A 72,089-nucleotide genomic window follows, 5' to 3' on the forward strand; every position below is an offset into this window, starting at 1 on the left:
TGCTTTTCTTTGAGAAATAAGGACATTTCTAAGTGACCCCAAACTTTTGAACGGTAGTGTAAATAGTATTCATATAGCAAGTTCAGTGTCCTTACAGAATAATAGGATTGTATCTACATGAGCTATTGTCTTTGGGACTTAGACATAAAATTGATTGCATATGTTTGACTCCCATTTGTTCACAACATAATGCAAACCAAGGAAGGATGTGGTCAGTAATAAAATCACAAATAAGAGGCCCACTTTTATATATTCTTATTTTTTGTCCACGATTTACCCAAAAACGGACCCGTGATGTAACTGCAATTCAGGCAGACGTGAGTAGTCGATCCCAGAACTCGGGCAAAGCAGAGCAATGTTTTCATGCCTATCGACGACCTGCGCTAGTCACTCTGCCATGGCGCCCGTGATGTCGCTGATGAAGGAGGGGACATCCTAGCATCGTGTTTTAATTCGCTTTAGTGAGAGGTATTCTGTGCGTTTTGCTACTCCAGGTTTGAATTGAATTGAATTTATCTCTGAACCCGCCATGACCGTGGAGCAGAATGTCCTCCAGCAGCATTCTCAGAAGGTAAGCTTACTGAAGCTAACTTGGTGGCTAGCTAACGTTAGCCTAATTGTATAGCCGCATAGGTTTAGCGCTTAAAGTACCCGTAGAGTCGGCTAGTCCGCTTCTTGTTAGTTAGGTTTACATTGAACTGTTAATTTGGGGGTTACGGGCTGTTGCCGAGGAGCTGTTTCTAAATCTTAAGTAAATCTATTTGAACTAGGCCTGACGTTAGCCTAGCGTAAAGCGTTATCCAATATTATGTTGCTAGCCAACGCTAGCTAACGGCGCTACGTAACGCTAGCTAGTGTTAAAGTAAAGTTAAACCATAGCCTTGTTTCTGTACGTTGGGTAACGTTTACGATTGACAGCAGTTCATACGTATTAATGCGGGAAAATGCTTCCCTTTGTAACATTAGCATCCTGGGCTAACTGTGTCGTCTGTAGAAATACACAAGGCCGAGTGTCAGTGACAGATTCAACGTAACGTTAGTTTCGTCAATTTAGTAGTAATTAACGCTATAGAGTAACGTTACGTGGTTTATTTTCACGGCGCACTTTGCTGAGAACAACATTAAAGTTGAGTTTTGGAGAAGTGGATACGCCGTGTTTGTGTATGCAAATGTTTCCTAGGTTACTCATCCCATATCTGATATCTTTGTTTACAAAGCATGGCCAGCGGCGGAGGTAGGGACACAGCCTCGATGCTGGGCGGGGATTGAGTAACGTTAGCCAGATAGCAAGCCAAGTGTGTGATGGTTCACAACCGAGGAGGCAGGTTATTAGGTTACGCTTGATCATGGTCTTAGTTTACGAAAGTCCATTTGAGGTCGATTCCTTTGCTTAGGCTTCTAGAATTCACACCATACCATGACTGATTTTGCTTAAATGTATATTAGGTTAGATGTTTCCTCTGCTAGTCCACATGTGAAGAAATAATACTTTTGCATAAGAGTAAGGTTATGTAATCACAGTCATGTTTTACCACACTGTATGCAATAAAGTAAATCTGTTCACTAACAGTGTTTTAGTGTGTAAAACTAAATCCGACATAGCTCCCTTACGTCAAAAACAACAACAACCAAATGTCCGAAGTCTGGAGCATGGGCTAAAATAAACACTGAACCATCTGTTGATGATTCAAAGTGTTACACAAACCCCATTATGCAGTCTGACCTTTTGGGACTGAAATAAATCCATGGGTAACAACAATGACATGACATGATTTATACAGTTTTGACTAATTTTAGGACATGAAGTATGAATATAATGCCATAACTTATTAGCTTTTATGATTTGTTTTGCAGTTGGGCTCCATTATTAGAGAGCAGGGTGTGGTGGCCTGTAGATAGTGAAATGTTTAAAGACCACTTCTGTTTCTGTCTGTGCAACTTGTTTTTTGGTTGCAACTCCTGCACATGCAAATCGTCCGTGAGAACCCGATAGTAACCTGCTGTAAAGCCCCACAAATGGTTCCCTGTACCAGGGTATGCAGAGAATGATGTTATTCACAAGCTCTTAGAGGCCGGTGTGACAAACAGCCATGCCGGACATTTCCCCTCACACTTCACTGACCCTGCCATCCTTCTAGTCTCTGACAGTGACCAAATCACACTGTCATCTTCATGTTTACTTGTCTCTGGTGGTTGAACCATGCTCAGAGATTTTATAAGCACACCATTTACAATGATGTGAATGTTTTGTAAGGAATCTCTTTAGGATCTCAGACACTGTAAACACAGGCAGCCATCAGTTACACTGACCTGCTGTGATTGGAGCCTTTGTTAAAAGCTGTGTTTTCTTCAGTTTTTTTGATAGTTTCTCTCTTCATTTTATTTTAGACAATGTATCTCTTAATAAATAGCGCTAATTGTCTCCAGGATACTTGTTATTGTCTACTGTGACATGTCAGATAAGTCAGTCGTGCTTGCTCTATGAGGTCGCTAGAGAACACTTGTCATAGTGTCATATACCAATTTATAGCGTTGACCTAACATGCTACATGAGTATTAAGCTAAGTTGGGTATACTTGTCTAATATGCCATGAGCATGGTCACAGACAAATTGTACTCCCAAATTCAGTTTACGCTCCAGTATGCGTATGATGTAATTATGCACAGGGGTTGTTGACTTATGCTGGAAACTAAAAATAAAAAAAGTGATATGAACGATATAACTTGCATGCACCAGCTGGCATTTTAATGTGTCATTTCCAAATAGCTGTGCTGTTATTTTGTGCCTCTGGTGGCAAGAAGATACGTCTGACATCACTGTAAACAAAATGTTGTGTATGTGGCAATGTGATATCAGGCCATCTTCACCCGTGGGCTGCATAGAGAACACTTTTTCCCCGAGCTCTCAGGAAGAGTGCCGGGCTTTTACATTTTACACAGTGGACAAACGGAATTGCAATTTCCGGTCCGTCACATGACGCCATTGGGCCCAAAAATACTTTTTCACATACACATTCACAGACTGAAAGATATGCCTGTAACTCCCCGGGTATTAAAAAAACAAAACAATTAAACCAACTCCCCAGTACTTTATTTAAATCAGTAGGTCCTAAATGTTGAAGAATGCACCAGTAGCTGAATGAGCCCAAGAAAGAGGCTGGAGCGGGGCCTAGGAGGTGGGGTTAAAGTAAAAACCTGAGCTGGCTCTAAGGGCCCCATAATGCAGAAGATCAATGGAAGATCTGAGTCATTTTTTAATCAAGCTTTTCTTGCTTCCTGCGCCACTGAGCAACTTTCCTACGACGCTGTATCCAGTTCTCTCTCTACACCCATGTCTTCTCTCAGACCCGAGGCCTGTTGCTTTGAGAATTCAGTAGTGTCGGTGAATTGCGATAGCTGATGTTTAATTAAGGAGCTGTCCAGATTTGTTCACCGTTATCATTTCACATTTAAGAGCACAGCACAAAACACATGTTGGATGAAAGCTTGTTTTATGTTGCTTTACAACACGTCATTTTCCCATGTGGGAATGGGTTCCGTTGCCTTTTGTGTAGTGGCAACTCCATAAATAGTGTGTAAAAACGTAGACGCTGTGCGGCGTTGCCATGGGTGTGTGTAGTGCAGTGTGAAAACCACCTCCAGTATCAGGTCCCAAACCAAAGAAGACCCTTTTTAAAGTGACTCTTATCTGCTGCTCGCTGCACCTGTGAGAGCTTCAGTCAGTGCTCCTCTCACTCAATACTCAGCCTAAGACTTGTGCCTTGAACACAGGACACTAAGTGCTCTCCCGCATTATTTATAGTGCATTCATTCAGGCCTCACATTGCAGGTTAAGTGTGTGTGTGGTGAGGCCATGCTGGGTTTGACATCAGTAGGTCATCAGACTTCAGTGGACTCATTAATAGGGATGAGAATCGACAGGTCCGATTAGAGGCTCAGATTAGATCATTTATCTGTGCTTCAAGTTCATATAAGTCATGTTAAATTATAATTTATAACATTGTGATTTGACATTAGGATTGTTCTGTGATTTGTAGATACTGATGCCCTCTCTCCCATCATGCTCTGCTCTGAACTGCCTCGTATCTTCTTCTCTTCTTCTCCCTTCAATAGCACCAGCAGACTCTACTTAACCAGTTGAGGGAGGTCACGGGCACCACAGATGTTCAGCTGCTTCAGCAGGCGCTGCAGGTACACCATGAAGCATTACACATGTATAAATATACACACTGTTCTCTTGCTGTTTGTCCTTCTGTATGCAGAGACAGTTTCTCTGTTTGCAAGCTATTTTCAACATCACACACAACACACACACACACACACACACACACACACACACACACACACACACACACACACACACACACACACACACAGCAGAAACAGACGCTCCGCTCTCACAGAAGCATCATCACATGTTCCTTGTAGGGCCGTTTCATGTAAGAGACAGGTGGGAACTTTTTCTACCTCAAACACACATTTAACCCGTTCATATGAAACTGCTGGTCCATGTTAATCTCTGGTCGGCACCGAGAGCTTACAAGTTGTTTCACACACGTTGCTACTAATCCACAATTACACAGTTTTACATTAGATAAACACACTTTGTCGATCTTACTGCCTTCTTTTAGATGAGCAGTTGTAATCCTCAACTCTTGGAAGCATAAACTATGGTAAACAGTAGCTGACGTCAGGTTCAAGTGGAGTGTTCCTGCTATTCCTTGTCCTGTGTTTATTCCCAGCTGACATGAGCCTCATCAAACACATTGTTACTGCAGGTGAGCAATGGAGACCTGGCCGAGGCTGTTGCGTTTCTGACGGAGAAGAACGCCAAGGTTCCTCAGCAAGATGAAACGACCTACTACCAGACGTCCCAGGTGGCCAGCGACAGATACATCAGCGTCGGCAGCCAGGCAGACACAAGTGAGCGGCTTACCTAAGCTTTAAGGCCCGAAAGTTCAAGAGACCTCACAGGGATGATTCAAAGAAAACAGGAACATGTCATTTTCAACTAGCTCTGTGTCATCGCCGTGTGGGCAGTGTGTGGAAAGGAACAGTGGCTCGGCCTCCCTCTTGGCGCCACCGCCCAGAGCCCCCGGCTCGTTTGCTGGCAGAGTTTTGCCGGCAGATAGGGTGCTGGCAACATGGAGGGAAGTCAACACTGCGATGACAAAGCTGGCTGAAAATGAGGATCCCTTTTAAAGAAAATGTGAAAACAACTTTTTAGAAGTACAAGGTTTGTCCACTTCTAGAAACCATGAAAAATCCTGTTCATGCAAACACATTTCAGCTTTGTGTGTTTTATTTCATGCAGATGTGATTGACCTGACTGGGGACGATAAGGATGACCTGCAGAGGGCCATCGCCCTCAGCCTAGAGGAGTCCAACCGGGCGTTCAGGGAGACGGGCATCACTGATGAGGAGCAGGCCATCAGCAGGTGGGCTCAGCAGCATGACTGACTAATGACAAAACATCTGACCAAACTGTTTCAAAACAGTTTTACCAATCCTTCAATGAAAATGAGTAACACAGGACACCTATAGTAATCAGGGATGTCCTTAGCCCATTCTAAGGATCGGTGTCGAGGAGCATCCAAGCATGTTTTAATGCAGTGGTTCTCAAACCTTTTCTGTCACGCCCCACTTTGGAGGAAGAAAATGTTCACGCCCCACCGCCCCAACAAAATTGTAACAACATGGTCCATGTTGAACTTTTATTGAAATAACATTTTGTGACTCCTCCATCTGTGCTTTTTCAAATAATAGAATAAAGAAAATTGCAATCATTTGTCACCCGTGCAAAACAAAACAACATGAGTGCAGGTATGGGTGAGCCACATGCTCACCCATACCTGCAGCATTTTATTTTAAATACGAGCTTTAAAATGTAGCATTCTGGTGTACTCTGAGAAGAAAACTAAGTCACAAGACATTTACTTTAAGTAAAAAACTAATTTATTATTCAGTTATTAATCAGTATTTCAGCTCTATTATTATTAACCTTTAACATTTTTAGTCATATAAAAACAAAGATAGCAAGAGTAGTGAGAACCATCGCCTGTACAAATAAAGTGATTAGTTGTCATTACTGTATGGCTTAATGCATGTTTCATCACGTTACGCTTTTTCCTCCTAAATCGCGATATTGACGAACGTTAACAGTCCACAGAGTTGCGCATGCAGTGGACGTTAACTTAACCCAGCAAGGCTGAACTGTAACAGAACATGATGTAACTTAAACTTTAACGCTGTAGACATCTTTACGCTGATTGGCCAAGACTCGACACGTCACATCAAAGATGTCTTATTGTGAAGATCACAACATCACCTTTTCTCCTCGTCTCACTCCAATATGAGAAACGCTGGCTGGCCAGTTGACACCCCCCCCCCCAAAAAAGGATCTACGGTCGAATTTCGCCGAAAAGCAACAAGTTTGCAGGTATTAATAAAGTTCTTGAAATAAAAGAATTCTGCATTTCCCTCTGTGCCCCACCTGCAATACCGCTGCACCCCACAGTTTGAGAACCATTGTTTTAATGGATCGTTCCAGGTAAAATTAAGCTGATCAAGATCCGATCCTTTCTTTACTGTACTGTTCTGTGTTTTGTCCACCTCAGCCTGCCAATGTTAATGGCAGCCGCACTCCACATTCGAGTGAAAATGACTGTGTTTGAATGTGAAAAATGATTTGTTAGCACCTTTGATCGATTGTGTGTCATCTGTACTCTGCCAGATCTGTTCTGAAGATTGTTTGAGGTAAAACCACCTGATTTATCACATAATAGTTACATGTAACAACAACTCATTTCTGTCAAAGAGAGCTGTGTTTAAACAACCGTTCTTACTGTCATGAAAGAAATGCAGTTTTGAGATTGAGTCTTGACTATTTTGTACATTCCCAGACAAGGTTTGAGGTTTAATGTCAAATAATGGAATGAATACTTGGAATCACCACTTAAACCTAATTTCTTCCCTTTTATTCACCGTCCAAGGCATTGCAAATGTTCACCTAACCTGTAATTCATGTGATTATCTTATTATGTCCCGATAAGGGAGAATAAAAGTCTCCTGAATATAACATTTTAAATCGTAACCCTTAATATAAAAGTACAATGTGACCTGACCGAAGCACAATGCTAAGGAGCCACACTGGGAGTGTAATTAAACCCCGTGGACACAGACCCCTCTAATGTCCAACTGTCGCTTTGGAGAAACGTTTGTATTTCAATAGAAGGATGCAATCAGGAGGGGAGCATTGTGAACAGCCGTGGTGGAGGTCAGAGGTCAAGGTCACTGTGACCTCACAGAGGAACACCTGGAGGGAATTTGTTTCAAATTTGGCATAAACGTCCACCTGGACTCAAGGATGAACTGATTGCAATTTGGAGGTCAAAGGTCACTGTGACCTTACAAACATGTTTTTGTCCATAACTCAAGAATTCATATGCTAATTATGGCGATTTCACACAAATGTTTCATAGGATAAAATTATAGAAACATAAGGTCCTTTGCCTTAGACTGAATCTGTTTATGTTTTGACTTTTATTTTAGAGTTTTGGAGGCCAGCATAGCAGAGAACAAGGCAAGTCTGAAGCGGACCCACACGGAAGTGTGGAGCGACTCACCCAACCCACATGACAGGAAGAGGATAGACACCTGCCCCGTGGGGCTGAAAAATGTTGGCAACACCTGCTGGTTCAGTGCTGTCATACAGGTGCGCACGCACGCACGCACGCACGCACTCACGCACGCACGCACGCACGCACATTTACAGATCTGGTTACATATAAATGCATTCTGAACACACATTTGCAGATTCCTGTACACATTCACAAATCTCAGTCCACATTAAGAGATTGTTGAACACATTGCGCACATGCAGATTGAGATTCAGCTACACAACTCTCCACGCACATTTACAAATACTTCTGCTACAATTATGGCCCCATAGGTCTTGACTTTTGCATTTCTTAGTGCGATGGCATGTAAACGTAATGATCAACGCTGTAATCTGCTGCAGTCATCCTAAGTAGCAGTCATGTAAGACGGTATTCTGAATGTTTATATGCTGGGAAGTGCTGGGACAGTTTTAGCCCAGCTGTCACAAAGACTCAGTGTCTGTTTGCTGGTGGAGTCGGTGGCAGAATGTGACCTGAGCTGAAATATGCTAGATGAACACTGGATACACCATCACATGGTGTAATTAAACCCCACCCTTGAACCTGATCCCACTGCACTTGGTGCCAGAACAGAAGTAAACAACTTTTTCTTTTTCAAATAACATATCCAAATCTTGAAGACTTTTGTGTCTACTTTCATGTACCAAACAAAAAACTAAACCATCATGACTCTAGTTTTGTGAAACAAAATCACACCAAACTAAGTTTTGATATTCTGGCTTTTTATGATGAGTTTGATTATGTAGAACTTTCAATAATGATTTTCCTACATCACCTAAGACTGTTTTTCAGTACTTATCACATGCTGCAACAAGCACTGTGTGCATAGTATTCCAAGTAATACAGAAAGGTTACAGGTTGACATCATATTTGTGTATGGTCCAACTTTAATTTCTGTTTTATGAACCACAGCTGGCAGAAGCATGAGACAAATTGACTTGCATGGGTTGGAATTGCTGGATGGGAAGTCTTGATGTAATTGAAGAGTGCGTAAGCTTTTCATTAAGAACTGTTTTAATGAGGGAAATGTGGAGGATAGACACAAAGTGATTGAGAAACAGTCTCTAGCACATATAGCATGCATGTAAAGTGTACCACGTAGTGTGAATGATTATACAAAGTTGAAACCTTATGGCAGTTATTGCAGCTTCTCGGCTTTACAGAGTAAAATACCACACTGTGTAAAAGGTCTTAAGTTATTATATGCCTGTTTGTGAGCGAGGCCTCTCTATGTTAAGACAACGCTAGAGTTTTCACCACAGTTAATCATGGTTTCTCTCTGACATGAAGCACTGTGTGTGGGCCAAGGCTGTCTTTATTATTGGATGTTATTAACATGTCTCTATTCCTCTTCAACCTTACAGTCTCTGTTCAACCTGCTGGAGTTCCAGAGACTTGTGCTTAACTACTCACCGCCAGCCCGAGTGCACGACCTGCCTCGCAACCAAAAGGTAAAACCAGGGGGAGGAACCAAAAGTTAGATCACAATACCATATTAAATACTTTCTTTACGACAAGATGGTTGCTAATATCACAAAGTCTGGCGCAGTACGATTTTTATTTTATTCAATTCAGGGGCATGAGATCGACACGAGACGATTCATATGCCCATTTAACACAATCAGTTACACTTTTATATCAACTCACAAAAAGCAACTCAAATATGATTTGACAATTGTATTACTGGGCTCATCCAGACATTTGAATGAAAAACAATCAATGCTTTTTAATAAAAAGAATAAGAATAGTACTAGGTGCAGTTGCTGGTCAATGCGGGTGAGCGGCTTGTCACTAAAAGGAGAATAGCTGGTCCACCTTAAAGGTCAGCCCACCTTAAGTGAGCCTGAGCTGAACTTCAGGGTTAAACCCTATTCACTTTAATCAGCAGCTAGCAAGCGAGACACAAGAACTTGGGTCTTGAGGAGTTTTAGCATTTATTCACTGACAAATAAACTGTACACACACTGCACTGCTACGTTCACACGCACTCTTTCTCTAAACCAGCCAACGCACACTCGCAATCGTTACACCGTTGGCACCGCGCGCTAACTAGCTAACACCGCTAACACCGCTAAACCTGTTTGAATGTTTAGAAAGGAAGTGTGCTTTGACGGGAATGATGAAACCGACGTCCCATGGGAATTTACAAATAAACGCTGATCTTAAAGGTGACGATTTCACTTTGCATCAATGGTATAGAATCGTTGATCATTGAATCGATCCAAAGCGATGGATCCTTACAGCCTGAGCCGGACCCCTCCAATACCTTTCTACCAGCAATTAGAAAGTGAGAGGGTGATGCTTTTAAATGCTTTTTGGTTCAATCGCCAGTGTGTGCCACATCACTTCTGTTTCTATCCTTTCTAGTCTCTCACAGCTACCAGTGCTTCAGCTCTGGGGGCTTGACCCTCTTGGAGCTGTGAGCCAGCATTCAGCAGCTGTGGGATCATGCCCCAATGTCACTGCAGTTTAGAGCTTCGCCCCCGATGGTTCACGTAACCTACTGCTAGCAAGCTTCAAGAATTCCCTCCCTTTGAGAAATGTTTGATGAAACCTCCATGTTCCTCCTCCAGAGCAGAAATGAGCATGCAGAGAGTGTGTGTGACATGAAGTTGTGCCAATCGGAGATGCTCAAATGTGTCCAGCCACAGTCCGACTAGTTCTCAGTAACGAAAATATGGACAAACCAAAAAGATGCTGAGCGCTCAGCATAGACTGTCGCTAGTCTGGTCTAAGCCTCTGCTGTTGAAGTGTGGTTTGTGGCCGTCCTCTCTTCATATAGTCCCTTTGGTCCTAACCACTGACCTTTTACTTCAGCAGTGTGACACTGCTAGTGCTTACAATCTAATCTTGACATCAGCATCCCTGACTCACTAGCACGGATAAATAAGTGTGATGTTATAATGCACCAAGCATGTCACGTTACCTCCGTATCTCACGATCATGATGCCACTATGGTGATATTGCACAGATTTCGGATGAAGACTACAGAAAAACCTTTATTTAAAACAACTTTTGTTGTTAAAAGCGACATTTTCAAACAGGATATATGAAGAAACAAAACAATGGCTTACAGCAGGGGTCTCAAACTCAATTTACCTGGGGGCCACTGGAGCTAGGGTCTGGGTGAGGCTGGGCCGCATCAGGTTTTCAACAAAAAAAACGCATTTATTAAAAACAGAAAAAAAAAGAAAAAAAAACTGTCTTCAATGCTTTTGCTTCTGCTATACCCTACACTTTTTCAGTGCTTTGGTTCCGGTTTTCCACAAGAAAAGCTCTGATAAAACATTCCACTGTTCTCAAATATCTTAATTTTTAATTTTCTACACAAAATAAGATGAAAAAATAAATAAACAAATAAAGAATAAAGAAAATAAATCAATCAATCAGTAATAAATAAATAAAATAATAATAAAACAGCAAATAAGAAAAACTTAAGAAACCACATATAGTTGGTGGGTAGAGAAATTATTTTTTTTCAGATTCAAATTAACAGTATTAACAGTTATTTAACCTTTAACATGAACATTAATGAAACTTTCAACATGAGCTGTTCTGAACATGGCTTCTCTTGCCTACTTTTGGCTAGAGGTCTGGCAGCGCTTCCTCTTGCATAGCCGAGCCACATTTGGCTTGAGGGAGGAAGCAATTGAGACCCTCAGTAGACTTTGAAGATGCTCATCAGTAAGTCTGGTCCTGTACTTGGACTTATTGAAGTTCAAGGTGGAGAAGAGCTTTTCACACAAGTACGTGCTCCCAAAAAGGCACATGGTCCGCTTGAACATTCTGGAAAGCTCAGGGAAGCTGGGAGTCAATTCTCTCAAAAATTGCCCAAGCTTGTCTGCTCTTCCACTCACCTCCCTGAACTTGGCTTTGAGTTCAGAGTTGCACTGCAGGTCAATGAGCTCCATTTGAAGCACAGGAGGGGCATCTTGCACATCAAAGGAGAAGGGGTCCGCAAAAATTTGAAATGTGGCTCTGTGCGTCTTGAAGTCTGCAAATCTGTGGTCAAATTCCTCCTGTAGCTTCAAAATGGCATCAGCATACTTCTCACCACTGAATGGTGTGCCTGCATCCACAAGTGCCTTGCATGCTGGGAAATGGCAAAGGTTTGTCTGAGATAGCTGAACTTTCCATAGCATAAGTTTTGTGGAGAATGCTCTCACATTGTCATAGGCAGCACTGACAAGTTGCCCCTGGCCTTGTAACCTCTTGTTCAGTACATTAAGCTCATGCGTGACATCAACAAGAAAAGCTAAGTCCATGAGCCATATAGGATCACTTAACACAGGAACAGCCACCCCATTCTTCTCCATGAAGACTTTCACTTCTGCTCTCAACTCAAAAAATCTCTTCAACATGTTTCCCCTGCTGAGCCAACGTACCTCGGTGAAGTAAAGCACGTCCCCATATTCTGACTCCATTTCTTCTAAAAAAGCACGGAACCTTCTGTGTTTTAAGCCCCTGGATCTGATGTGGTTGATGCATTGCACAACAACAGACATCACGTTGTCAAATTTCAGGCATTTGCTGCAAAGGGCCTGCTGATGGATAATGCAGTGCAGAGCTATGGCTTCCTCCACACCCTCCTCTTCCAGTTTTTTTTGAACAAGTGCCACCAGTCCATTTTTCCTCCCTGTCATTGATGGCGCTCCATCAGTTGTTATCCCAACAAATCTCTTCCATGAAAAACCGGCATTCTCAATGGCATCACACAGCTGGTGAAATATCTCCTGAGCGGTGGTCTGGCCATGCATTGGCATTACTGTGAGCAACTCCTCTGTCACTTCAAAATTGTCATCAACACCACGGACATATATTGCGAGCTGGGCAGTGTCAGTGATGTCTGTGGTCTCATCAAGAGCGACTGAGTATACACTGAAACATTTTGCTTTCTCACACAGTTGATCATAAATGTCACTTGACATGTCACAAATGCGCTCTGCCACGGTGTTGGCAGAAAGGCTGATGTTGCTGAACTGACCTTTCTTTTCTGGACAGACAATACTTGCAGCCTGTAACAGGCACTTTTTGACAAATTCACCTTCTGTAAATGGCTTTCCTGCTTTAGCAATCATCTCACTAACCACATAGCTAGCTTCGACTGCTGCGTTATTCTCTTTGGTTACTTTCTTAAAAAAATCTTGTTGCTTCAGTAGACATGTTTTAAGATTGGCAACTCGGTTGGCTCTCTCATCTCCCTGGTATTTTGCATAGTCCTCAGCATGTCTAGTTGTGTAATGACGTTTCAAATTGTATTCCTTATGCACCGCAACTTTCTCTGTGCAAATAAGACACGTCGGAGTGCCCCTGTGCTCCACAAAGAAATACTGAATTTCCCACTTTTCCTGAAATTGTCTGTGCTCATCACCAACCTTTCTCTTCACTGCAGGCTTTGAGAAAGACATGTTTGGGGCTGTGTAATATATAATTCCACTAGGTATCGCTGTTGTGTTGAAGTTTAAGTTTTAGTGTTTAGCTGACGTACAAAGAACGTAATTTCCGCTGGTACCAGATTGGCTCAGGGTCCTGCGCCTGCATATGACGTCGAGCACGGCACAGTTAGTGATTGGTTGAACGTCAGAAACCATGGAAACACAAAGTGTTTGTGGTGGCCGTTTAATATTTATATTATAAGTTCTCCCTATAAACGTGCATTTTTTTCACACTGACAGGATCAGATAGTTACAATAAGTGTCCGACAACATACTAGAAAGGAGAAATGAACGTATGTCTACCTTTAGCTTGAGATCGCTGTTTGTTGCGAGAGCCAATCAGTGTGGAGAGTCTCATAACGTTACTGCACACAGGTCCTGTGCGGTGTCCTGCAGGCTGCTGTGCCCGCTGCAGTTTATGGAAGACAGAGTTTACCGACAACCGTTTAACGACCAGGAGAGTTTATGTTTCGCAGCCGGCTCTGGAGGGAGAGAGCCGGTGAATCCCCTGTGAACTTCCCCTGACCGGGGGAATGGGACTGGACCGGAGTTCGCTGGCGGTTTACCTGACCGGGAGTTTCGGAGGGAGAGAACCGGAGGAAAACCGACGAGATTACATACAAAGTCAATGCAGACCGGAGGTTGTTTATTTTTTTCGCGGGACTGGACCGGAGGACTGAACCACTGCTAGCTGGCAGGCAGCCGGCTCAGAGCAGCAGCACTGAAGGATAGAACTGGGGGAAAAACCCACAGTTTACCGGCGGCCGTTTACTGACCATGGGAGTATTTTTGAGTATTTTGCGATTATTTTTGTCGCTTTTGCTGTGAACACCCCTTTAGTCCACACAGCAACAGAACAACAACAAACAGCGATCTCAAGCTAAAGGTAGACATACGTTCATTTCTCCTTTCTAGTATGTTGTCGGACACTTATTGTAACTATCTGAGCCTGTCAGTGTGAAAAAAATGCACGTTTATAGGGAGAACTAGGGAGAATGTGACGCCTCCAGAGGGTATCATGTACCCAGAAATGACAGCGGAGCTTCGGACTTTCAGAGCAGTACAGCGCAGTGATGGTGGTGATCTCAGTCATGGATGATGAGAGAAAAAGCAAAACAGGCGGGCTCGCTCGCGTATGGGCGAGACAAAATCGTGTCAATTGTGTCCGGTGTGCACACAGCTTTAAGCTGTCATTTCTGGGTACATGATACCATACAGCATCCATGTCAAACTCGCGCGGGCCGCACTAACATTAAACTTTCATATCAAGGCGGGGGCCTCAAACTAGCGTCCGGCGGGCCGCATTTGGCCCGCGGGCCGCGAGTTTGAGACCCCTGGCTTACAGTTAATACAGCAGCCAATGGTGTACAACTCATCATTTGAATGAGATGTGTATATGCTCATGTAGTTTCAAATCAAATAGCTGTAGTGTTGGGTCTGGTTCTGATCGGTCGTATTCATGAAGCTCTGATCCAAATCACTTATCTGACCTTTTATCAAAGCAAAGACCGGTGTCGGTAACGTGAACAGGTTTGTCAGTTCTATCCGGCACTATTACTGCTCATCTCATATACTGAAGCTGCTACAGAAGCTCACCCCTCAATTATGTGTACATGATGACAATACATTTTTTAAATGCTATAAAACGCTGAAAATGAAATTGCTGTATATTTTATCCATAAATGATCACTGAAAACACTACAAACTATTTGGTAAGTCAGGTAAAATGTTTAATTAAAGTAAAAGTAGATTTTAAATCAACACCAACAGCTCTATATAATAAGGCTGGTGATATTCTTTTGCAGGGGGATATTTTCAGTTTCACTCTGTGATGAGGAACGCTGACTTGACTATTTGATTCACTAAATTGCTGATTGTTTTAACTTTGACCAGGAACACAGGAACCTGCCCTTCATGCAGGAGCTGAGGAACCTCTTCTCCCTCATGGTGGGGTCCAAGAGGAAATATGTGGATCCGTCACGAGCTGTGGAAATCCTCAAAGACGCCTTCAAGTCCAGCGAGTCACAGCAGGTAAGCTTCTTTCTGCCAAAACCTGCTCCATATGATAGAACTCACCCAGCACAGGCCGTGTTTATTGAAGAGAACGCCATCACAGCTAGCAGGTTCGAGGTTATCTTCTTGTTACTACATAATATGTCCTACGGAGGTCTGAACAGTTAGTAATCACTATCTGCAGCTGACATTTAAGACCTTTAGCGCATAGTAATTACATACCAATCTCTAATCTTCTCATTTGAAGTCACATTTTTGGAGAAATTGGTCTTTCTGCAACAGGATAGCTCCTGAACTCAAACAATGATTAGAAATGTTTGATGTCAGATGTCAGATGCTAAACTTGGACTTCATGCTGTTGATACAGTTGATCACCAAGTTAAATGGACTGAGGAAACTCATTCTCATTGGTATCCATTATGTTTTTCGGGTTGTTTGTTCATTACATTTTTGGCAGAAAATGAATGGTTAAGATTAATAGACTAAACGGTAAAATAATCAATAGATTGATCGATATATAATGAGTTGTTCATTCTCTTGGACATAAGATCATCTGAGGAGCACTAGTTCTCACTAACCAGTGTGAAACGGTGCAATATGAATACGGTGTGATTGGTTTTATGATCAGCACTACATGCTAATAGGTGAAGTTATGCTGTCTCTCCCATTCACATATTAATCCTCCTTATGCTGCCACCTTTAGCCAGATAAGGATTCCATTCAGTATGTGCAAGATGCTAATGTTAGCTGCTTTCTAGAGCACAAAGCGTGGCTTTGAATGTACTTTGTTAAACATGCTGCAGCTTTACAGACGGACCTTTTTGAAAGCCTTCTTATTCTTAAATTACTTTTAAGTTCTGTTTTTATTTGTTGTTCCATATTGTATGTTATTGGGTTTTAATTACCAGTTTAACAGTTTTAGTGATTTTGTTTTTGTCAAGAAGTGAATAATGCTTCCCGATGACCAATTTGACAGACACATCACAATGTGAATAATAAGTGTCGAAACATCTGCGTTTGTCCTTTTAGAAGATAAGATGTTCTCTGCAGTGTGCACATATATAAATCCCTTCACACACTTCTTGTGCCTTTTCATTTCAACCACAGACTTCACTGCTCAGTTCCTCCTTCGTTCTACAGACTCAGCTCTACTGGACCTGAGACACTTAACCTCACTCATCGATAACTAATAATCCTCTGAACTTTGCAAAAAATAATATTGACTAGAAATTAGCTGTTTGTACACATATCCTATAATGTGACTGTTCTTCTTACATAAGCATTAAGTCTCTGCGGAGATCAACTGGGCTCAGCCCTCTGCTCTCTGTACTCATCAGTCATGTCACTACTCTGTATTAGTCAGAGAGGCATTGACCTGAATTACCGGCTGGCATTGATGTCTATGGGATGATGGCCTCGTGGCATGCAGGTCCCCTTTGAAGTCCAGCAATCTGCCAACTCATCCACTAAGACGAGTCACCTCATAAGTGTACATCAGCAGATGACAGACATACTAATGATTTCACTGATTGGTCTGTCTTGCTCCTAGGTCCAGTTAAGTCCTGTAGTTTGACTCTGTGACATGCACGTCCCAAAGGCAGTCCTGTAATTGCTCACTTTGTATGTGTCTGTGCTCTCCTCAATAGCAGGATGTGAGCGAGTTCACCCACAAGCTGCTGGACTGGCTGGAGGACGCCTTCCAGATGAAGGCTGAGGAAGACAGGTAGCCACAAGTCTTTCCATCCAGAGGTCACTGTTAAAAGAGTGGACATGCAGTAGACTTGTACTCCTTGGTGTTATTGGGCAGCAAGTTTTAAAACAGAGAATCACACGTACATGGTTTATGTTTAACTGAATCAAAACTGCCTCCTATAAACATCTTTTTTTGTGCTTTCAGGGAGGGTGAGAAGCCAAAGAACCCCATGGTGGAGCTCTTCTATGGCCGCTTCCTTGCCGTGGGCGTCCTGGAAGGTGAGATGAGCTGTTCAATTCTGACAGTAAAGAGAGAAAGTGAGGGGGGGACCACAGAGACACGAAGCGTTAGCGTGGTCCGTCCTTGCCCCTAGTAATGAAAGGTGACCGTGTCTTAATGAGACGTGGTCCATGTAAAAGAGGAGAGCGGCTGCATTGATCGTGGAAGACCTTGATGGCTGATTGACATTGTGCTTATTATGCGTGACAATACTGGCCCAGAGCCACAAAGCTGGGCCAGTGGACTCTGCTGCTCATGAAATGACCTTAATGCCTCATCTGCATGTCCGCTAGCAACTCCTCTCTCCCTTTGTTTTGCTTCTCATCAGTAGTTGATGCAAAGAGGTCTGTGCAGCTGTTTAATGATGAGTGAGTGACTGCTGAACAAGTGAAAATGAGCTTAGATGCAAACAAGCGTGAAAGTTATTGCATTTACTTTCACGCTCATTGCCTCTCTCTCGGTGTGTGTGTGTGTGTGTGTGTGTGTGTGTGTGTGTGTGTGTGTGTGTGTGTGTGTGTGTGTGTGTGTGTGTGTGTGTGTGTGTGTGTGTGTGTGTGTGTGTGTGTGTGTGTGTGTGTGTGTGTGTCCCTTCTGTAATTCCACAGGTAAAAAGTTTGAGAACACAGAGATGTTCGGGCAGTACCCTCTGCAGGTGAATGGCTTCAAGGATCTCCATGAATGTCTGGAGGCCGCGATGATTGAGGGTGAGATCGAGTCCCTGCACTCGGCAGAGAACTCTGCCAGGTCTGGACAAGAGGTCAGTGCCAAAGCAGTACGATTACAGTTATTTCCACTGAGATGAAATTAAAGTTAGTTTGAGCTGAGGTGCACTAGCAGTATTTTAACAGCTGACAATCAGGTTAAATCATTTCGGATTGATGAAGTGGATCCTCTCCAGAGAGTTATTTTCCAGGTCCTTATGTCGCACCTGTGCTATTCTGGGTGTGACCCCCGGTTAGCTGTGGCCTTGCCTACACTGTCCCACGGCAGCTGGGAGCAGCTAATTACCAGGCCAGTGCACCCAGCCCTCTGGAAAAGCACCAGCCATCACGAGGGAGGGAGCAGGAGAGACACTCATCCACATCATTTAGGAATACAGGGTTTCCCCCAGAAAAATGCTCAACAAACAAAACTTCTTCTTGTTCTTTTTCTGCATGAAAAAACAAATAAATGGACATTGCAGCCATGCACTTAGAATAGAAGGAAATGTTATATTTGATCAGTTATTGCTTGAGATTCAATTCAGAAATTGAGGATTCACTTTAAATTCGACAAAATAATCATGTTATTTTCAACACTTTGGTGTTCTGGATTCCTCACCTAAAGTGTTATTGTCCTATTTCAGTCTCTGGGTGTATGTGTTAATGCCAGCTATATTTTGTAGTAAGGTACATATACCACAAGATGGCAGTAGCTACTATGTGAGAACCTACAAGTTACTTCATTTTCCTCAACACCTTCCTGCTCCTGTTTTACAAAACGCCTTTTTAGAAAGTGAAAGGTTTCTATCCACTGTAACGGGGCTTTTATTTTGAAAAAAATACAGGAAGTGCTGAGCTTGTATTAACAGCATAATGCTGTAACAGAATGTACTTAATTAGATATAAAGGCCTGTCTGTAATATAACCCGCTCCACATTAAGCTATATATATATATATATATATATATATATATATATAGTTATAGTTGTCTTTCAGTGATGCTTATAACGAACTAATAGCCTAACTGCACTTATGCAATCATGTTAGTTTAGGCTGCATATTTGATCAGAATACCCTCTGTTGGCCAAGTATGTATGCATGTATAAGGAATTGGACTCTGTGTTGTTTTTTGCATCTCTCTAAATGTACTTACGCAGAAATAGAATAAACAGCATGGGACAATGACAACACAATCCCCATTTCTCCAGACCATAATTCCTGCTTTGTAAAAGAAACCAACAGCCCAAACAGAGAATCAAATGTCCGACCCTAACCCCGCGCATTACGGGATGCTTTGTCATTAACGGACAATACATATAGTTAACGGACAATGCATATAGTCAAAATCAATGTAATTAACACAATAACAAGAACCAGTCACATATATTTATATGACAACAAAGCATGACACATCAATCCAGCAACACTGTGGTGCTAAAACGCGTATTTCACCTCTCACTGAAGAGCACGAGTCATTCAACTATTATTCACATCAGAGGGAACAATATTCACCATATCATAAAAACGACACCATATAAAATCTAACAGTAGTAACGCTACTGCAGATGTAAAAACACAAAAGCACTTCACTTACCAAAGCTTCCGTTCACTTAAAGACAAAGTCCATCCTCCTTTCTTTAACGAAGAGTTTAATGAATTGGTTGTACAGAACATCGGTGGGGTTCAGTTCCAGCCAGAGGTCCTCCTGCGAACATGTTCGTTGAGTTGTAGATCCACTCGGGTCTCAGCAAAAGTTTTCAAAAGCACCGTAGCTTCTAAGTGTGCTGTCGTGCTGTGGTGTGGTGTTGCTGCCTTGGTTAGCCACCTCAGGTTAGCATAGCGTAGCTCCAAACAGCTCCAAACGCCAAGACGCTCGGTTGCAAATTAAATGCATTCTTAGCCATAAAATGTGCAACACTTCTCCAACGCTGTCAGCCAGAAATACAGTTCGTACAAATCCTTTTCCTGGCTGGGTCAGGGCTGCTACCTGTGGGAATGGCTGACCCTTTGATACGGTATTTTTCTGGAATTGTCCTCCAGAAATCCGTTTCTCCTTCAGCCATTGGGTGTTAAAAAAACAAAGCTAGATATAAATAATCTAATCCAAGCAAAACGCAAAAAATGTCATAACTTCTCTTACATTATGTTTCAACGTGAACTCTTACTAAATACTGAGATCTGCTTGCTAGCTTTCTGTTTGACAAAAGTCACGCTGGCCCACTGACTAATCACGGCGCACATTAATGCAGAGCTGCACATTAATGCTGACGTACTTGTAGGCTACCTCGGTACCACTGGCTTGTCAAAGAATACGCCCAACATGTCAAACTAAAGATCTGATTGGTTGAAGACAATTGCAATCAACAATATCGTCCCCATATACTTAAAGGGCATCGGGCCTCTCTCCTTACATAGAGAGATAGGGGCTGAATCTGATTGGATAAAAGCTCTCCTTAAAACAAGCTGTGTAGGAAGCATGGCTGCAGGCTGGAAGCAGAGCAACAGAGGAAGACAGGAGCTGTGCAATGAGAAACTAAGATAATGGGGGAAAAAAATTATAATACATGGAGTATATTTGTGAAAAATTATGAAATAGCTATAACTTTGTGATTCTGTTTAGGCCAGCAGAGAAGGCTTAGCTGGCCCTGACGGCGCACCACTGGGATATAGTATATGTAGCTACCTCAATGCCTGCACTGTTGCCCTGCTTTTCTCTACCTTGGAAAATAATCAAAAACATTTTGAATCTATTTTATTTTTTTCAAATGTTATTGCGTTTTGAATGTTCTCTGTGTCCTTATTTCTTTTTTGTTCATTTTTCATTGATGAGCACCTGTGCTCATAGTAATGCATGTAAGCGTAGAGCCCTGATACAGAGAGTTCAGGATATCTGAGAAATTCCAATACATCACAAACAATAAGTTTCCATTGTGACCTGAATAGCAAGTAGTGAGCTCACACCTGTGAACAGTGTAATGAGTTGGGGAGAAATAGTTACTTTGTTCCCAAATGATGAACTGAATGATCCAAAAAATTATTGTAATTTGCCTCTCTACAATGACTTGTGTAATCAAAGGTTTGATTTTCTCAAGTGTTATGATTCCATACCTTGTTGAAATGCTGGTCAAATCTAAACCCACAGCCAAAAGAAATCTTCTCAGATCATTTTGTTATGAGGATCTGTGTCAAGTGAATGTTTCAACAAAAAAACAACTCTACTCTAAAGAGAAAATGTCTTTAACAAGCTCAATATTCTGACACGATAAGAGAATTCATCTCAAGTTCAACATCCTTTTTTTCCTCCAGCACTGGTTCACAGAACTCCCTCCTGTGTTGACCTTCGAACTGTCAAGATTTGAGTTTAACCAAACCCTGGGCCGACCGGAGAAGATCCACAACAAGCTGGAGTTCTCCTCTATGCTCTACATGGACAGGTAATAATGATATTAGCGCTGGCCTTGATTGTAGAATCTACAGTATTTGTCTCTTCTGAGACTGAAGCCTCTGCTGTGGTCTTTGTGTCGTTAGGTACATGGACAGGAACAGGGAAATAACCAGGATCAAGAGGGAGGAGATCAGGAGGCTGAAAGAGCATCTGACGCTGCTTCAACAGAGACTGGAGAGGTACTACTAGTTTACCAATAACTGAGTATTTAGCCATGGTCAACAAAGCTCTCCAGACAGCTGTGGAGACGTCTGCCTCTATGTCCTCTATTCTTATTTCTCTCTCTCTCCCTCTGCGTTCCTTACGCTCCCTCTTTCTCTCGTTTTCTTTCAGGTATCTGAGTTACGGCTCCGGCCCCAAGAGGTTCCCTCTGGCAGATGTCCTCCAGTACGCCATGGAGTTTGCCTCCAGTAAGCCGGTGTGCACCTCCCCAGTGGAAGACATTGACTCGTCAGCGCCTCCCGGTGGTACAACAGGACAACAGCTGTCTCCACCGAGGCAAGTTTTACAACAAGATAGCATGCCCTTCCTGTTTTGATCCTATGTTTTTGTAAGTCAGATTCAGCAAACCCTCTCAACTGCACAAACTTGTCATGAATTGTTTGTTGAATTGATGAATCCTGCCAGTTCATCAGTAGGCGCAGGTTTGTGTCGACAAGACACAAAGACTTGGAGCTAGATTATTTTTTACAAATGTTTTTTTCCTTCTTTTTCTCACGATGTTGGTAACTAAACTTACACTAAAATTAAACTAAAATTACAGATTTACACAAAGAGCTCCACCTGTTCATAGGAGCGCACGAGTATGTTCACTGGGGTCAAGTGTTTGTGCCAGTTGGGCCAAGCGTTGAGGTTTGACGTACTTGCATGGATGATGTTTCTTCCCTTAGTCCTTTCTATTTAGTTAATGCTTTAAGTAATGATTCGGTCACAAGCAGTGGGCAGAATCTGTGGACAGACTTTTTATTTTAAACATAAATGTGGAAACGATAAATGAGTGATGGCCTATTAGTACCACTGCCATGCATAAACATACCTGTTATCTTGCATACAATACTGAACTATTAAAATAATGGACACATTCATGTTTTTTGGTCGAGTTACAAAACGATCAAGTTTCGCTCATAACAATGTCCATACATAATAATATACTGGCCTCAGTAGTTGGCTGTTGTGGATAGGAGCTGCAGTGTTTTAGCCTGGAAAATCTTGCAAAATTGATTGCACAAGGGTCCGTGGGTGATTTCTCAGTGTTTGCATTGTTTAGGATAATGAAATTGATTAGTCTACTGAATAGAAAATTCAGTTTATGAACGTACACTTATATTTTATTGAATATTTATTAAATGACTATTTTTGAAGGATTTTTGAATAGATGCTAATTTTAAATATATTTAAAAAAAATCACCATGTACACGTACCCCCATTTGAGAACCACTGGTCTAATCAGCCAAACAATTTCACGACCCCCCTGCAGCACCTCCACCCTGTTGAAGACCTCTGCAATAGAGGTTGTGTGTACAGAATACACCAACATAATAAAATAACTAGTGCTGGGCAAGTTAACGCATTCATTAATTAACGCCGACAATTATTTTATCGCGCGTTAACGCAGTTTTTTTTTTTATTATTAAGCGGACATTTTTAACACAAGAACCTGCCGTCTCTTCCTGTTTCCTTCACCCACATTCCCCTGGGTCCTAAGTCCCTCCAACTACAGCTTCTTATCACCCTCTATGTACCAACTTACATTTATAACAAATACCACACATATTACGGTAATCATCATTGTGTCTGACCAAAATACCAAAAAAAGAAATGATTAATTAAAATTTTTTTTATAGTTTTTAAAGTGTTTTTTTTAAAATATGTATAATAAGCATATCATTTAGTTATCGCTACTGAGAATTTAACAAACATAGAAAAACATGACGTAGATATGTTTACAGTTTTCAAGATGTATATTTCAAATTGCATCTCTTACACACATGAAGATAAAGTTGTGAACACCGGCTGATTATCTATTATCAGAATCATTACTGTGTTATAGCTGCTGCTGTGTAAAGGGAATACTGCTGTTAAAAAGCACCTTATTTGTTTAAAGTGTTTGCAAACCAAATGTTATTGCCCTTTTGTTCATATAGCAGTACTTTTAAAATAAAAGTGCGCAATGCACTACATTTGAATTCATTATTGAATTTTGCGCATAACAATTTGATTAATCGCAAAAAAAATCACGCGATTAAAATTTGTAATTGTTGCCCAGCACTAAAAATAACATACACAACTCTCTTGAGGCTGCTGCTCCACTGCCTTTATTTAGCTAACCTCACTGGCACTGCTTAAGATTGTTTCTGCCTTCACCCCCTACCCTGAATAGGGTTGTTGTAGCATTATTTGAAGCTGCAAAAAAACCTGGTATTGTAAAATTGGACCAGATCCTTTTTATATATGTTTCATTTGATATCCATCGTGTGTCTCACCCCTGCAGCACAGCTGAGCAGGACCCCTTGCCTCCCTTAGAGAGCTCAGGCCCTGCCTCAGGTCCCACCACAGCTACCACTGCAGCCCAGCAGCAGAGAGTACCCATCCATAAGCCCTTTACCCAGTCCCGGCTACCCCCCGACCTCCCCATGCACCCTGCCCCGCGCCACATCACCGATGAAGAGCTGAAGGTGCTCGAGGGCTGCCTGCACCGCTGGAGGAGTGAAGTGGAAAACGACACCCGTGGTAGGTCTACGGTACCTGCCTCCTATTCACAACCCTTTATGCTAGGGTCCTGAAGCACGAATGACCTGTACCTCTGTAATCATGCAAAAGGCACTTACTAATGGATTGTATATGATGTTCTTCCCACCAGATCTGCAGGGCAGTATAAACAGAATCCACAGAACCATTGAGCTCATGTACTCTGACAAATCCATGATGCAGGTGAGCAGCTCTTTACTGGAATCAGACATGTTTGAAATACAAAAAGCCAAATCAACTTCTCCGCTTGTTAATCGACATTTCAAATCTCCTTTGCTTTGTTCCAGGTTCCATACCGGCTTCATGCAGTGCTCGTCCATGAAGGCCAGGCCAATGCAGGCCACTACTGGGCTTACATCTACAACCCACATCAGCTCTGCTGGATGAAGTACAACGACATCTCTGTCACCAAGTCGTCCTGGGAGGAGCTGGTCCGGGACTCGTTCGGAGGCTACCGCAACGCCAGTGCCTACTGTCTCATGTACATCAATGACAAGAAGCCCTTTCTCATAGAAGGTAAACATGGACAAGGGATGCTTTTACTGACCGATAGCCGAACCTCGTTAACCGACAAAATTCCTGCCTACGTACAGGGGGGCTGTGGTTGAAGTGCCTAACGGGGAGCTGCAATGATGAGTCGCAGTGTATGCACAAAACGGGCACGATGCTGCGTGCATCGTCATGGACACACAGCGGCAGTTAGTAAAGCTGCGAGGTTGTCAGCTGTGTTTCTGCCCGGTATATACTCAGTCAGAGTTTCTCTCAGTGAATTGCCGACGTAACGTTAGCTCGTTAGTTGTCCAATCCAGATAGAGAGAGCGTGGCCCAATCCCAATCTCCACACTCACGGACTCAGACTTTGAGGGTTTAGTTCTGTCCCACTGTCAAATCCTCGAGTGTTTGAGTCTCTATCGCAGACAGTTTGAGCCCTTTATGATCCCTTTCCCTAAGTTTGCATTCGTGCAGTTTGCCCAATGGAATTACCCACAATTCATAGCAATTTGACGTTAAGTATGGGGTTACCAGTGGAAGTATGGAGATGTGAAAAAGGTTATCAAAGAGGACGGCACATGTGTGCTCAGTCTGTCATATTACATTTACACAGAAACATTAGGGATTAAAGACGGAACAAAAAACCATGAAATCAGAGGAATGAAGCAGAGCTTATATTACACTGATTTAGTCATCAAATATTTGATTTTGTCATTGGAACTGTTTTGACAAAAATGAGTAAATAGATTGAAAATGACCTCATGTTGTTAGGAAAGAGCCTGGAGGAAGTTCAAATCAGAGAGTAAAGGTATCAAATATATACACACAATTGGAGATAATATTTTTTGACGTTGTCATGGTAATGTGATATGTTGTTGCAAAGTACTGTCCCATTCATATTTACACCATTTCAAGCCCTCCCAGTCTCTCACACTCAACAGGCTCACTGATGGTGGGCTGACCTGTAGGTGGACCAGCTATTCTCCTTTAAGACCAAGAAAAAAGGAAAAGTGTATGTTTTCTTTACTGTTTAGCTGCGAGCATTTATCATTCCACATTCATATTGTTGGTTAATGATAAAACGATGATTTATTAACATCCCTAGCATGGACCAAGGTTTAGCCAGTGGACGGGTTTATATGTATCTCTGATATTATATTATATTTCTCAAAAACACGGCCAGAAGATAACATCTGCTCCTAGTTTGTCTGGTGAAGGACTGATTCAGCCATGGGAGACATGTTAACTGTGTGATTTGGATTCACTATAGTTTCTACTGTTGGCTCAGTTTAAGTCAAAGAAGTGGAGCCAGCTCCACTCCGACTTTGTATTGCCATCTCTCCTGTAGACGGTTTGTCCAGCTCAGACCTGCTGCTGAGTGAAAATGAGAAGTCACGTTCTTGTGAAAAGCTTCAGTTTGAGTCTGAGCGCAAAGGTTTTTTTGTTTCCTGGTGTTCTAAGTGAAATTAAAAGTTATTTCTGTTGGAAAATATATATAATTAACATTGCAGCAATTAACGGTCATGTTTTTGAGCAGACCAGCTCACGATCATCGTCTCTCTCTCTGTGTTGTCTCTGCAGAGGAGTTTGATAAAGAAACGGGACAGATACTCAGCGGCATGGACAAACTACCTCCAGACCTGAAGCAGTATGTGAGGGAGGACAACGAGCTGTTCGACAAGGAGGTCGAGGAGTGGGACGTCCTGCAAGTCCGCAAGGCCCAGCAGGAGAAGCTGGCCCTGGCCGCAGCAGCAGCCGCAGCAGCCGCAGCCGCATCCAGCATCTCCACCTCTTCCTCCTCCCCTCAGCCAATGAGTATTGAGTCCAGCCCTCCAGACAACACAGGTCAGGGCCATGACACATAGACTACAGAGTACAATGATTACATGAGAATCAATACTTGGTAGGAGGATGAATACAGAAAAACTCTTGTTCCCTAAAGAGTTTTAAAATGTTATGGAAATATTGGCTTGCAGCCTTACAACTCCCTGTGGCATGTGTGTATTATTGTATACAATATACACAGTAGATCACAGGGAAGGTCTTGGCTTAAATAGCTGGCTGTAAGATAGTGATCTTTGATGTTTATGATGCAGCCCACAGCACTTAAATGCATTTCTATTGAATGATGGTGGACACACGGTATGATGGGTGCATTAGGCAGTGAAAGGTTTTTGTTCTTGGATTGTAATTCAAGCAAGTGTGTTGGAAGCCAATTGATACTTTTAATGTGGACCTAAACTACATTTGACTCTAGGCACCTGTCCAAAATACAAGCTTCCCACATGTAACCCTGTAAACGCTCTGGATCATTCCCAGATGGATGTAGACCCAGGGCACTTTGTGAGAAAAGAAAACTTCAGTAAAGAACTGTGCATTTCTTCTGTTTCTCTCATGGTGCCATCTGCCCTCCCACAGTCCCCCAACAGGAGCCCGAGTACATGGAGCAGCCATCACCCACGAACGACTCCAAACACCTGCAGGAGGACACAGAGAGGGCCATCTCCAGGGCTGCTGCTGAGCATGAGGAGAGGAGCCCCGAGGCGCTGTTAAACACTGTATGTGAAACACACAGAACACACTACGTCTGTCTTTCTGACATGTCAGTTTGTTAATATCAATCAACAAACTGAAGTGTATCCACCTGTGTTTTTATGTCATTTGGAGCAATTAGAAAAAGGTTTCTATCGCATTAATTAAATGTGATGTCACATTTGGCTCCTAAAATGTAACATCCAAGTGTCAATACAGTCAATACAGTGTTTTAAAGCTGCTGTAATCAATAGTTTTATTAGAGATGCAGCTGATCCAAACCGGCCACGACTGGCGAGATCAGTCTCGTATTTCATTTTTATTTGGTCACATGTGCAGCATGACAGTAAAGTTACAGCCACACACACACACACACACACACACATACACATGTTGTCGGTGTGACAGACATGAAGACGTAATGCTTTTCAACGTGTCACAACTGCAAGTCCAAAATAAGCCGTGGAGGAGCAACGTTAAACACTTTGAACAACTAACATAATCAGACACTTGTTGTGATTCATTCCCATCATGCAGCTCAGAGTAATCGGCTGAAGTTGTTGGAGGTTGCATTGACTTGCATTGTGACTCTACTCGGTAAAACTGAAAATTGAGCAAATAAATTATAACATTATCATGATGTGTTCAAATGTATTCTTGTAAAAAGGAGTTTTTGGTGAGAAACCTGAATGAATCCAGTTGTTTGCAGCAGATGTTTTCACAGCAATATATCAACGATAGAAGAAAGGGAATTATGAGCTGTTTAACTTCCTAACACCAGCTCTAAAACACCATTAATACGCATATATTTAAATAAGAATACAATCATTTATTTCCTAATCATTTGAACTGCGTGTTATGAAAATGACCTCTATAGACGACAAAAGCAAAAGTAAAAGGATAACATTTCAAATTTTCGACCGGCTACCTTGAGTTCAAGACAGTTGAAATCACTTTTTCGGGACAGTGGTGAAGAAAGTTAGCCTTGTTTTCAATTGCAAACTGTGTTTCTCTAACCTTTATGTGAATGATCAGAGAGAATGCTCGCTGGTCTCTGCAGCTCCTCTCAGCTCTGTACGGCTTCATAGACTTTTAGCTTCTTGTTTTGGTTTTCTGACCTGCGTCACTGGTTTTGTTCACTGCTCTCATAGTGTTGCAGAGGGCAGCTGTCAAAAAAGCTCTCAAAGCCCACTGTTGACTACCTGCTCAGCAGCCGGACAAAGTTAGCGACCGGATGGTGAACACAGTGGAGCATTTAGCAGCCAAACCACAGCTAACAACATATTGTGCGTACATTCACCAGCTCGTCAGAAACACAACTCCAAATGAATGATGACGTGTAAACTGCTTGCTAACAAGTTGACTGTGTCGCCTTAAGAGGAGATGTTACAGTATGTCAGTATTGTGTTGTGTTCAGCTCGTTTCGTTAATCCAGGTTAAAACAGAACAGAACAGGGAAAGTAGCATAAAGATGAAACTTCTTACTAACATACAAAAAAACGTTTTTATCTTCAGCCGAACTCTAGAAGGGATTTTGTCACAGAAGGAGAGCGATGTAGTTTTCAACAGTTGTGTCCAGTGAGTCTGATTATGGATTTAAAGGGAATTGATCTGTCGAGCCCTCTTTATTTGATGAGCTCCACTTCTCTAATAATCAGTTTTTCCTCCTACGTGCAATGTTCCCTGCCTCTCCATCAGTCCTCTGTCCTTCTTCTTTCATCTGTCCATTCTCTCTACAGTCTCCCCCCCCTGCCTCCTCCCCTCAGCCCGAAGTCCAGGTGCGCACCCCCTCCGCCCCCCCTCCTGACCTGGTCACGGAGGACGAGTCCCCTGGCCAGCGCACGGTCGAGGTGGCCATTCCCAATGTGGGGACCTTTCTCATTGAGTCAGAAGAGGGGGGGTACGATGACGAGGTAGCCCTCGCCCAGACACACCCTCCTCTCTCGTTTTTTGTGCTGACTGTGCCTGTTTGACATATGGCGTGAGGGCATCGTTGCCCGCTCACACGGCTCTGCAGAAGGTTTTTCACACCTGAGAAAATCTGACCCAGGATCGGCATGAGGGGGAAAATGCTGCGCAATGAGACAGACCTCGTTTGTTAGCCTTCCTGCGTTACTCTGGTGTGAAAAGTCTCTTTGCACAAAGGCGGGTTGAGCTTTTAGCAGAAGACTACGGTCTGCTTCGTCACAGTGAGATCAGAGCACAGGCCCATGTTGGGATTTGAAAAAGCTGTTGTATGTTGAAACCTACCTTTCTCCAGTGTATATAGCTAAATACACACATGGAGGATGTTTGTTATAGTTTGCACATACTTCATGAAGTTATCATGATATCTTTTCTTTTTTGGGGGGTCAGCATGATATCAGCAGTAGTTTTAGGTCAGTGTGTTCTGAGTGCGTTGCTGCTGCTCAGTATTCCTGTTCACTATCTGCCTCACCATGGCTGTCAACCAATATTCTAAATTTATATATACACACACACACACCAACCGTAATGATGTCAGAGAAGTCAACCACAGAGAGAGATGCACCGTGTCCTAACAGCAAGCACTATGTTGCGTCGTGTAAAAACCACCTTTCATATGTCAATCCAGATCAGACAGGAGACGTAATCACCTCAAAGATTAGGTGAGTTGTACTAGTTAGTACGTTGTTCTTTTTAAACAGAAATCCCTTGATTGATATTGCAATATTTACTGGAAATGACACACAATGTAGCCAACAGCAAGTAGGAAGCTCTCGGGCGATCTCCCTCCAGCCAGCTGCCTCCTTATTAAGGTTTTTGGAGTGGAATGAGGAGGTATCGTTTAGATCACTTTTCAACTTCTCCAATCAGCCGTTCCCCGTCCACTGCAGCACTTTGGAGGCGCGCGACAGGAATGAATAGAAACAGGGCGTCTGATGAAAGGCCAGAGATACGTGGTGCTGCGTCGCTCTGGGCCAGTTAGGACACGGTGTCATGGACGTGGCGAGAACACCCTGTGCCACACACAGCTGCCACACGGCCGTCTTGGTGTTCAGGCGTCGTGCTAATGAGGATCCCGCATCGTGCCGTTGAACCGAATGCTGTGTCTCTCACAAATGCGTGGCTCTAACCAATGCATGGACTTACTGAGTGATGACCGGCATGCAGCACCCTCTATTGTAGTCGCCTCCGAGCACATAACACAGTGGGTGACCTTGCTCGGTTTTCGTCACGAGGACCTGTTGTTTTGTTTGACATGGTTCCTGCTTCCCCCGGGCAGGCGATGATGACCCCCAACATGCAGGGTGTAATTATGGCCATTGGCAAATCCAGCAGCGTGTATGAAAAGAACGGGCCTGAGACCGCCTTTTTTAAGGTACACACTCCTCCCTCTCCTCATCCCACCGCCGCCCACCTTCTCTGTAATGTGCGTCTGTGTCTTCTCATGTGTACTTTCTGCAGTGCAGTGTACAGGATTTAAAAAGTTACACTCACTATTACGGTAAGGAGAAGCTCTGAGTAACTGAGGGAAACGTATCTGTATTCAGACTTTGGGCAGCCCGTTAGATTTTTGAAAGCTGCCACATCCAGTCTGCACCCCTGATGTTGCCAAAATCATTTTGTTTTGAACGTTCTAGTAGTCAAGTGTTCAGACCCTTTTTAAATGGGCTACAATTTAACTTGCCTCTCAAATAGAACGTGACGGTTCCACATGCCACTTCTCAGTAGGGCCGTTGTGCAGTGAAACAAAACAGAGATCAGTTCCTAACGGGGGAATTGCATCTGTCAAGTCAGATGCAAGGAAGCATCCCTAAATTGTCTCCATCTCAATAATATACTTGTTAAATTGCATATGCAACCGTTTTTTTTTTTAAGTTCAGAGAGAGAAGAGCTGAAAGGAGAGCGAGTGAATGTGTTTGATATTGAGACACATCAGCCTGCTGCAGACTCTGAACTCCCACTGAACCTGTGACGTCTCCACAGCTCAGAGGGAAGATGGTGTGCTTATGATTGCACACGGCGTTTGTTGTCAACACGTCATTATTGACAGCGGCTTAGTCCAACATTTACAGAATCCATTAGGCTGTTGCAGTCCCACCATTTTAATTTGATCTCAGAAATATGAGCACACATTTGAAAGTGCATCATGACTCCAGAAATCAACTCAGAAATGATGAATTATGAAAACAATCACGTTAGAAATTCCTTATAATTGCAAAATACAATTCTTTGCAGGTTATCTTTGTATGTTCTCGACCCAAGAGGACCAGAATAATTAGTAGTGTCCATGTCCGTACCATGTCAACCGTATTGGACTTTTAACCGTGACTCGTCACCTCTTTGTCCCTCTGCTCAGGCCATAAAGCTGGAGTATGCTCGTCTGCTGAGGTTTGCTCAAGAGGACACACCTCCTGAGAACGACTACCGACTACAGCACGTCATCGTCTACTTCATCCAAAACCAGGCGCCCAAGAAGATTCTGGAGAGGACTCTGCTCACTCAGTTTGCTGACCGGAACCTGGCCTTCGATGAGAGGTAGGGTACGCCACTGTTCCCAACCCGGGGGTCACGGGGCTGTAAGGCAACTTGTAAAACTAATATACAGCTGGCCTTTATTTCAGCATTTCATACATTTCTGTGAAGACAATTAAATGCAGTTGTCATTTTTATAGTTTGGATTATTCTTATTATGTACACTTTAAAAGACTTCACAGAATGAAAGAGAAGGAAGACCTGAACACCAGTTTGATCCACAGCCTTCTCTCTGCTAAAGCGCTTAGTTCTGTATTAGAACAGTCAAACCGCTAAAACAACCAGAGAGCTAATAAAACAATGGCCAAGCGTGAGGGAGAAGAAAACAATGAAGAAGCCCATTACATATGTATGATTGTTAAAAAAGCTAAACCTAAAACAGAGAGAATTGTATTAAAGTTCGTAAAGGACTTGAACTGGAAATAATCTGCTCAAAATTCATCCAGATTGCTTTTATGACACAAACCTCCTGCAGTTATCACGTTCTATCCATAAAATCTGTATTTATTTAGGGGTCATCAGTTTAGAGAGTGTCGGTTAGACTGTACGCTCTGCCACAACAATGTGTTTAATACAAATGTGCTATAAAATGAAGTGCATTTGATTCTTCAAAAAAAAAAAAGTCACTTAATGAATGACTGAAACGTAATGAACTTACTCACAGTGACCAGCAGAGGGCAGCAGAGTCCTTTCCTCTGACAAACAGGTTCACTGTCTCCCTGGTCAGCGCATCACTGCTGCCAGTCCGTTCAAGCACTAATCTTAGGAGACACATGAATTTTTAATGACTTTTTTTATATACTGCTGGAAAATATCAAGATTCCCTCCCTATTAACATTGTGCTGTTCGTGTCATTACGGTAGGCATTGCCTCTTACTATCTCTTAAAACTTTTCAGCGACGCTTGATGGCCTCGATCCATATTCATGAGTGAAGAATTGATTTCTCCCTTCTCCGCTATTTTGAGCGAGATAATTAGATATACGTGTGCATGTGGCCTCAATAGGAGCCTCCGGAGGAGTGTTTCACTTCTCCTCTCAGCACTAAAGAGTGATTTGTGAGGCCATGTTGAGGCCTCGGGGCAGGGTGGACTGTTTCATCTCCTGGAGTAGCTCACAATGACTCATCGCTAACGCCGGCTCCTCTTCCTGTCTCCCCACAGATGTAAGAGCATTATGAATGTGGCACGTGCCAAACTGGACCTAATCAAACCCGAGGAGGTCAACATGGATGAATACGAGGTCAGCAGCAGCGTCTTTACTCGTCTAAAATAGTAGATTTGAGTCTTTTTATACAGTGTTTAATGCAGTTATACATTGTCTTTGCTGTGACATTAACATGCCAGTATTTGCAGGTCGATGTGCATTTGAGTGCGTTTTTCTACGCTGACCTCTGTTTATCTTCATCAGATGTGGCATCAGGCTTACCGGAATTTCCGCGAGACAACAATCTTCATGATGACTGGCCTGGAGCTCTTTCAGAAGACAAAGTATGGCGACACCGTAGCTCTGCTCCTCCTAATATCCAGTAGTGGAAACATTGAACTATTTTATTAGAGCTTTAACTTGTGAGTTTAATGTTGCACGTGACATTTGTCTTCAGTTAATTCCCCGTGTGTAGTAGCCAGTGAATGTTGAAATGTCACCTGCAGAGGGCGGCAACTCTGTCTGTGCAGCTCCCTCACTTTGTAGTTGTGCAGCGAGTTCATCGGGTTTATTTCCTCTGTGAGACGGTTCCCTTTCATAAGTCCTCAGTGCAGCTTTGATACTGTTTAATCTGAGTGTAACATCTGTTTATCTTCTCTTCCCCCAGTTACATGGAGGCTCTGATGTATCTGATTTACTCATACCAGTACAACAAGGAGCTTTTGTCTAAAGGCCAGTACAGAGGGCACGACGAGGAGCTGCTTGGTCATTACCGTCGAGAGTGTTTGCTGGTGAGGCACCGCATGCATGTGTGGATTCTCTATTGAAATGAGTGGATACAGAGGGTGTTACCTTTGTGTCCAGCAGCTCTGTCCCTGGGATCCCCGTCTCCTCTGTATCAGATGTCCCACTTTGTCCCCGCTAAAGTGACTCAGCAAAACTAACACGGACAGACATTTCTCCTTCGGTACCGAGCTGTGGCACGATAATCAAATTTGCTCTCGCTGAGACATTGCTTTGGCTTGCTCGCAGCCCACAAAAGATTCTACTGAGGCTTTTTTCATCCGATGCTGCCAGATGAAAATCCTTTCAGCGTTTTGCGATTTTGTGAGGCCCCTTTTCATTTCACCCCCTCCGAAGCTTCAGGCTGTGCGCTGTGTGTTATTGGTTAGGGCTGAGGGTATTTTGGTCGGATCGGCCTCGCACTGGTCCTCGGCGGTGCACTCAGTAACCTTACACCAGCATTGTGCTCATAATGTAATCATTGGAGTGGGAATAGGAAGCAGGAGGGCCAGCGAGTGTAAACACATTAGCATGAGACACAAGCGTGTCCTCGGCTCACCTCAAACCTCAGCCCCGCGCGGCCTGATCGGTCATCTCAGATCTCTGGCCAGAACCTCTGGGTCCGTCCGCTCAGCTGTTTACCTCCAGCTCTTGTTTTAATTGAAAACACTGCTAACATTGACACAGTTAATGTTCTTGGGTGTTTTCTTCCAGCCCCGGGATCCAAACTGGCTCGCATTAAGAAATACAAAAAAGCCTGTTTCCTCAGAGAGGAGGTCAGGGAGTTTGTCTGTGACAGCGAGGGGGTTTGGACAAGAACCGCAAGAAAAGCTTGAATCCACATGAACCTCAGGACCCTCTTCAGTTCCAGTGGCAGCAGATTATTCTGTGATATTAACGGTGCTGTGAGGTTACTGTCGGTGCTTTAGCTGTCTCTACTTATCTGTTGGAACAAATGGAAAACGTCTCTAGAAAGACTAAAGCAAGAATAGGGAAATAAATGACGCAGTAAAAATGAAAACACAAGGATGTTGTTTGGAGCAAAAACAACACAAATATTTCAGTCAAATCTTTATAATCTTCGTATTCTTCAGAGTCCAGAGCGGAGGTTTTCAGCCTGTAAAGGTGGAACTGTAGTTGTGAAACATGGAAGTATATCAAAGGCTCCATGGAAGGGACGACGAGTTCGGCAGTAACGTTACGTTACCACAGTAAAAAGTGAACTGCCCCTGAAGCCCCGCCCCCTTTGTTGCACTGAGCGCTTTGGGCATGTTTAGTCAAAGTTTTTAGAACTGAATGTGTCTCGTCTTTTGGTCCCCAGCCACACACATACACACACACACACACACACACACAGTCATACATAAAGACAGACATTCCTTGCTTTCTAGTAATATGAATGAATGTATTAGACAACTGTCTCAGTAACTCCTATAATCTCCCGCATTAAAGATTCTTCATGGTCTCCTCCCACAGAAATTAAACGAGCAAGCAGCTGCCATGTTTGAGTCAGGAGAAGAGCCGGAGGTGACCACGGGCCTGGGCATCATGAACGAGCTGGTGGTGCTCTGCATCCCACTGCTGCTGATCCACGACACCGAGAGGGACCTGCTGGCAGTGGAGGACATGAGGAACCGCTGGTGCTCCTACCTGGGCCAGGAGATGGAACGTGAGTCCCTGAGAGAGAGAGAGAGAGAGAGAGACGGACACGGCCTATTAGATATTTCTGGAGAGTTGAGGTCCTAGGTTACTAGAACATTCCCAAAGATCATCAGAACCAGGCCACAGCTCGGTTCACACGGTCGAAAGGCTTTGAGGTCGGCCAACGTGTCCTCTTGTCCTGGTCTAAATGTTGCCCCACAGCAATAACCGTCAGTGAAGAGATTTATTACAGATCACAAGACATGTTGGTCTCCTCGATGTAGCATTTACATTGAGTACGTGCTCCATTGGACTCACTATAATATAGTTATGAGGACATTTGAAGTGTTTTACTATAGTGTCGTCATCATCTGTTCTCATCCGCCTCCGCTTATGAACGACCAGAGAAGAAGTAATAGTTGTTGAAAAATGCATTAATAAACAGTTCTATCTGCTAATAGTGTTCTAAACTAGATCAGATTAGTCAGTCAACAGTGAACTAATCAGCAAGTATTTTAATAATCGATTAATCATCATGTACTTAAGATATATGTTCTGTTTTTTTTCATGTGATTTTACTGAATATCTTTTGATTTTGAACCATCTTTTGAAAATATCACTGTTGCTCTTTGAAATGATTGATGGTGAACAATTGCCCTATTAATATATATTAATATATATTTTAAAATGTTTCTTAGAAGTGGGACTTAAAGTGAAGTTGCCAGCTGTCAGTATGTCTCCTCTTCAGCATATATCTTCAGAAATGGCACAAATGCATTTAAAGCCAGATGACTAGTGCTGAAACAATAAGTCGATAAATGAAAGGCCAAACGTTTGACTTGAAATCATGTAAACTGAAGTTGTTGCCGCCCCACGTACGACCAAAGACGGTCTGTCAGATTGCACAAAGAAATCTCTCCTGGAAAATCATTTCTGGGTAAAGAGATGCGAGTGAAGAGGATTTAGCTCTTATCAGCATGTTCCAGTCTCTCTCACAGTTCCTGGCCCGTGTTCAGGAAAAAGCTGAGTATTATCATCATCTCCACAATCTGTTTCTGTTGTGGAACATGCTTTCAAGCTACGCCTGATATCACACGGAAAATATTTACCCTGTGATTTCTGCGTTTAGGAATCTGACTTTCACCACTTTGTGTGTTGCGAGGCCGATCCAGTTAATCATTCCCTTTGCTCCTGTCTGTCCTCCTGCTGCTGCAGCCAGCCTCCAGGAGAAGCTGACCGACTTCCTCCCCAAGTTGCTGGACTGCTCGACGGAGATCAAGAGCTTCCACGACCCTCCCAAGCTGCCCAGCTACTCCACGCTGGAGCTGAGCGAGCGGTTCGGCCGCGTCATGGCCGCCGTGGGCAGGGTGCCCACCGACAGGAGATGAGCTCTGGACGGGCACCTCTCCGCCATCACATCCATGGAACTCTCTTAACCCATGCCTTCCTTCTAAATCCAGGGGTCTCTTGCTTTTAGCTGTTACTCCTCTGTTACTCTTTTGCTGCTATAGATTTTACCGTTATAAATATTATTTCACTTTTTATTTTGAAGCAGAACAGAGGAAGGAGGGTGGACTGTTGGGGAGGGGATTGAGAAATGAGAGAGAGATGGAAAAACACAGTGGCAATCCTGCAGTGGTGGAAAGCCAAGCACACTCTGCTTCAGCTTTTTTTTCATAGATTATTATTATTGTTGTTACTGTTTGATTCAAGCTTCCCCGACCGCACTCCTAACCCTTTCTGAAGCCCCCTCCTCTGCTGCTCCGCCTCCACTTTGGTACAGTATTACCACGTTTTGTTTCTTTTTTCTAAGGAAGTGAGAAGGAAGAAGCCTTCAGAATTATCAGGCGGCTCAGAGTATCTCAGAAAAGGGTCTCATGTCTCTGTGGAGCGCCGGCAGAAAGGTGTTTTCAGTGCTGTGGTAGACGGCCACGCACTTCCTGTGGCTTGTTAATACATCGAGAGAATAAAGTTTTATTTATGGCCCTTTTAGGCCAAATAAACAAATGTTTTGCCTGATGTTGACTTTTCTTTTGCTTACCCAACAACATGGACACTGACATTATTATTATTATTATTATTATTATTATTATTGACATAGATATGTGTATATATATATATATATATATATATATACTGTATATTTGAGACATTAAGGTGATGGGAAGCCTAACTTGTGAGAATGGTAAGTGTCGCACTGACCTGAGATCTGTTGTCAAAGACCTGTATGTGACCCTGTGCTCCTTCAACTATTATTATGCAGCTTATTAGAATTTCAATGATGCATTTTTGGACTAATTTCCTGGAGAAATAAAAATTTCCGAGAACTCTGATCGCTACAAACAAGCCGTGTGATGAACCAGCATCATCTCATAAATCAAAGTCCTCTTTTGGAATAGTCTTGAATTTGACTCCACCCATAACTCAACGCCACTAAAGTCATCAATCTGGAGGAATGTGTTTTCGCCAGTGTTTTGCACAGATTGGGTTACCTGCATACGTCGCCCTGTTTAGTCATGAAAGTAGCTGATGTTTAGCTCGTCACCCGCTGTACTGAGAATCTGAGCTCTGTTTCAAACCTCATCTAGCTGTCCCAGGACCTGAGATACTTACAGCACACACGCTGATAACTTTGGCTCAGGCTGATTACACCGAGTCTGCCGTTGACCTGGGATGGACCTCTAGTGACGAGTTACACTTGCTTGTGCGTCCCTGTGTTGTAAGTAAAGGTACAGAAATAATATCAGAAAAATGCTAAGAAGGGATTCATTGTAATGTATGAAATTAGATTGTAACGCATCAACTGTAAGCAGCAGTTTATTAATGTAGAGGTGGACCTAGCTTAAACTATTTTATTTGGTAGTTTTTTCCAGTGGTTCCCAACATCGGGGTCGGAACCCTCCTGAGGGGTCGTGGGATGATGAGGAAAGAACAAAGAAATGATTTGGTTAATAAACTGGACAGTATCTTGTAGTTAGTGGAGTAAAACTGCAATTCTCCCTTCTGAATTGAAGTGGAGTTTAGTTATGGAAGAGCATATAGCTCAAAGTTGTACTTAAGTACAGTACTTGAGTAAATGTATGTTACTTTTGAACACTTTGTCTTACTTTAACAGCTTTAATCCCAAAGTGTACCACTAAACAAAAACAAGTAAAAGATTCTCACTAACAAAAAGAGTTCAAATGTCTACATACATATAAGAAATGCATAGAAACGTAAAACCAAACAAATACTCTTCCAGCAGCAAAGCAGCTCTGTATCTATTTGGTTTCCTTTAGCATAAAGCAAATAAACTGACCTGAGGACGCTGAGGTGAGTGGAGGAGTTTTCAACCGTTTCTCATTTCTGCCATTTGGGGAGTTTCCATAATGCACTTTTGGGGTTGTCACACCTCTCTTAACACCTCCAGGCCTCACAAGCCTTCCTTTGCTACTACGTCCATCCTTCCCACTGAAGCACATTGAACAAACTGAGGAGGGAGCTTTCCCCTAGTTACTGAGACAGCAGCTGGTGGGAAGGCTTGTTGAGTGACAACAGTCTTCTCTTTCCTGATCCTCCATCGTCTGAGCTCCTATAGACTCCCTCTGACACCTGATATGCTGACTCATCACTATCTGGCCAAACGTGAATACCTCTGTTTAAAGTATTTAATCCTTGTCATAACATCTGACAAGTAATTTGATTTGGAGATATATTGTATGTTGTCCTTGTTTTACCCGAGTTCAAAAAATAAAATACCAGGGCGTCATCCTCTGAGTGTGTGTGTGCATGTGTGTGCGGGCCTTCTGAGAGACCTTCGTAAGTAGACCTGGTTGGGATTTCAAATGTTTATGGGGCATTAATTATCATTAATGGCGGCGGCATCCCATAATTTTTGCTCATTATTTTCATTGACTTGAAGTGGGGCATGAGGCCAAATACTGTGATGATTGTGGAGTAGAGACAGAGGCGTTTACTACGGCCATGATGCTGATGGACAGGCTTAATTAGCGGTTTGAAACACAGCGGCCCCGATGAACGACCTGCAGTTTGTTAGGGAAGGGAGAACAGCTGAGACTAACACACACACCTCAACCAAGTCACTATAATTATATACTCAACGAAATTTACATTAAGGACTGCGTATATATTTTACACTCTTTACTGATGCGTCTCTATGCTGTATTTCACAGCAATAACTTATTTTGCACCTCACCCCACAAATATGGTTTAATTATCTGTAGTTGGAAATACATTTGTGTTCAAATTGAAGGTGGATTCATCCTTTAATGTATGTTTACATTTGGGGGCGGAATTTAATGCAGGAGAACATTTCTGGTATTTTTGGCATACTGCATGCGACAAACTATGTATCGGGATATACTGAATATTTTCCAGGCATACTAAATAGTATGGTAATGATGGGTAAAATACGGACAGACTTGATAAATACTATGCATCATGGGTACATGATAACTGTGCTGCCGTCGGCGGGCTTCAGTTATCGGCTATCGAAAACAACTCCTTTCAACACGGATAAATGGATAACTAATCACAGAACACATTCATTGTTGGATTTGTTAGTTTCATAAAGTCTCTAAAATGTGTGTGACGAAGCTTCTGGGAGGGACACGTCTCGAACTACTGCCCCCGTTGGAAGTCTACGGCGTGTACGGGGTGGCGGCCATTTCACAGTGAGTGTCATGACTGAGTTGTAGATATTCTGAAAAATAGTATATAATATAAATATAATACAGTACTTTGGTGTCATACACGACATCAGCGAGGATTCCTCACGTATCTCTACCACCGCCTCTTCCTTATCGCTTCTTTTTTTAAATTAATTTGTTAATTGGCTAATTGTTGTTTGCTAGCATGGCAGCCATTATTGCTAGTCTGTAGCTGCTTTTATCTGGTTAAACACTCGTGACCTGCACATACACCTGACCATGTCCCTGGTTATAACCACTGTACGTTTTTATGAAACTTAAATATTTCTTGGAACCTAATAATCCCAATTGTGGCCAAACAAATGTTTGAAGTTTAGCAATCAGACATTAACGTGACTAGCACAGTTCCCATTGAAAACAAGTTCACAGTCAGTGCTATTCAAGGTCAGCAGCATCAGGGGCCTGTGGCCCCCAACCAAAAGGGCCTCTAACAGCTACAGATTTATTATGATGCTTAGATATGGAGAGTATGGAATTGTGTTACCATTCTTAATAATTGTACCCCAAATATCTTACAAAAGGCCCCACAGCACAACTCAACTGTATACTACTTACTGTCTACTCTACTTCAGAGGAACTCATTGGAGTACTAAGTACTACATTTACCTGGTAGAGGAATGTTAGCTGCAGATTGACACAATTCATATATGATGCATTACTATTCATTAAACTACCCAGCATCATATCAGAATTAAAAGCTCATTCTTAAACAGACGTTAAGTACATTTATGTACATTGTGCTGATAATTACTCTCTTTCACTCTTTACTTGAAGTAAACATTTGATTAATCGTTTATTAGGAGTTAACAGTCTTACTGTAGAAGCATTTTAAAGGGCTTTAACTTTGAAAATGCACATCTGAATGTCCTGATACTGTTTGAGTAACACTGAAGTGGTCTGCTGTCATTCTGAAGGGAAATGACTTTGTGGTAACAGGCTTTCTGCTATTAATTCTGAACTCAATGTATAGGGAACATTGACAGATAGATAGTTACTTTATTAGTCCCGCAAGGGGAATTTATGGTACAGGTAAAGCAATAAAAATAACAGAGTAAAAAATCTTAAATATAAAAATGAAAATGCACAATATATACAATAAAAATAACAGTGAAAATATAAAATGCAGAATATATGCAAGGAAATAGAATAATATTAAAATGAACTAATTAAACAATAGTGCAAAGATGTATTGCAACATTTTAAAGGGCTTTTATTTTGTAAATCCACATCAGGATGCCCTGATATTCTCTGAGTGAGGCTCTGAGGTGGTCTATGTGAAAATGAGTTCATAGAAACAAGATGTTTCTGAATCTGAGGAGGCGTACTGTCATTACGTAGTCAGTCAGTCTTTGGAAATGTATTTTTTATTATTACGTTTGACTTGTGATTCAATTTGTCTCTGAAATACAGTTTGCAGCCGATAGTTATTATTATTTTTACATGATCATTTATTGATATTTATTCATTCACTAATTTAATATTTTATGCATTTATTATTGATAAAGTGTCAGACTAATTGTATGAATATTAAATACCTATCACGTAGCTTATATCGTAGCTTTTATTTTGAAGTCAGGTCTCTCAAGCTCTTACTGTAATGTCTACTATATACACAATATAGATGATAACCAACCCAGTAATATTTACCAGTTTGAATAGAAGTGGTATTTGGCCAACAACCCATAATATGCAGTAATCCACTTGACTAGAAGTGATTACAGCTCCTAATGTGTCACCGAAAGGTTGTTTTTGACAGTTTGGCCACAGTGGTGACTCACAAGAGACATGAACGTAGTTAAACATGGCAGACATTTTATTCATGAACATTAGGCAATCCTCCACTTTACAGTACAACTATTAATTCTATAAAAAGTGTGTAATTGTTGTATGATTTAGTGTTGCATGTTAAGACAGGTGCTTTTATTTGTCACTCACTTGTAGATGTGCAGCTTGAATGGATGACATCTGGGAAGAAGAGGAGCATTTTGCAGAGAACATCTTCTCTGTGCTGGAGCTCTGAGGTAGGAGCTTTTTTAATGTTGAAAGAGTTTAATATATTTTAAATTCAGTAACCTCTTTAGCTTCCTTATGAACTTCTTGAACATTCATGAAATCGTAGGATATGGTCTGTAATAGACATGGACCTTCAGACATGATTCAGTAGGATTTATACTTCTGGAAAATATCAGTCTCTGATGTGGACTCCAGAATAGCTGAAGCTGATTTTTGTGTCAGTAAGTACTGTATACCATCAATATTTCATGACATAGTATGTTATTAAAAAAGTCAAGTATGGTAAACTATAAAAAAAATGACATAGTATATTATAAAGAAATGTCATACAAAAATTCTTAGTATTGTATTCCATTAAAAAATAATATTATAATACATCCTAAAAAATGTTAAGAAGAATCTCTAAAATCAGATCTCTTCTGTCTCCTTCCGATTTACATAAAGTTCTACATGCTTTTATTTTCCCTCACCTGGACCACTGTAATGAACTTTATGTTGGTATCAGTCACAATCCCATAACCGACTGCAACTGGTGCACAACGCTGCCGCCCAAATCCTAACCTGCACTAAGAGGAACAAACACGTACCAGCCGGTGGATACCGGCTATTCACCAAGTTCAAATCCTGGTGGGAGGGTCTGACTCAACTACGCTGTCTCGACCAATGTTTCTCCCTAAAGTGCTGATCTACCAGTCACAGCTAATCGTCACAATCACAGCCACACAAATAGCCGATGCCACAACAACACTCTGTAATCTGTGGCACAAAGTGAGCGAGGAGATGAGTTTGTCCCTGTCGTCTTTGTTTTGGTTTGAACTTGAGTTGCAGCGTGTTAAATTGTGCTACAGGTGGATATGTTTTGATCCAGATGGTCCTCAAGAATATGTCAGAACAGGGGTGAGTGGGTTATTTGAAAGCCAGGAATGTATCCTTCAGAACTGGAATTCCGACCCAATGAGCTACAGACTAGCCTAGCATAAGACCCTGATACATACAAATAACTCAATGATCACAATACATAGTGCCTTTTGTTTATCCGGGAACCATTTCTGCACAAGCATCTGGTCATTTGGGCCCCGCGGGGCTACTGCAGCGAAGCCTTTGAAGCCGATAGATGGCAGAAGCTAATAAGTGTTTACTCAGTTTTTTCTTCCCCAGCACAGTTAAATATCTCAGCTTTCAGTTGAGTCAGCATTGTGTGGTTTGTCAAAGAATCTGTACTTTAAAAATGTGCAAAAAAGAAGTGTGTCGTGGGAGCTGAACCTTGTGCAGCTGCAGTGGGTGAATCAGGCCGAAGCCTCTCAGAGCACAGAGCGTTCCAAGTTCACGGTGAATAGAAAGCAGCGGAGGGCATTCTTCACACAGCCATTGTGAACACATATTTAACTTCTTTGTCCGCGTGGGGCTTTAATCCCCCTTGAACTGAATATCAATTAACAAGCACCTCTTTCTAGTCAGGTTTGAGAGTAGCTGATGGTGAAATTGTTGCCTGTTCACTTAGTGCTTCATGGCGCTTTAGTGAGAGCCCTGCCCTTGTTGGGTTGTGTTTTATGGTCAAATATAAGTTGTGCAGGAAGACAAATGCCATCTGGGCTCTGTGCCAGGGGCTGGTGTTTCACACCGGGGATGTGATGAGAAAACTTGGTGGTGGGGGGGGGCAGGCTCTCAAGGTGCCCCTTCCATGGAGATGCAGCTGGGCCAAACAAGATTTCCATCAGTGGACATACAAAAGACGAGGTGTCCGTCTGACTGCCTCATTACTGGAAGCTCGGCAGCTGCCACCAAACTGCTGAGATGTACTTCTTTGGGAACATCAGCGAGGGCAACACTAATCAACTTCTGGTGGTAATGAGTGATGTTGAGCATAAATCTTTTTCTCGTGGGATTGGCTGTGTTGTTGCTGTTGGCTCGGTTGCCTGGGATATAAGCATCTCACTGCGGTCTGCTTGCGCTTTTTCCTCAAATCTATTATTTTTTAGTTAACTCCCCCCGCAGACCTGGGCATGCTTTCTGTCACTTGCTTTTGTTTCTGTGTGAACACATTTGTCTTGTCTTGTTGCCTTTCATGAGTCCGTCAGCTCAGCGTTGTCAGTGAGGTCACCTCATACTTCACCATCCCTCTCACCACTCCTTGTTCTCCATTGGTTCTGTCTAATCACAGACCATCTCTTTCCACAAACACCGTGTGGCTCTGTGTTCATTCAATCAGCTCACGTGGAAGGAACCCAGCATGTGTTTGCTGGGATAAGACTTCAACAGGATGAAGCGCTGGCAGTGTTGCCAACTTGGCGACTCTCTTGTTAGATTTAGTGACTTTTAAGTCCCTCATAGTGACTTAATTTCTAAAATAGCGTCTAGCGACAAATTCAGCAACTTATTCAGATCATCAGGGAAAAAGCAATAAATATATTTCAATATGTTTAAATGTGATGCCTATCGAAGTAGAGTGACGCTATCAGGACAAATACAAATGGCGAACGGAGTCAAACTGCAACTGTGCTCTTATGTTTACAAAATAATAAGATTTATTTTCTGAAAATCACCTTTAAAGCAACTTCACTTAGTGCATCTTTTGCATATTTTCTTTATTTTTTGGTGTGGTTTTATATCTGCAATAAAATGCATTGCTGCCTCTGGTTCATCCTCTGTAACACGTTCTTAAATAGTCCTGATGAGGTAACTCTTGGGTGCTATTGAATACTTCTTCTTTAAGAAGTCCTGAACACAGACTGAAGGAAATGAAGCGGGAGCAATAAGCACTCCCATGAAAGCACTCCAGACATTCAGCGTTCCCATTTAGGCAAAGTCACAATCAGCAAAAAGAGTGTCTTGGCTGCCAGTCAATGAAGAAGAGGACTGCTGCTTCTAATGCATGAAGAAACACTCAGTGAAACCCAAGGCCATAAATCATTACCGTAAGCCCTTCCAGCCCACAGTTTTCTTCTTTAATTTGCGCCCCCCCCACCTCGTGGCACAGATCATGGAGGAACTCACTAAGAGCATTGTTCCTCCTGCCAGCTCGCTTGGCATATCTACTTTTATTTCGAACCCCTTCGGCTGTTTGGCAGGAAGAGGGAGTAAGCGGTGTTAGAGGTATTTATGAGGTTGTCCTCAAATAACCTTTCTTTATATCAACAGTTTGACATGTGACAGTAAACTTGATGTTGGCAGTAACTATGAAGAAGTTGTCTGCATGACTGATGTTGGTTGCGATAGCTGCCGAGCTAGCGTATTAATTATAGTAGCTTTCAAACAGACTGATTTCCATGAAAGACACAATGTTTGGGAACTACATAAATGACCTGTGTGGGATTAATGATTACAATCCCCCAAAAGGTTTTACTTGTATCTAAATCCAATTTTTAAACTGGTAATATTTATCAGCAGCAATTACATGGTTAAAGTCTCAGATGGGAGCAGGACTAAACGTATGTGCTGTTGGACCAGTCTCACCACATTCCTGCAGTGTCCCTGGTTTGAATCCTGTAGGCAGTCTTTGTTGCATGTTGTTCCCTTTTTATGTCAATTTCAGTATGTTTTTGGGTCGTCTCGTAAACGTGATATTTAGGGAATTTCTTCAAATTTGGCACAGACATCCACCTGGACTCAAGGATGAAGTGATTAGTTTTAGTGGTCAAAAGTCACTGTGACCTCACAAAACACGTTTTGGCCATAACTCAAAAATGTATTTACTAATTATGACAATCTTACACCAATGTGTTATAAATTAGGATAAAATTATGAAGTGATAACATTCTGGACAGACATGGATGTAAATTGCAACGAAGGCATACAACCGTGAAGCTGTAATTCTAGTTGAAATAGAATGTAGTAAACATTTTGAAGCTGCATTGAAAGCAGAACGTAAAACAAAAAGCATAGCAGCATCTCAATATTTCATCAAGGTTAAAACGTCATAATAACGTCATTGTACTCTTTAGTTCAATGAAAACAACATGAAATATATAGCCAAAAGCATCAACTTTGGAATTCAATCTACTGTGGAAATTATACATTGTCAGTGATGACTTTGACAAAAATCTCAACTTCAAAACTGAAATTGGAGCTCGCTCTAACACTTGGCAGCTGTATGCCAAGAGTTCAGTTTAAGGAAGGCAGACCAATCAGAAGTTGAGAACTTCACACTACCCTAGTGGCCAGAGTAGTCAGACCTGTCTGTGTGGCTGTCTGTATCACTATGGAAATGCAGCCGTTAAAACCTAAACGTTAGCCTCCCCATACTGACGTCTGTCTACTTAGATACACTGGCAACCGGTGAGATGGAGCCACGGAAAAATAAAAGGATAAAGAAAAATAGCAGTAAAGCCTCAGTGTGTGGCTTCAACCTTGAAATGCAGGGGGTCAGTGTATTTGATGAGAATGACTTTGTATATGTCAGAATAATAACTACCAGGCTGACACATAACAAACTCTCTCATAATCCAATGCGTTCCTTCAGTTAAAAGTAGTGGCAACTCTCTGCCCGGAGATGACCTTCAAACTGATGCAGACTTTCCTCCTTTTCCTGCATACTTCTATGACAGGCCTGGCAGCAGCTAATGTATCTTAGGTTTGCTTTATTTATAGTGAATTGAACTATAATGAATGTATATCAAAATACAATTAACCTTAAACTGCCTCGTTTGGTTCTAATTAACCACCTCCCTAAGCCGGCTAACGCTATCCAGATAACTGTACTCACTGTTCTTTTATTTGGTTCAAATGAAACTACAATATTATTACATTTATAGAAATGGGTCTGCACTGCATCAGAAGCCTGAAACCTTTTGACAGGTTAAGGTTACAGTCAGTTTTACACATTGTTATCGCTGCAGGGATGAAACCTACATTTTGTACAGAGTAACATAAGTTGGCAGCAGAATTGCTGCCTCTCTCTCATTTAGAGCTGACAATCTAAGCCAACAGAGGAAACCATTGGCTGAGTCCACTCAAGCAGCCGTTAGCAATTTAACCTAATTTCCGTCCTTCATTTCTCTGGCGTTCCCTGCTTCATTTTGAGCCTGTCAGTGGATTTCTGCCCCCCAAAAGAAGTGTTTTTGTTGAAGACTAACAGATGAAATGCAGGGGCTTTCTCACTCCTGCTGATGAAAATGGTCATGTAATTATTCTGTTTAGTAATAATCTCAATTTCTCTTAAGGTTAGAGTAGCATTTAACTTCTATATTCTAACTATAAAACAAGGATCTGTCTGTCTGTCTGTCTCTATGCCCTTTGCATATCTTGAGAACTGTTCATGTGATCTACCTCACACTTGTTGGGTGTATTGCTCCAGTGTTTTGCTTCAAAGTGGACTACTCTTCTTGGACACAGAAAACCATGTGATAATGATATTAATAACTAAAGGTCATGCTTAGTAAACAGTAATAACCTTATTCGATCAGTGACCATCCTCTCAATCGTTTTATAGAAAAGGAAATCAAACTCGACACTCAAGTGCAATTTGGACACGTGACACGTTAAACAAGCACACCTGTGGGGCGGAGCCTCGGGGCTCTACAGACAGCGGCTCATTGACTGCAGTTCACTTTGGCTGCTGGATGTACTGCTAAAGCTGGATTCTGCAGAACGTTACAACCAAACTTTTCTTTGCTTCCTTGGGGTCAACAAACACCAGCAAATAGCTTCAGGAACAGCTCCACTCTGCAACTCAAACTGCTCTCACATCTCCGAAAACGATCGTTGCAAATCTCCAAACAGGCGTTGTTTGCATAAAATGACCGCATATTGTGGATCTAAAGGAAAACTTTCTCGCATTCAAATATCTTAAAACTTAAATAAGTGGCATATTACCAGCTTTCATTACCAGTACTCCAAACTTTCTTTCTGAAGTAAAACTATTAACTATAAAAGACTATTGATACAACTCAGCAAAAGTCCTGCTTTCAAATGTTTACTTCAAGTGAAGAGTGAAATAGAAGCATAATTTAACATTTCCTATCTACAGATCATAATAGATCTGTAGCTGTATGCCTTGCCTAGCGGTAAAGTCTGCCCCTGTTTTTTTCCTGATCCACTTCACTCATGATAAAACTAAGCAAAACAGTTTCCTCTCCTTTTGAACAGCAACAAGCAGAGTATCACTTTACACGAGACACAAGCATGTGTGTAGATATATGTACACGTACATGCATGTAACGCTTCAGGACTGAAGCTGTGTCTTGCTGCTTTTGATGATGTTAAAATACAGCGGTCAGGAGGAGAACATGCTTTTGGTTCTCACTATGTGACTTTTACTGACCAGTAACTGCTGTCTGTCTGTGACATGTGGAGGGCAGCAGCAAGGCAAGGCAAGGCAAGTTTATTTGTATAGCACATTTCAACAACAAGGTAATTCAAATGCATTCAAAACATCAAAACATAAGGCAAAAGAAAAGGAGATTTAAAAACAATTAAGAACATTCATTGAAACATTAAAAACAGTCATTAAAACACTAAAAAGCTGTGTAAGAAATAAAATACAGTAGTAAAATGCAGAAATGCATTAATATTCTTGAATGTGGTTCAATTAAAGGCAGCAGCAAACAGAAAAGTCTTCAATCTGGATTTAAAGCAGCTGAGGGTCTCAGCAGACCTGCAGCTTTCTGGGACTTTGTTCCAGATATGAGGAGCAGAAAGACTGAACACTGCTTCTCCGTGTTTAGTTCTGACTACAGAAAGTAGACCGGTCCCAGACAACCTAAGGGGTTGGGATGGTTCATAAGGTAGCACCAGATCTGAGATGTATTTTGGCCCTAAACCATTCAGTGCTTTATAAACCAACAGCAGGATTTTAAAGTCAATTCTTTGTTGGACAGGAAGCCAGTGCAAAGACCTCTGAACTGGAGTGATGTGATCCACTTTCTTGGTCTTATGAGGACTCGAGCTGCAGCTTTCTGATTGACTTTTTACAGAGACCTGTAAACACTCTGTTACAGTAGTCCAGTCTACTGAAGATAAATGCATGGACAAGTTTTTCCAAATCCTGAGACATAAGTCCACTACTCTATGATATATTGTTCAGGTGATAGGAGGCTGATGATGTAATTGTCTTGATATGGCTGTTCAGGTTGAGGTCTGAATCCATAACTACAGCTAGATTTCTGGCTTGGTTTGTGGTTTTCAACATCAGTAAGTGAAGCTGAGCGCTGACTTTCAATCGTTCGTCCTTGGTACCAAAAACAATTACTTCTGTTTTATCTTTGTTTAATTGAAGACAATTCTGGCTCATCCAGTTGTTGATTTATTCAATGCATTTACCCAGCCCTTGTATGGGATTATAGTCCCCTGGTGATATAGTTATGTAGATTTGTGTGTCGTCTGCATAATTATGATAACACACTTTGTTGTTTTCCATAATCTGAGCTAGTGGAAGCATGTAGATGTTGAACAGAAGAGGCCCCGGTATTGAACCTTGGGGAACACCACATGTCACTTTAGTCAGCTCTGATGTGTAATTAGCTACAGACACAAAGTATTCTCGGTCCTTCAAGTAGGATTCAAACCAGTTAAGTGCTGTGCCAGAGAGTCCCCCCCAGATTCTTTGTCTTTCTAGTAGTATGTCATGGTCAACCGTGTCGAATGCAGCACTGAGATCCAGTAATACTAAGACTGAAATTCTGCCATTGTCTGCGTTTAAGTGGATGCCGTTGAAAACCTTAAAAAGAGCAGTTTCAGTACTACTGTGGTGCTGTCGAAAGCCTGACTGGAAGACATCAGAATAGTTATTTACGGCCAAGAATCATTTTTCATTGTTGCGGAGTCTAAACTAGCCTTTTTTAGGAGTGATTTAATAACTGCAGTTTTTAGGGCTTGTGGAAAGACACCTGAGAGAAGGGATGTGTTTACAATTTGTAAAAGATCAGTGGTCATGCAGTTTGAAATATTTTTGAAAAAGTGTGTTGGTAGAATATCCAAGCAGCAGGAGGATGACTTCAGATGTTGTATAATGTCTTCTAGGCTTCTAAGGTCGATTGAATGAAATTGTGTCATGATATTTGAATGGATGTTATTCAGAGATGGAGACAACACATATCCTGTGGATGGTGTGGAGGCACTGACTGCTTGTCAAATTTTCTGAATTTTGTCAGTAAAAAAGGAGATTGAAATATGTAGCGGTGCACAGAATGATGTCACATAGGCTCAATCTGGTGCTACACATTTAATGAAAATGGTTCTGCAAAATACAACGATATGTGTTTAGGTATACAGTCGCTTCTCAGCGCTTTCTTCTTCTATACTGTTCAGAGATTCTCATCACTTCTCGCGTATTCTCGCGAGACTTCCCTGTGGTTCTCCATCACAGACACTGCTGATGTCGCAACACTGCCACCTACTGGCGATCCACTGGATCTACTGCCTACAAATGTAGCTGGTGATAAATATCTCTGTACCCCACATTTTAACTAAAATGAACACCTTCTCCTCATAAACACATAGGAAACATCATAAAGTCACTTAACTTACACTACACCCTAGAAACTATTGTACTTCCTGAACTACATATGACTTATTGTGCCACACTCTCCCCCTCAATTTTAAATGTCTTCTGACATTTAGTTATCAAAGAGCGTTTCCACTAAACATATTGACTTTTTTTTTTCTGAATTAACATGGTATTACTCTAACTTCTGACATTTAATGTTCACATGACCGTCATTACTCTTGTAGTTCACCAAGTAGTGTCCATTCATCTTAATGTACAGTCCAGTTAGTATACACCATTCATTTTCAGTTACCGTAACCTAATCAACACTTCAGTGTAACAGAACTCACGTTTCGGCCTCAGTTCTTTTAGTCTGTTACCAGTCCCTTAGGTTTACATTACAAGTCAACTATGTTCTTACTGGATAGTTTCCCTCTTACAGTTCATACAATTCACTTTTACTTCTTAGTGTCCATTTCACTGTTCATTCATTTTGTTTTTCTTTCGTGTCTTTAGTCAAGGTAACCCTAACTGGTTACTTCTATGTCCAGTGCTATCCACGGTCGCCACAGTCTTTTGCAGGCTGGAGACACACTCACTTGTAGGCTGTCAACACCAACTTCCACCACTGTTGGCTCACCCAAAGCTCTGTAGGTCAACGTCTTTGGTCGGTGTCTCTCCCTCTGAGGGTAGTTGGTTGCAGGCCGTGGTTCTGGATCCTCTTCCTCTGATGCTGGTTCCTCTGATGACTCTTGTAGTTTCTCTCCAGGTTCAGCTGCACTGTCCCCAGCATCTGACCCTGGTGTGCTGTCCATAATGTCTGCCTCCACTTCCTCGTGTTGTGGCTCTCTCACTTGATGACCCAGATATGGTACAAATGGCTCTGCATCTGGGTTTCTGCCTACAGCTCTCTGACTTGGTTGTTGGTCGTGTGGAAATCGGCACACCAGCTCAACATTTCTGCTGCTTTCACTGTCTGAACTGTCCATTTGTCTGTTTGTGTACTGTTGCCTTGTTCTTGTCTGTATCCGTTTTCCCCTCCTTTCCTGTTTTGGGTCTGTCTCACATTTGTCTAGAGCAGGGGTCTCAAACTCGCGGCCCGCGGGCCAAATGCGGCCCGCCGGACGCTAGTTTGAGGCCCCCGCCTTGATATGAAAGTTTAATGTTAGTGCGGCCCGCGCGAGTTTGACATGGATGCTGTATGGTATCATGTACCCAGAAATGACAGCTTAAAGCTGTGTGCACACCGGACACAATTGACACGATTTTGTCTCGCCCATACGCGAGCGAGCCCGCCTGTTTTGCTTTTTCTCTCATCATCCATGACTGAGATCACCACCATCACTGCGCTGTACTGCTCTGAAAGTCCGAAGCTCCGCTGTCATTTCTGGGTACATGATACCCTCTGGAGGCGTCACATTCTCCCTAGTTCTCCCTATAAACGTGCATTTTTTTCACACTGACAGGCTCAGATAGTTACAATAAGTGTCCGACAACATACTAGAAAGGAGAAATGAACGTATGTCTACCTTTAGCTTGAGATCGCTGTTTGTTGTTGTTCTGTTGCTGTGTGGACTAAAGGGGTGTTCACAGCAAAAGCGACAAAAATAATCGCAAAATACTCAAAAATACTCCCATGGTCAGTAAACGGCCGCCGGTAAACTGTGGGTTTTTCCCCCAGTTCTATCCTTCAGTGCTGCTGCTCTGAGCCGGCTGCCTGCCAGCTAGCAGTGGTTCAGTCCTCCGGTCCAGTCCCGCGAAAAAAATAAACAACCTCCGGTCTGCATTGACTTTGTATGTAATCTCGTCGGTTTTCCTCCGGTTCTCTCCCTCCGAAACTCCCGGTCAGGTAAACCGCCAGCGAACTCCGGTCCAGTCCCATTCCCCCGGTCAGGGGAAGTTCACAGGGGATTCACCGGCTCTCTCCCTCCAGAGCCGGCTGCGAAACATAAACTCTCCTGGTCGTTAAACGGTTGTCGGTAAACTCTGTCTTCCATAAACTGCAGCGGGCACAGCAGCCTGCAGGACACCGCACAGGACCTGTGTGCAGTAACGTTATGAGACTCTCCACACTGATTGGCTCTCGCAACAAACAGCGATCTCAAGCTAAAGGTAGACATACGTTCATTTCTCCTTTCTAGTATGTTGTCGGACACTTATTGTAACTATCTGATCCTGTCAGTGTGAAAAAAATGCACGTTTATAGGGAGAACTTATAATATAAATATTAAACGGCCACCACAAACACTTTGTGTTTCCATGGTTTCTGACGTTCAACCAATCACTAACTGTGCCGTGCTCGACGTCATATGCAGGCGCAGGACCCTGAGCCAATCTGGTACCAGCGGAAATTACGTTCTTTGTACGTCAGCTAAACACTAAAACTTAAACTTCAACACAACAGCGATACCTAGTGGAATTATATATTACACAGCCCCAAACATGTCTTTCTCAAAGCCTGCAGTGAAGAGAAAGGTTGGTGATGAGCACAGACAATTTCAGGAAAAGTGGGAAATTCAGTATTTCTTTGTGGAGCACAGGGGCACTCCGACGTGTCTTATTTGCACAGAGAAAGTTGCGGTGCATAAGGAATACAATTTGAAACGTCATTACACAACTAGACATGCTGAGGACTATGCAAAATACCAGGGAGATGAGAGAGCCAACCGAGTTGCCAATCTTAAAACATGTCTACTGAAGCAACAAGATTTTTTTAAGAAAGTAACCAAAGAGAATAACGCAGCAGTCGAAGCTAGCTATGTGGTTAGTGAGATGATTGCTAAAGCAGGAAAGCCATTTACAGAAGGTGAATTTGTCAAAAAGTGCCTGTTACAGGCTGCAAGTATTGTCTGTCCAGAAAAGAAAGGTCAGTTCAGCAACATCAGCCTTTCTGCCAACACCGTGGCAGAGCGCATTTGTGACATGTCAAGTGACATTTATGATCAACTGTGTGAGAAAGCAAAATGTTTCAGTGTATACTCAGTCGCTCTTGATGAGACCACAGACATCACTGACACTGCCCAGCTCGCAATATATGTCCGTGGTGTTGATGACAATTTTGAAGTGACAGAGGAGTTGCTCACAGTAATGCCAATGCATGGCCAGACCACCGCTCAGGAGATATTTCACCAGCTGTGTGATGCCATTGAGAATGCCGGTTTTTCATGGAAGAGATTTGTTGGGATAACAACTGATGGAGCGCCATCAATGACAGGGAGGAAAAATGGACTGGTGGCACTTGTTCAAAAAAAACTGGAAGAGGAGGGTGTGGAGGAAGCCATAGCTCTGCACTGCATTATCCATCAGCAGGCCCTTTGCAGCAAATGCCTGAAATTTGACAACGTGATGTCTGTTGTTGTGCAATGCATCAACCACATCAGATCCAGGGGCTTAAAACACAGAAGGTTCCGTGCTTTTTTAGAAGAAATGGAGTCAGAATATGGGGACGTGCTTTACTTCACCGAGGTACGTTGGCTCAGCAGGGGAAACATGTTGAAGAGATTTTTTGAGTTGAGAGCAGAAGTGAAAGTCTTCATGGAGAAGAATGGGGTGGCTGTTCCTGTGTTAAGTGATCCTATATGGCTCATGGACTTAGCTTTTCTTGTTGATGTCACGCATGAGCTTAATGTACTGAACAAGAGGTTACAAGGCCAGGGGCAACTTGTCAGTGCTGCCTATGACAATGTGAGAGCATTCTCCACAAAACTTATGCTATGGAAAGTTCAGCTATCTCAGACAAACCTTTGCCATTTCCCAGCATGCAAGGCACTTGTGGATGCAGGCACACCATTCAGTGGTGAGAAGTATGCTGATGCCATTTTGAAGCTACAGGAGGAATTTGACCACAGATTTGCAGACTTCAAGACGCACAGAGCCACATTTCAAATTTTTGCGGACCCCTTCTCCTTTGATGTGCAAGATGCCCCTCCTGTGCTTCAAATGGAGCTCATTGACCTGCAGTGCAACTCTGAACTCAAAGCCAAGTTCAGGGAGGTGAGTGGAAGAGCAGACAAGCTTGGGCAATTTTTGAGAGAATTGACTCCCAGCTTCCCTGAGCTTTCCAGAATGTTCAAGCGGACCATGTGCCTTTTTGGGAGCACGTACTTGTGTGAAAAGCTCTTCTCCACCTTGAACTTCAATAAGTCCAAGTACAGGACCAGACTTACTGATGAGCATCTTCAAAGTCTACTGAGGGTCTCAATTGCTTCCTCCCTCAAGCCAAATGTGGCTCGGCTATGCAAGAGGAAGCGCTGCCAGACCTCTAGCCAAAAGTAGGCAAGAGAAGCCATGTTCAGAACAGCTCATGTTGAAAGTTTCATTAATGTTCATGTTAAAGGTTAAATAACTGTTAATACTGTTAATTTGAATCTGAAAAAAAATAATTTCTCTACCCACCAACTATATGTGGTTTCTTAAGTTTTTCTTATTTGCTGTTTTATTATTATTTTATTTATTTATTACTGATTGATTGATTTATTTTCTTTATTCTTTATTTGTTTATTTATTTTTTCATCTTATTTTGTGTAGAAAATTAAAAATTAAGATATTTGAGAACAGTGGAATGTTTTATCAGAGCTTTTCTTGTGGAAAACCGGAACCAAAGCACTGAAAAAGTGTAGGGTATAGCAGAAGCAAAAGCATTGAAGACAGTTTTTTTTTCTTTTTTTTTCTGTTTTTAATAAATGCGTTTTTTTTGTTGAAAACCTGATGCGGCCCAGCCTCACCCAGACCCTAGCTCCAGTGGCCCCCAGGTAAATTGAGTTTGAGACCCCTGGTCTAGAGGCAGGCTGTCGCATGGAAGTAAGAGGTTTCTATGTAACACACGACTTTTGCCTCCTCCCTCTGGTACGACCTCATACACAGGACTCACACTGCTCCTTCTCTTCACAACAACATGAACTTTATTTTCCCAATATGATCGCAGTTTACCTGGACCGCCTCTTTCTGACAAGTTACGAACAAGCACTCGTCCTCCCGGTTGCAGGTCAGCCCCATGAACTCTTTTGTCATACCCTCTTTTGCCTCTGGAAGCTTCTCGAGCAGCTGTTTTGGAGGCAATCTTATAGGCTTGATGCATTCTGGCTTGCCAGTTCTGAACATATTGTGCATATTCTCCTGTGTCTCACTTGACTGTAGGTTGAACAGCAGGTCTATTGGCAAATGGGGGGTTCGGCCATAAAGCAAGTAATATGGAGAAAACCCGGTGGTTCCACTGCGGGTGCAGTTATATGCATGCACCATCTTAGGTAGTGAGCTTTTCCAGTCAGCCTATTGCATGTTTGTGAGTGTGCGAAGCATTGACAGTAGTGTCCTATTAAAGCGCTCTACCTGCCCGTTGCCTTGTGGGTGATAGCAGGTAGTGTGGGAGCCCCGTATGTCACAGCACTTTTGCAACTGGGCCATCAGCTGGTTTTCAAACTCTCTAACCATATCGTAGTGGATTTTCTCTGGAAACCCGAAGCGAAGGGCAAAATCATTGAATAGTTTCTCAACAACAGTTTTTGCACATTTGTTTTTTGTAGCATAGGCCTGCACAAAGCGAGTGTAGTGATCCATTACTACCAAAATGTACTCAAATCCTTGCTTGCAGGACTCTAAATGCAGAAAGTCTATTAAGACTAGCTCAAATGGGCGTGTCGTCACAATGGATACCAGAGGGGCTCTAGTTTCTTTGTGTGGTCGCTTTGCCTTCAGACACTCACACACACGGGTCACAAAGTGTTCAATGTCCCTATGCATACGGGCCCAATAGAATCTGTCCCGGATCAAGTTTAGTGTCCTCTCAACCCCCAGATGTCCCATTTCCTTGTGCAACTCTTGAAACACTGTCTGTTGATGTTCTTTTTGTAGGACGAGCTGGCATTTTTCTCCTGTTTTTCTGTAGAGAATCCCGTTATCATTGATATACAGTTTTTGCCACTGTCTCAGTAAGACTCTTACATCTGCAGGTTCAGCTTTAAGAGTTTTCCTGGAAGGGAGCTGGTTGTCGGTTTTGTACTGCAGAACCCGACCAATGACAGGGTCTCTCTTTTGGCTCTCTTGAATCTGCTCTGGTGTTAGTGGTTCGGCTAAAGTAGGTGAATTTGCATCACTCACTAAGTTCAGTGTGTTTACATGAGCCGTTGTTCCCCAGGCTGGGGGAGTGTCCTTCTGCATCATAACTCCCAGAACAGATGCACTGATCACCTCCTGGTTCACTTCCTCTGTACATTGTTCCATGGGTTCATTTATGTCCAATGGCATACGGGAGAGGCCATCTGCATCAGCATTGTGCTTTCCTGGTCTGTACTTAATGGAAAAGTCAAAGTCGGCCAGTTCTGCAACCCACCTGTGACCTGTTGCATTAAGCTGAGCTGTTGAAAGGATGTAGGTCAGGGGGTTATTATCTGTGTACACCATGAAGTGAAGTGCATGGTACAGATAATCCCGGAAACGTTCACATATGGCCCATTTTAGTGCTAAGAATTCTAACTTCCCTGAGTGCAGGTGGTAATTTTTCTCAGGTGAAGTCAGTGTTCTTGAGCCATAACCAATGATGACCATCTTGACATTTTGTCTCTGATATAGTACCGCTCCCAACCCATCCTAGGAGACATCACAGTGGAGCACGAAGGGATGCGTGACAGCATCTGAGAGCATCTGGTAGAGCGGCTTTGCTATTCTGGAGAAGTTTGGTATGTATGCACGGTAATAAGAGAGAAATCTGAGCAATTTTCTCAAATCCCGAACCGTCGCTGGCACCCTCTCCTTTAATGCTTGCACTGGGGCCACTTCCGCTGGCTCCATGGTGTAGCCTTCAGCAGACACAACACGTCCCAAAAACCTCACCTTCCTTTTGAACACTTCACACTTGCGTGGACTGAGTTTCACCCCGTGTTTCTGATACCTTTGTAACACAGTTCTCAAGTGTTGGACATGGTCCTCAAAGCTTGGGCTGTGGACGAGGTTGTCATCCAGGTATGGTTGACACATGACATCTCTCAAGCCAACTAAGCACTCTTCCATGTTTCTCTGGAATTCTGCTGGAGCTGCACTCAATCCAAATGGGATTCTCACCCACTGGTAGAGTCCCCAGGGTGTTACAAACGCAGTCAGGGGCTGGCTTTCCTCATCCACAAATCCTTGATGATAGGCCTTCCCTTGATCCAGCACCGAGAACCACGAGCTGCCAGTGAGAGAGTCCAACATGTCCTGTATTCGGGGGATTGGATGTTGATCGGGGACTAATTTTCTGTTCAACTCCCTGTAGTCACAACACAATCTCAATGTTCCATCCTTCTTCCTAACGCATACGACTGGTGAGGAGTAGGGTTGGGTACCGAAACCCGGTGCCAATATGGCACCGGTACCTATACGACCGGTACCTACCGGACCGAAACGCAACGCAGATTTCGGTGCTTCTTTTCGGTGCCTGAGCCGATTGAAATACTTTTTTTTAACACTACTCTGATGACTCCGTCCTGGCAGCAGATAACGATAGCTACCGTTTGTATAGCTACAGCAGCTAGCTAGCCATCAACCTTTTAACAGAGAAAATGCCGAAAGGTAAACGGTCAAAAGTGTGGCTGTTTTTATTTTGAAAGTCCGTTGCTCACTGGCAGCGGTGGAGGAATGGAGACTACTGGACATCGCTGCGGTAAAGTCAGCAGACACTCAGGTCTCCGTGGTCAACTCAGCAGACACTTACATGTTAGTGACCTATACGCTGAAATTCACGGTAAACGCATTCAAACGGCACAGATCGGTAGTGAGCGAAGGACTTTGAAAGTTAGCGGAAAGATTTAACGTGAGACAACATCCGGTTTCTTCAGAGGAACATCCGGTTTTCAGAATAAGATGCCAACAAAGTATGAATTAAATTCACATTAAGTATAAAACATGCTACCTGCATCTCGTGAGTTAAAGGGAAAATACACCTACATTGTGCGTAAGTGTGTCTTTATTCTTTGATCGCTGGGTAACCATCATCACCTCTGAGTTACAGCATTATATTGATGAACAGTAGAGCTGCATTCACATGCTCTGTCGTGAAGACGACACACATTTAGATGAAACGTGCTGAAACATTGTATTCCTGTTGCACAGCAGTGGAACGTTTCACATGAAGTCACACACTGAGCACAGATAGTGAAGAGATAGAACTGCTACTGTGTAAAGGGAATACTGCTGTTAAAAAGAACCTTATTTGTTTAAAGTGTTTGCAAACCAAATGTTATTGCACTTTTGTTCATATAGCAGTACTTTTAAAATAAAAGTGCACAATACACTACCTTTGAATTAATTATTGAACTTTGCCATAACAATGAGATTAATCGCAAAAATTCCATGCGATTAAAAATTGTAATCGTTGCCCAGCACTAATATGTATAGTATACTTTAAACAGTTAAATATATTGTTAAATTTGACTTGGCAATAAAAAAAGTATCGGTTCAGGCACCGTTTAGGCACCGGTATCGTTTTAAAAGTATCGTTTTAGCACCGGTATCGGAAAAAACCCAAACGATACCCATCCCTAGTGAGGAGTATGGTGAACGTGACTGAGTTATCCAACCCCGATTCAACAGGTCCTGCAGATATTCTTTGACTTCCTGGTGTAGCGGCTTGGGAACAGACATGTATGTTTTCTTTACTGGGGTCGTGTCATGTAAAGGGATGTGGAGCTTCAATGAAGGAATTAAACCAATGTCATTTTCATTGTAGGCAAACGCATGACACTCCTCTCTCAGTAACTGTCTCACAGTCTCTCTTTGGGCATCACTTAAGTGACTGAGGTCGACTTGGGGATCCCAATGTTTTGGCTTCAGTGTTTCTGTCTTGTCTTGTCATTGTTTACTTGACTTTCCACTTCAGTTGGCACTGTGTTACTTTGTTTACTCTCTTGCTGTTTTTCTCTCTCATCTATGTTTATCTGTTCTGTTTTCACAGTATAAGTGGTCTTGAATGTTTGTAGGAGACCAATAACTGTCGGGGACAGTGATGAGACCTTCCTCAATAGTGACACCCTCTGGTAGTGTAGGCTCTTCGCTCGGGACTAAGAGAAGGTCCTGACCTTTGAACTGGGCCCGAGTACTGGCTTTAACATAGACAATAGTGACCTGTTCAGCGGCTAAATTGATTCTTCTTTTCCCTGTGTGCACCATGCCTGCATCTCCATCGTTTTCTAAAGTCTGAATTAGCTTAAGCATTGACTGTGCAGTTTTGAATGTTACTGAAAAGGCTTAACACACTTCTTGGATAGCCCTTGACTTTGAGTGTGGCATCGTCTCAACCCCTAGTTACTACTACAGCCCATAATTGGCTACAATGTGATAGAGGAAGTACTAGTACTTCCTCTATCACATTGTAGCCAATTATGGGCTGTTCTGCTACCTTTGGGTCGCTAGAAACAAGAACGGGTACTAGCAGTGGCTCTACAACAGCTGAGTCTTTGCCTAGTCTGAACTTCACTTCCACCCAACCCAGAAAAGGGATCTGTGTCTGGTTTGCAGCTAGCCCAATCAGTGTCTCTGATTCTAACAGTTCATCAAGAGGTCTCACTGTGTGATATGGTAAGTTCAATTTTCTCCATTCCTCATTTATGAGGCATGCCTGGGCGCCTGTGTCCCATAATGCTTCTACTGGAACATCATCAAACTGACAATGGACAATGCATCTCTTACCAATGAGATTCAGGAGTCTTGCTTTACGCCGAGGTGGAAGGTAGTTGACTGTGGTCGCTTCAGGATGTCCGTAAGGGGGGGCAGTTCTCTTCTTAATGGGACTGGACGGGGGGTCAAGGGCTACTGAGGGTCCCGGCTCAGCAGCCCTCTCCAGTTTCCCTGCTGCTCTCCACTCCGCCCACAGCCTCTGGAGAGGTGCCCTTCCTGTCCTGGCCACACTTAAAACAGTGTCTGCAGGAGTCACCTAGCTGGGCTTCCTGACAGGCTCTGCAACCACTGGGTCTCCTACGAATATGAGTGGCTGTTCTCTCCATTTGATTTTTCTTAGTAGCTTCAACTGTTTCTTGCACTAGTTTTTTTATTTCTTGCACTTCAGCTTTTAGCCCTTCTATGAGTTGACTCGTGCCTGTCTCCTGCTCTGCATTTCGCCCCTGATTCTTCTTCCCCTTCCTCACTATCTCCCTGTTGTTCACAGCGTCTATTCTGCTATCTTTCTCACTTTCTGCTCTAAGAGGTGGTCATAAGTCATGTGGATACACCTCTGCCTGCGCTTCACTGAGTCTTGGAGACCTACTCATGACTACGTTTCTCAGTTTCTGCTGTCTTTCCTGCTCTAGATTTGCAGCCTCACTTACCCTCTCAATTAACACTTCATCTGTTACAGAAGGACTACTAAGGTAAGGCTTAAGTTGGAACTTAACTGCATCACTCAACAGTCCTGTTTCTATAGAGCGTAGGAATTTTCCCTGAATTAGCTCTGAGCTAAATTGCTCAGCTTCATCGTCATCACTTGATTTCCAGAATAATTTTTCTTTCAGTTCAATTGCCCTAAACAGGAAATTCTGGAACGATTCTTTTGGGTCTTGTGAAATGTTCATCAGCCGATGAAGCAGATCTGACGAGGAGCCCACTTTAAAGTGACCACGCAGGATGGTCTTGAGTGTGGACTTCGAGCCAGTCGCGGGGGTGGGGTTGGAACTGTACGTCGAGGAGTGTGTTTGGTTCCATCAATCACCAGCTCTTTCATGTGGTCAGTGAACTCCAGGTGGGGGGAGGATGGGGAGAGTGTGAGAGAGGAAAGGGACCTGGATGGAGTCTGGGGGGTGGAAGTAGGTGCTGGTGTAGGAGGTAAAGACTCCTCCTCTCGGAAGGGTGGAGAAAGTGGGAGATCAGAGGCGGTCCCTGATGATGAGGTTGGAGACTCCTCCTCTTGGCTGTCGTTAGGCGGGGGCATCCTTCCCGTAAGGTCTCTACGGCGATGCTGTGTGGTTATTTCTTGTTTAGACTCCTCTTGTCTCTTGGCCTTGGCAGTGGGAACAGACGGGTGACGCAGGAAGAAAAATAGGTTAGAGGTAAACAGTTTTACGTCCGACTTGTTCAGGCAAACTCCATGTGCCTTAAAAAGATGTCTGCGCTCCCAGAAAAGGTAGAAATTGTTGATAAAATGTACTGAATGGTCAGTACATGCAGTTGACAGCCATTTGTTCAGTGCAAACAGCCTGCTGAATCCTTCATCTCCTCCTCTGACTGGTGGAAGAGGGCCACTGATAAACACCTCAGCATTGACAGAGCTGACTGTGTTTAACAGATCAATAAAGTCTCGCTTCAGAACTTCAGACTGTTGTTTCACAATATCACAGCTTCCTGTATGCACGATGATGTTTCTCACCGTGGGATGGTCAGCCACGATGTCCAGGATTTTGTCACTCATGTTAGAGACCATATCTTTCGGAAAGCAGAGTATTTTGGTATTCTTGCTGCACATCGTTCTGACATCTTTTACAGCATAGTCACCAACAATCAGAGTCTCAGGCCCAGTCATTAGCTTTCCCTGCCCCTTTTACTCTCATATTTACTCTCAGTTCTTACCCTGCTTTGAGAAGATAGCTGTTTATCCAGGGCATCAGATGGAGATTTAGGATCCTGTGACAATGGAGCAAATCTGTTTTGAAGTTGTAGGCTTGTTGTGGAGGTTTTTTGCTGGTTTTGCTTTTCTCAGCTGTCCATGGCTTTGTCCGGCTGAGTACAGGGGTTGAGGAGTTCTGCCTATATGGTAGTGCAGGCCAGCCAGTTGCATCACAAATCTCAGGGCGCTGGGCACTGCCTGTTAGTCATCCTCCCACATCCTGAGAGTATGATTTTCTCCTCGGCTTTGCACCGAGAGAGTTCATTATTTCATTATCTGCTCTCTCTTCCTGTTTCTTGGTAGGCCTGGTGGTGCTAGTTAGCTGTATCTTCACTTGTGTTTGTCCAATGTTTTGAGTCCATGGTAAAGTGGTATCATTCCACATGGAGAAGGGAGGCATCTTGCTGCTACTTAGCTTTAGCTTAGCTGCTAGTTAGCATTAGCTAACAACCCAAATAGCTCGACGACTTTCTGGATCAGTCAGCCCTAACTATAAACCTGAGCCAGCCCTAACTATAAACCTGAACCAGCCCTAACTATAAACCTGAACCAGCCCTAACTATAAACCTGAGCCAGCCCTAACTATAAACCTGAGCCAGCCCTAACTATAAACCTGAGTCAGCCCTAACTATAAACCTGAACCAGCCCTAACTATAAACCTGAACCAGCCCTAACTATAAACCTGAGTCAGCCCTAACTATAAACCTGAGTCAGCCCTAACTATAAACCTGAGTCAGCCCTAACTATAAGCCTGAGTCAGCCCTAACTATAAACCTGAGTCAGCCCTAACTATAAACCTGAGCCAGCCCTTACTATAAACCTGAGCCAGCCCTAACTATAAGCCTGAGTCAGCCCTAACTATAAACCTGAGTCAGCCCTAACTATAAACCTGAACCAGCCCTAACTATAAACTTGAGTCAGCCCTAACTATAAACCTGAGCCAGCCCTAACTATAAACCTGAGCCAGCCCTAACTATAAGTGTTATCAAAAAGGAAAGTTTTAAGCCTCCTCTTAAATGTGGTGAGTGTGTCTAACCCCCGGACTGAAACGGGAAGCTGGTTCCACAGAAGAGGAGCTTGATAGCTGAAGGCTCTAGGAACCACAAGTAACCCTGCATTTCATTATGGTATACCATCTGAGTATCTCCATCCACAGCTCGAGAACTACCTTCGCACAGGTGCACCGTATTTTTCTCGTCAGTCAATCAGAGCAGACTGGCTTTTTCAGGAAGTATATTCAGACAGACAGAATGAGAAAAATAATGTATTTTTTAATATATTAAAGCATGTCACATGCTCTAGTAGAAACCCAACAATACGAGCAAGCATATGTCTCCTTTAAAGTGGAAAAAAAATTCATTATTGAATTTAATATACATCTCAAATATTGGTAAAGGAAAACTGTCCATAAGTTAGGATGCCATTTTTTTTAAATGTTAGTGAACATTTCTGATGGGGAGTTTGTGTGAGGGAGTGAGAGACAGATGGAGACAGACAGACAGAGAGAGAGAGAGAGATTAGCTGGGACACTTGAATGAATTTAAAGAATAGGTTTTTACAATACTGGGCCCTGACTGGCAGACAGTACCGGCTCCTCTGATTCAAATGACGCAAACCTGCCCCGATTGGAGGGATTCAAAAACTTGTTTCAGCAGAGCGGCCAAACAAAACCACGTCCAGTTGTGGACAGTGTGAACTGCTAGAATATATATACATTTATTAATATATATATATATATATATATATATATATATATATATATATATATATATAGCATCTTACATGCAGCGTCAGTAATAAGTGTAAGGGTCAGTAATGTAATTTCCTTTCCACATATTAAACACATTAATACTATTCCTCTGTCCCTGTGCAATATTTCCTTTAATACTCTTAATATCATGCACAATATTACTTTCCTATTTTAGTTTATATTAGGCACTGGTCTTATGCACTTTATTTATTTATTTAAACTTGTTTATCTTTACTCTTTCTCTATTCTTATGTTGGTGTAATTTACTTTTTTGATTTTAGTTTACTTATTGACTGTTATTGCCGTTCTGTTATGCACTGGTGTCGGTATTACTTCTTATACATTTTATATTTATTATTTTTTATATATATAAATATATATATTTTTTTCTCTATTGTTTTTTTCTATTCTTCTGTTGTAATCTTTGATCAATCTCTGGCACAAGACTTCCCTTCGGGTCTCATCTCATCTCCAATCAGCGTGACATTGATTGTGACTCTCTTCAGTGGTGTCTATGTCCCACAGTATTATCTCCGTCAAGTGGCTGTGTGGCTACGGTTATGTGATCTCGTGAGGCCAGGCTGGCCCCCGCAAATTTAAGTATACACAGACGTACGGTAACTTCCCTGCCCCTCTATCACACACACACACACACACACACACACACACACACACACACACACACACACACACAGACACACACACAGAGTCTGACCCGGGGGTCAAGGTGCAGTGACTCTGAGGGTTGTCTAACTGGGCCTCTTGAAACTCTTGCCTTGCATTCCAGCGCCTGGAGGAGGGGGTTGTTGCCAGAGAGAGAATGTGTGTGAGAGAGAGAGAGAGAGAGAGAGAGAGAGAGAGAGCGAGAGAGAGAGTGTGTAGTGGGGGTAGGTATTATGCATTTCCTCGGCTTGTTCCCTCCCTGTCCTACAACACAGCAAAGGGGGACGCTGAAAACTTGAACCTGCTATTCTCCAGCTGCCTCGGCCTCCTAACTAGCTCACTTGTTTCTCTCTCTCTCTCTCTCTCTCTCTTTCTCTCTCTCTCTGTCTCTCTCTCTGTCTCTGTGCGTAAGAGGATCACTTTTTTTCAGCGGGGCTGCAGACACACATTGGATTTGAGAAGATACTGACGGGGGTGCACAGCTGCAACAGTGCCCTCCATCGCCACACCAGGACTAATGCCCCCCCCCTCTCACTCTCTTTCTCTCTCTCTCCGTCTCCCTGTGTGTTCGACTGTCCCTCCGTCGCACTCTTTCTGTCTCTCGGAGGGGTGGGGGGGTGCCATATGGGAGCTCAGAAAAATGGAAGTGGATCCGAGATAGTCAAGAGAGGAATCTGTCATTCTTAGGCTCAGATGTCGGGATCTACTTGGTAAGTAAGCGCTTCTCTCTTTCTCTCTCTTAGCACTTTTTTTGGGGGGGGAGTTGTGTTCTGTAGGCAAAGCAGGAATCTCCACATGCCCCGGATCCTCACTGTGTCCGATCCCTCGTTGCTTTTGATTCATGTGTTGCCAGCAGTTACCTGTTTTGACTTTTACACTCAGATGCTTGGTTTTAGTTTTTTGTTTTTTGATTGTTTTTCTTCCACTTCCCTTAAATGTGTCAGAATGAATTTGTGAGCTCATAAGAGGGGCCTTTGTGCGTTTTTGAATTTGCACCACAAGTGTTGAGGGTCAAGGTAGAGTGGAGGCCGACTGGGGGGGAAGGGAATCTGGAGGGGTCAAAGAGAATGACACTCAGTCCAGGCAGCACAATGGCTCCAAACTATTTATTTTATTTGTGTGACATTGTCACTGTGGAACATGTGCTCGCCTCAAAAGCTGGACGCTGTTCTGCATGTTTCAGCTGGCTTTGTTGCAGAGGCCATTTACTTGCTCAGTGGTTTCACTTTTTCCTGAGTTTTGAACTCGCGTCTTGGTTTGAGTGAAGTTCTCAGATACCACACTTTTAAAGTCTCATTTTTATATATTTTAAAGTCATCTCTTTTACAGAAATGAGCCCATAGAAGATTACTATGACATTCGAAGATGAGAAATGCATTGCAGACGTTGCTGACAGTGCAAACTAATGCTTCACTGCAGCCTCACTGAATGATGTGATAAATGTAAGAGGAACCTCTTGGACTTGCTTATAGGCGTTAAAGCTACACATTTGTTTCTATTTTAATATATTTTATAGTAATTTTGGTGATTAGGAAATATTCCAAGAAATGTTCCCCATACATTTGATTTATTATTATAATAAAGAATAAAGAATTAATAAAGTTACAAGATGTATTCTACAATGTTTTTGGCTAGGTTTGTAATTATTGCCAAAAATGAAACTGTTTAAAAATCACAAATCCCCCAACAAACTTGTCCTTTACCAAATCTCACAAAAATCTATAACATAGCATTTCATTTTCTTGAATTCAACTACTCTGCTATTTTCTGTGGTGTTAATTCAGAGAAGGTATGACCAGTCTTCTCTCGTCATAGAATAACTTAAAGAACTAGCGTGCGTCTGTGACACGAGTCGAGTTGAGTTAAGTGAGTCAGGAATTTAACTTGAGGGCAGTGATTTACGTGTCCCACCTGGATGCTTCATCTGCAGTTTGGGGCTTTGACCTCGCTCCCTCGTCTCTTTGAGCAAATCACAGCCGTCTCTGTGACCGACTCACTCTGTGCCTCACTCCGCTCATTAGACATCTTAGTAATGTGGGAATGAAGTGTCTCGACCGCCAACGGACTCCTCTCTCCTGTCAAAGGTGGTATTTAAAGCAAAACAAATGTGGAGTTTAGTTGCGCCTATGATTGTATTGTTAGTATGCTCTCTAGTGCAGCATAATGTCTTCTTAACTAACTAAGCATGCTGGGAAGATTTTCAGGATTTCACTCACTACTAATACACACAAAGTGCCCGATGCAGAATCTACTTCTCTATTTGGGGCATGTGGGTCAAGAGCTAATGAAGCAGCGCTGCACACCCTCTTAATGATGTTACTGTGAAAAAGTTTCAGTCCTGGTTGAGATGGCTCCTGTTTCAGCTGTCTAACGAGACAAAATATAGAAGCATGAATTGTCTGCTCAGCACAGAACTAGAAGATACATTTATGGATTAGTTTCTTATTAATGAAGAGCTTTTTACAGTGTTTTACTGCCAGTGATTTTGTTGGTTTTCAGAGCACCAGCATCTGCTGTTGTGTATATTGTTTATATATTTCAGTTGGGGTGATATTCATTCATTACATTTCTATAAATCATAAAGCACAATTGTTAAATGATTAAGGGGAGACACCAGGTGAAGAGGGTAAACAAGTGAAATAGACTAATAGATATCACCATGTAACTTCCCCACTTACTTACATTAAGTAAATAGTTTTTTGTTTTACAAGTTTTCTGAAAAGAAAATTGTAATATGCAAATTAGGCATTGTCTTATGGTTATTTTCGGTGAGTTTAGTAGAAATCTACAGACGGAAAGAGACAAGCTAGTAAAATAAACACCTAAATGGGTATTTTGGATATTTTTCCACTAGTCTGAAAGAAGTTTATGGAAGAAGTAAAATCTCTAAATGGACCAGTGCATGAAAATATTGTTTTTCCTATAGTGTCTCCCCTTAATAATTTGTGAACCTTAATACAAATAATTTATATGAGCTAAAGAACAGGACTACAGTGTTTTGTGGGTCACTATTAAGTCCTTTGGTACGGTACAGTTCATTCTCTCTCCACAGAGCCTTTATTTCATGTTTTTGTGAATAATACTTATCTGGTGTCTTCAGATGATCCTAGTTGTTGGTTGTCCTTTTTGCCAGATGAAGACATGTCGCAGGATAACCTGCCTGACCTCCACAGCCAATTTTAGCCTCTCCCTCATGCCTCCTCTGGTTATAAATTAGCCCAGTTGCTGTTTGCAAGCAGTGAAAGGAAAAGCTCACTTAGTAGCAGTGATTTATTAGCTGTTAGCCTCCTGCTGCCATGCGAAGGACAGAGGTGCCATTCAGGATGAAAACAGAAACCCTGACAGCAGGCAGGATCTGACTTCTTCAGGAAATAGGAGGTGATTTCCTCTTCTGCCACTCAGCCAAGAGAAGAAACGCATGTTAATAGTGCCACTGCTACTCCACACGAGTTGTTTGATAGCCATAAGACCTGTGCACACCTACCAGGAAACAAGAAATAGCAAAGTAAAGGTAGAACTGAAGCACCGTTGATGTTTACATCACCTTAACCCAAACCCTGCAGTGGTGCTTGCAATTGGAAATCCATTTACTGTTGCCCCAAAAAGCAGGTTTTATTTTTCCATGGCTGCTCGACAAACACACTGATTTGCATCCGGTTCACTCTGTGACTTTTGTGGCACAGGAAAACCAAATCAGCCCGCTGAAAGAAACCACGTTATAGGGTGATTCATCCCATAGTACGCACAAGAAACACCTTTAGCGTCTAGGTTCCAACGCAGTCTACTCAGTGAGCAAATAAGAGAAAGAAAGATTCATTATTTGCACTAACATTACTGATACAGCACCACCATAAAACTCTGATTAGGACACTCATTGGAAAGACCAGCCAACAGTCCTGAAAACCAACAAACGCCAGCTAAACGGGTAACAAAGTAGCCAGGAGCACATACTTTAGGATGTTTTGGAGGTCCTTCCCTCTCTTCACCATGGCAACATTCATTCAGCACCCTCCTTCAATGGACAGCAACACATAGCTAAGGGAGTACCCTCCTAATCAGTAAACACAATATGAAGCAGGGTTGTACAAAATAGTTTGAAGCTTCTTTTGTAACATGGACATTCAAATTTTAGATCAACATTTGAATGCCATGCAGATTGTTTTGGCATGTCTATTCATTGTGATCAGGCTATTGTTATTTGTATTACACTATTTGTAGAGTTAGGTTCCAATGGTGGCTGTGTCCAAACATTTCCAATAACTCCAGAGGATAGATGAAATCATTTTCAAAATTCACAAGATGTTTTTATCTAATGAAATATTCTGCTTCAATCGATATTTGTCTCATATTTCTAATTCTTTGCCATCCCATGAATTAATGCACTATTGTGTTGCGGATTGTTTCAGACGTGTGTGATGAGAACATTTCCAATAACTCCAGAGCATTGTAAAGCCCAAAAGCACACCAGTCACCGGCCGTCAACTCTATTTGTGTGCATCAGCTTAAATGCATGTCAAGCACATTATTAAATAGAAAAAGAATCCACAGACCAGGACAACATTATAAAAAAAAGGTAAGCCCGGTGCGTAAAGAATCATGGCGGACCGCGCCACTGATAGGGTGCACACACATCGAGGGTCATTTGAGAGATGGAAGAGTAATCCATCTCTGTAAATCCAGTTGTGCTTACTCCGTTTACAACCATGATGCAAGTAAGATAACTTTGTTAAGAGGGTTGTCTGACAGTCACAATATTCTCAGTATTGCTTTACTCGGCTTGTGATGGAATTCCGAAAGAGCATGTAAACACAATGAGTCACAACCCCGTGTGTCTCTCCTGTTCTGTCCACAACACTCTCTGTCTCCCACAAAAGTATTATAGCAGACCAACCCAGTTTTTACCTCAAGGACAAGGACTATGTTGAGTAACAAACCACAGATCATTCTATCTGGGGTTTTTCTGTTGTGAATGGGTAGAAAATGTGAGGTATTCTTAACGATACACCACAGTTCCTCACTGATAGACCAATGGTGGACAGTTACCTTCTTGGGCCTGGACGAAGGGACATGCCTCTAGTTGAGTTTTGCTGACTAATGTGGGCGCGCAGTGGGTGACTGTAAACCCGCGCTGTTCCAGGAAGGCATATGATGTGAGTAGTTATGAGAATAACAATGCAGCTGATGCAGCCCAAGGAGTTCATGACCCTGGAGCCTGAATGACTTTGTCTGGTCCCAGCACCCTGGTCTCTCTTCAGTGCTTGGACTTACTGGCACAACTATTACTTCCTGAGACAGACCTCTTCAGGATCCAGCAGAGTATTACCAACGTGACCATCCGTATGATTACGCTCAAGAAGGAGGTCCGGCCCAAATTTGGATGGCAACGAACAAGCTCAGTCTGTTGGCCGGTCCAGTAGTTTTTTCTGATAACGGACTACTTTTGACGTTCCTTGAAAAGTCTGTTTCTACTCAGGCTTGATTTGAGTAGTTTTGGGCGAGGGACTAAGCTACCCTGACATACGCAGAGCTATTTCATTAGCAACAACTGTGTTACTGACTGCTGTTCCCTCAGTTTTTTTTACTGTTGATGATGTGGGTTCAAAACGACCCAGTGGACGGCAGCAGCAGATGCCAGACCAATAGAAAACAAGGGGAGGGGTTAACCTGTACTTTTGTTTCGTTACAGTATGCATTTGTTACAGTTGTCGTGACATGATTTTTTATTACAGACTGGGTTTCTTCTGCTCAAAGCTCGAATCATGTGTGGTTCAGATGGCTGACAGCAGCCGCAGATCAATTGATCAAAGATCACATCATCATGTTTCTGGGGAGGGTTCTCATCTGTGGTTGATCGAGTGTTTGAGTTGTCTGGTTTACCCTAAAATACCGTGAAACTGTGGAAGAGATAGATTTGCCCGTTTGGGACTCTCTGGTCCTCCAGCATGCAACAAACTCTGGGGGGCTCTCCCACTCAATTTTTCGTGTGCTATGCTGGTAAGAGACGTCTCCAAGTCTCCTTCATTGACTCTGAGCAGTGATGTGGCTCACTCCACCAGGATACTCTTTGGGTACCGAGAGGATTCTCAGTCCATTTACTCAGCATCTGAGTAAATCACACAGTTAATGCGGCGTCAGCATTTTGAATTCAGATGTCAAGTGATATTTTAAAGACAGTGAGATCATTTTTCACTCCTCACCATGTGGCCAGTGATTATCTAAAGAAATATCGATACCTCAACATGGATCTGAAAGCTGAGCATTAATAAGAGACCCAAGGGTCATGATATGTCTGCCATGGATTCATGGAAACAACTTCAACTTTATGAAAGACAGTCCTGGCATCATGGGTCATTACACGACTTACTTTGATTAATAGTATCAGGGACAGATGGACGCAAGATGTCATTCAACACTGAGATAATGATGACAGATGATATGCATCATAAGTCAGATTCTTTATTGAATTATTAATGACTTTGAGTCCCGGGCCCCGTCAGTGGAAAGCAATGCAGATGTTTTCTGCAATGAATGAATACCCATGGCTATATTTTCAGTTAAACCTATTATTGCCATATGAGTAAGAAAAGCAGAACATGTTGGTGTTTGAACCGAGAGCGATGCCTACGAGCTATCTCAAAGACAACCAGGTCGTAGCTTGCATGCACACACACACACACAAAAACACATCATTGAATTCTAGCACAAATGGCCCCCAATGGGTTGCCTTTAAAGGGGGTGAGGTCATGTCTGTGATGGAGACTGTGTCCCTTTACCACTGATCCATTTCTTATCCAGCTGTCCTCACTGACACAAAGCACAGAGGAAGAAAGGGAAGGACAAAAGAAGGAAAGACAACGTTTACTTTATTTTTTTCTCACCCACAACTTTTTCCTCTAACATTAAAATGTCCCTTTGATAAGTTAAACGATGCTAAGATGAAACTTGCTACTGCTATTTAAACACATTATTTTCAAAAGAAGTGCTGATCTTTGTCTGTGCTTCGGTGCATCTGATTTACATGTTAGCAACAACACCACGAGCACCAAGTGTCATAGAATGTCAGCTGAGTGCACCCAGCACAACCATGCTACCGCTTCGTTCAGAGGTGGGGTCAAAGCTTAGTTTAGGAGGTAAAACTGAATTGTTTATCAAAATAGTTGCAGATTAATTTTCTGCCCATAAACTAATGGATGAATTGGCAGCTCGTTTCAGCTCCACTAACCACCGAGGCGCTCACATGTAGGTCAGCTTTTAGCATCTTTTATTAGCTAAACGGCCTGTCAAGTTGTTCTAATTTAGTGCTTCAAAACAAGGCGTCAATTACATGCTAATTACACGCTCTTAAAGCTAGCGCTTAACTGCTAGCCATTATGAGCATTGCTTTTGTTGTCTCTCGGTAAACATGCGATTTACCGAGAGGGTTGTTTAGCCACTGGGAAACAACAGAATCAATTCAATTAACCGCTTTGTATCAAATTAACCTGAATAAAATGTAGACATGCAGAACTCTATTTCAGGATCTTCAAAACGGTCTATACATTAACATGTGCTTGTCCAACTGTGGGTGCTGTTTGGGTTTGGTTCGTTTTTTGTATGAAACACTTTGCGTGTTTGTGTGACTGAAGGGCCATTATGGGACAGGCTTTTAAGAGAGATCTGGGAAGTGGAAACCTAATACTGCCTGACTGCTGCTCTTGTGTACATGAACCCCACAGCTGCTAGAGAGAGAGAGAGAGAGAGAGAGAGAGAGAGAGAGAGAGAGAGAGAGAGAGAGAGAGAGAGAGAGAGAGAGAGAGAGAGAGAGAGAGAGAGAGAGAGAGAGAGAGAGAGAGAGAGAGGGGGTTGGAAGAGGAGAGCGTGGTGCGCTCAGTAATTAGTTGTCTG

The 72,089-nt window shown here is 42.6% G+C and overlaps 1 protein-coding gene across 3 annotated transcripts; it reads left to right on the top strand.

Annotated features, from left to right (window-relative positions):
- The first annotated feature begins 376 nt into the window (after positions 1-376).
- usp25 (ubiquitin specific peptidase 25) lies at positions 377-37,101 on the top strand. Of its 3 annotated transcripts, none has more exons than XM_079171513.1 (26): positions 377-571; positions 4,114-4,191; positions 4,779-4,923; positions 5,315-5,438; positions 7,552-7,714; positions 9,044-9,130; positions 15,008-15,145; positions 16,774-16,850; positions 17,025-17,098; positions 17,705-17,856; positions 21,107-21,234; positions 21,329-21,424; positions 21,579-21,743; positions 23,737-23,975; positions 24,106-24,176; positions 24,281-24,509; positions 26,067-26,330; positions 26,904-27,043; positions 28,757-28,930; positions 30,262-30,357; positions 31,339-31,517; positions 32,676-32,754; positions 32,923-33,002; positions 33,326-33,449; positions 34,918-35,110; positions 36,298-37,101. In XM_079171513.1, the coding sequence occupies exons 1-26, from the start codon at positions 530-532 to the stop codon at positions 36,468-36,470; spliced, it is 3,510 nt and encodes a 1,169-aa protein (XP_079027639.1). In that variant the 5' UTR covers positions 377-529; the 3' UTR covers positions 36,471-37,101. The 3 variants fall into 3 exon arrangements, with proteins under 3 accessions (XP_079027639.1, XP_079027638.1, XP_079027640.1); XM_079171512.1 differs by having other exon boundaries at positions 487-571; positions 16,777-16,850; XM_079171514.1 differs by lacking the exons at positions 28,757-28,930; positions 30,262-30,357 and having other exon boundaries at positions 488-571.
- Positions 37,102-72,089: the final 34,988 nt, after the last annotated feature.

The sequence above is a fragment of the Pholis gunnellus genome (genome assembly GCF_910591455.1).
Source record: "Pholis gunnellus genome assembly, chromosome: 13".
Lineage (NCBI taxonomy): Eukaryota > Metazoa > Chordata > Actinopteri > Perciformes > Pholidae > Pholis > Pholis gunnellus.

Bases quoted from the DNA above. Each gene is read 5' to 3' on its own strand.
- usp25 (XM_079171513.1), top strand. From the start codon at position 530: ATGACCGTGGAGCAGAATGTCCTCCAGCAGCATTCTCAGAAG. The intron at 24,510-26,066 runs GTAAACATGGAC...TTGTCTCTGCAG, and splicing joins GAAGCCCTTTCTCATAGAAG to AGGAGTTTGATAAAGAAACG. The intron at 28,931-30,261 runs GTAGCCCTCGCC...TCCCCCGGGCAG, and splicing joins AGGGGGGGTACGATGACGAG to GCGATGATGACCCCCAACAT.